The sequence below is a fragment of the Papilio xuthus genome, unplaced genomic scaffold (assembly GCF_000836235.2).
Source record: "Papilio xuthus unplaced genomic scaffold, Pxut_1.1 DF826961.1, whole genome shotgun sequence".
NCBI classification, from domain to species: domain Eukaryota; kingdom Metazoa; phylum Arthropoda; class Insecta; order Lepidoptera; family Papilionidae; genus Papilio; species Papilio xuthus.
In genome coordinates this window covers 6,620,121-6,692,209 of record NW_013531688.1, presented here as the reverse complement: position 1 = coordinate 6,692,209, position 72,089 = coordinate 6,620,121, and the positions used below count along the sequence as shown (strand labels likewise).

Genomic DNA, 72,089 nt, shown 5'->3' with positions numbered 1-72,089 from the left:
ATTTATTAAAATAAATTTGTAGTCTATAATTAAGTGGCTGGAAGCTCGTATCTATAAGTTTTATTATAAGTTAATTAATGATACTAGATTTGGACAAAGAGCATAAACATATAATGCCAGAAATATTGGCTCAATTGTTAACGTTTATCGTACACAATAATTCTAATAAAGCGTGGTACTACATACATACAACATATTGAAACAATAAATAGAACCAGAACACAGTTTTGCTAGAAACTATAATTTTGATCGCACACTAGAAAATTTGAATTATAAGGTGTAATTTGCTTGAACATTTATCTGTTATTTTAAGGAAGTTGAAACAATAAAGTGAAGGGCTTCGACTATGTTTATAATGTGCCATAAACCATGAACGGGATCGCGTAAACCGTCACCAAAGTTATTAACTTTAGATTGCAATAAACTGAATAGCAGCAGCCTTACAGCGGTATTAGGAGACATTATACATTGTACGAAACAAATGGAATATTTCACAAGCCATTAGAAGCTTTAGTGCAATGGTTTTTAGGATAATATTCCTGTCATTCGTTAGAAAAAGGGTGTTGTGTTTATGACAATGTTTAGTAGGATAATATTCCTTTTTTATGATGTAACAATGACACGGCTTACTCATGATATTTTAACTTTTTTCAAGTCTAACAGTTTATGTTATTATTTATGTTTGCTTGGCGGCATATCATAAAGTGGCAAACGAGCGAGCGGCCACCTGAAATCGCTGAAATAGCGAAGTGACCGTCGCCCATAGACGTACGCAGTTGCATATGCGTTGCCTGAAAGAAAATATCTTATATCTTCGCATGCATCCTCTCATCTGGAAAGTCCACTTCCACTTCCCATCCTTTCCTTAAGAAAAAGGGTGGGAAGAGAAAGAGGACTAAATTGGGCCTCCGGGACGCACACTCATCAGACATAACGCGGAATTGCTTCCACTTGACGCTTGTCTTCTGTGTGGTCGTGGTATTTCACCGGGCGAGCCGGGACAATTCGTGCGAAGATGTTAAAGCGGGCGGGCGGGATCAGTAAGTCACACTTATTCAAAAATTTTAAGATTGCCAGGCAATCAAACCCTCATCTACAAGTTTATTAATTTAGCTTACGCCTCTTTACCATTGTGTTAACGTTAGTAGCTAGCAATCTAGAACTTTGCAATTACTTTGTGAGAGTTACTTCAGACTTCGATTGATTTAAACTATCACTTCCTGTCGGTTTTGTTATGTTAATTAAGTTTTCATATTTTTATATTTTATGGGATTATGATTAAGCAATTATTACCAAGTATTATAGGTTATAAATATAGTCATTGAATCGTAACATAAACTAATATAATTCTGCTTTGAAATATTATTTGGAATTCGCATCGGATGTTAGTGGGTTGCGGTTAGCGCATATCATCGTATCCGACTGATCCTCATTAAAGCTCAACTACAAACCGAAACTAATCCTTATAAATCTATCGTATTGATAATTATGAAATGCACTCAGTGCTTTTTGCTCGCATTCGAAATTGATAAATGCGATTTATTTGTGTACGCTCCAAGTGTCTCGCGCACGTTAATCTACACAAAATATATTTCGTCAGCTCACTATACGTTCCCACCGAGGGGCTCGGAGCCTACCCTAAGTCCTAACTTGAGTGTGACTAGGCCATAGTCTACCACGTTGGCCAAGTGCGGGTTGACTTCACACATGTCTTTAAATTTCTTTGCTGATATGTGCAGCATCATGATGTTTTCCTTCACTGCAAAGACATCCGATAAATGTACATACTCGTATATAATCGAAAATTGAAAAACACATTGGTACATGGCGAGATTTGAACCCAGAACCTGTAGATTACAAGTTAAGTGCTTTAACCCCTGACGCACCGACACTGTACTGTAAGGAAAAGGAACATGATATTAATATGCCAAAATAGAACTGTCTTTTGTAAAGTCAGATAAACTTAGGAATAGATGTTATAACTTCATTTCTTTGAAATCGATATTCTAATACTTTAAGCTAACATTGTAAACTAGTATTCATCGATATTTAATTAATTGTAATCGATTCCGACCGTAACTCCAAGAGCAGTACTGCAGCCGATAAATCGATTACACACATCAAGACGGTAACTCGAATCGTTCGGTTGCTAGCAATTATCGATATTGTTACACTCGCCTTTTCTGCAGTTAAAGTATTGTTTCAGCGTAAAAATAATAGTTTTGTAAAACAAGAAGAAGTTTACGTGGTTTAATATGTTACCTATTTAACTTTTTTTAATAGTATAAGGTCGCAGCAGAGCAAACTTCCACCTTGATTCGCTAAATTAGCGAAGCACTGCCCGTAGACATTCACAATTACAATGGCGTTATCTATACTTTTACTAGATAGAGGAGACGCACAAAACGTGACATTTTCCCTACATATGTATTATCTGTTCCGCCAAATACACGACCTTCTTATCCGTTCTTTATAAGACAGGGTGGGAAGAGGAAGAAATATAAAATTACGCCTCCAACAACCACGCGTTGTGGCATTTCATCGGACTGTCGGATTGTTGCTGGCGTTCTATCACTCTTAAGAGTTGTTCTCTCATTCATTGATCTTCCGTATCTCTTAAAATGAATACCAGGAATAATTGTTGCTTAACCTTATACGAATAAATGAAAAGAAAACTAAAATGCATATAACACTATGAACTTACCATACATTATGTAAGAGCGAGGGGAAAACGTTTTATGAAAATTAATTTGGTGTCTGCGAGGAACATCACATAATCATGACGAAAGTTTTTGCAATTAATTGAAGAAGCTTTATCTTCACAACTTCGTCAGAACTTCATTGTGTCTAAGCTTTAAGCTCGAAAACTTTGTCGCTCAAATACTATGAATCTTTCGATAAAACAATGTGTGATTAATTATACTTCATTTTGAATTTGATGTCTTTGCATTTGCTGTAAAATATTTAAACTAGCTATCGCCCGCAACTCCGTCCGCACGGGAATAAAAATAAAATAAGTAGTATGTGTTCTTCCAGGTTATGTTCAACATTTTTCCTAAATGCAGTCGTTTTGGACATACCATCTAACAAACATCCATCCATCCATCCATCAAAAGATTCGCATTTATAATGTTAGTAAGGAGCGTCGCCAGCTCAGTGGTCAAGCACTTGACTTGCAATCTGCAGGTCCTGGGTTCGAAACCCCCATGTATTAATATATAATACATATGTACATATATCTATCCGACGTTCCTACGGTGAAGGAAAACATCGTGATGCAACTGCACATGTCTGAGAAGAAATTCAAAGATATGTGTGAAGTCAACCAACCAGCACTTGGCCAGCGTGGTTGACTATGACCTAATCACCCCTAACTTAGGGTAGGCTCCGAGCTCCTCGGTGGAGACGTATAGTGAGCTGATGATGATGAATGTTAGTGAGAAGTGTAAAGAATTGCAAAATTTAAAATTTAAGCTAGACATTGGTTATTAATATTTTTCTGTATTATTATTATTATGTTATACGTTTGGTTACGCCTTTAACGAGTTTCATTACATAATAAGATAATAGGAAGAGACTGTCTAACTCTGTCTGTCGTCCCGGAGGCCTAATTTAGTCCTCTTTCCCTTCCCATCCTTTTCTTTATAAGGAAAGGATGGGAAGTGGAAGTGGACTTTCTGGATGAGAGGATGCATGGAAATATTTTCTTTCTATGCATCCTCTCCTCCGTCGATTAAAGGTAGGCAACGCATATGCAATTGCGTATGTCTATGGGCAACGGTCACTTTGCTATTTCAGCGATTTCAGGTGGCCGCTCGCTCGTTTGCCACCTTTTGATATAAAAAAAAACTTTGGTTTCGTATTTATATCAACTTATTTGTCTATAAACTTGGATTCTTCAGTTTATTGCAAGAAGTTTGTAAAAACCTTTTGATATAAAGTTACGAGTACATTAACAAGAAAACTTTTGTATAGAGAAAGGTTTTACGAGATTGTTATGTTATCGTTTAACAAAGAATTTGTTTAAGTTACTATTAAACCTAACAAAGAAGCTTGTATGCGATACGTTTCCTTGATCCAAAACTTCCTTAAAAACCTTAATTTAATTAAACCTAGTTTTAATTCTCTAGTTAGTACTGCTATGTTCTTTAAGATAAATATTCTCAGATATTATTTAATTTTTTTTAGAGTTTTTTTGTTTCTTTCATGGGTTTTATTGGTAAAATTTATAGTAAAGCGCCATCTATTTGTTACTATGGTAATTATTAGTAAAATCTCAGTTAAAATTTATGTTTCTAAATTTGTAAACAAAATACTCAATGTAAGTTAACATTTTCTCGGAAAAAGCTTGTCTTTATAAAATTTTTATATGCATATTCAGCAGCTATGATAATCGGCAACTACTATTAATCTGCGGTTCCTCTGGTATTGCTGATGTCCTTGGGTGTCGTCCAACACCTCTGTGTTCCCGCTGCTTGTTTGCCCCCTTCTGTTACAAAAAAAACTATTAAGCCCGCGCGGACGGAGTCGCGGGCGACAGCTAGTATACATACATGTATTGGTCTCTTTAATGGACGTGCTATAAATAAATTGCAGCAGACAAATGTAGCAATTAAAATAATTATTATATTAATATAGTTTGAATTTAAAAACATTTTTGTAATGTTTGTGATGTGGGCCGATCCCCTCGCGCTGCATAAGCCATAAATAATGTCCGGCTCGCTCTGCGGTCCCACTGATATATAGACGCGAACTGAACCAACTCAGCCGTTAAATATATGAGACTATATAAGAAGCTTCATGTGTTTTGTGATGATAACTGAAAGTAATGGCGTCTAATGTTTCTGTTCTCACTTCGAGAAATAGTTTGCAATAATACGAATGATTATGTCAAGAAATATTGCTCACTTTTAGTATTAAGCCCGCGACTCCGTCCGCGCGGAATTAAAACAAACTTAATAAGTTGCCCATTTCTTCTAGACTATGTTCAAATTTCAGTTAGATCTATGTAGCCTTTTCGGAAATACATTCAAACATCCATCCATCCATCCATCTAAACATTCACATTTATAATATTAGCAAGATAAGATATGTGACAGAGTTACTAGCATAAGATTTCAGTAGCGTGTTTTAGATTACTATTAGCGCCATCTAGTTCATTCATATGCAACTAAATACGTTTATGCGATTTTGAATTAGAATTTATTTCATGATATTTTGTACGCAACTCTTCCATAGTAAAACCTTACTAATATTATAAATGTGAATGTATAAATGGATGGATGTTTGTTATAAGGTATCTTCAGAGTAGCTCCATAGATTTAAGTGAAATTTAGTGTAGATGCAGAACACTATCTGAAAGAACACATAAGCTACTTAAAGGGGTTTTTTTTTTATTAAAAGTTAGCTATAATAGTATTATATTTTTATTTATTTATTATCAAACCAGTTTTCCTTTTTATAAACGAGAGTCTACTAACTTTGAGACCCACTGGTAACATTTTAAATGTTATTATTATAGGTTTAATTTCACTGACATATGAAGAAATAAATGAAAACTGTAGTATACTAGTATTTTAAAGTGTAGAGTCCGGTGTTGGAATGTCGCCAAAACGCATCAAATAAGTTACTTCTGTGCGAATACATTATATTTACTAATATGTATTGTTTTCTCAACAGTATTTGTTTGTAAGTAATTAGTAAGTTAAAATGTCTTCATTTAGTTTTATAATTAACTTATGGAGCATAAAATGCAAGAACGAAAAAAAACAAAAAATATTTTATACAAAATTTCTGTTAAAAAACAAATCTTGAAATTTAATATCGAAATTTGACATAAATAAACAAAACTGTAATCCTTAAAAATTGTAAATGCGAATGTTTTGATGGATTTTTATTAAAAGGTATCTCCAGAACTGCCGGAACTCGCTCGCTGTTAGCTTTAATTCGGTGCGGACGGAGTCGCGGGCGACCGCTAGTAAATGACGAGTGACAGTGGCGAGGCAAGTTGCACGACTTAAGTGCATCCGCTGTTTAACAACTTCCGGTAGAGTTAGCCCTGCAGCCTTCCGGTTATGTCTGAACTTTAATACATTGTTTCAGGATGTTAGACATACAAAGTTTTACCTATTCTACTTTCAGCGTGGCTAAGTTATATCCTGTTTATTTTAAGTTACCAGCTCTTAAGTAATTTTGCGAATGAGGAATAACTTTTTTAACATACTTAACCGAATCCTCTAAAATATTTATCTCCAGCATATTATTAGACGTAGACCAAACAGTTTTTTTTAATTTTTTTTTTGCAATGATAATTAAATTCGATTTCAAATTATTAAAACCTTTTTCAAGAAATATCTGTATATTGAACTAGAGTTGTTTGATTTCAATTAGAAAAATATATCAGTTATGTATTTAAGTGTACATAACTGGTCTTTATTCAGTTATATAACAAATGCATCCAACAGAAGCTTAGAATGCGCTCAGTTTTAAACTTCAAAGGTAACTTTTCTCAAACAAGTGAGCGCATTAAAGTTACATAAATCATCTTATAAATCTTAAATGTACGGACTAAAGTTACAAAGAAAATAGTCACTTTTGTTATAACACTTAGAATAGTTTAAACCTTTAACCTACTTATTCTATAAATTAGACAAAATGTATTAGTTACACATACGTATATCTTACTTCTCACTAACACTAGCTGTCGCCCGATTCTGTCCGCGCGGAAAAAAACTTAATTAGTAGCCTATGTGTTTGTACAGACTATGTTCTACATGTATGCCAAATTTCATCGAGATCCGTTCAGTAGATCTGGAGATATCTTCTAACAAACATCCATCCATCCATATAATCTAAATATTTACATTTATAATAGTGGTGGTATTGAGATGGATGGATGGATGTTTATTACAAAATATCTCGTACAAATTTGGCATAGATGTAAAGCATAGTCTGGAATAACAGATAGGCTACTAAGTCTTTAGTTCCGTGCGAACGAGAGCTAGTTTTGTAATATTTCACAATCATACTTTATTCCTTATTTTTACTTGATTGAATTATATTGCCTTTAAAAAACCACTAATTATAATGTAACCCAATGAAAACTTGTGAATATTGAAAAGATTCAACGATAAACAAAACAAACACGACTTCAGTGTTACCACGCAAACTGGAACTTAAGTGTTCAAACATCGGGGCCATAATATTTGTGTAGCGTGACCCGTTAAATGTCTCCCTAATGAATATTAGAAAATTGTATGACATTTTTAATTTACATTCAACAAAAAAATATAATAACTTCATTATATTATAATATACTTTTTAAACTTAATACTGATTTAATTTTTCTTTTTGGATATACAAACATTTTAGTAAAAACCAACGTATAATTAAATGGGCTGGACTTAATAATGCATTTAACTGAAAGAGAACTATAATTTTTAAAGAGAAAACAAACTAAAATTAAAGTCAAAACTTATTGATACTTATACGTTAATAAACAAAAAATAATTACACTATTTTATTACTAATCCATTTCTTATAATATCAGCTGTTAGAAGCAACGCTAAACGTTGACGAGATTGCGGCCACTAGAGAATTATATTCATTCGCTGAACACAACGGAGTTTCCATTTGTTCCACAACAGATATTTTAGAAAAATCGACATTATATTTACATTTATCGTCATTAAAAGTTATCATCGGTACAAAATTATGACCCCATAAAATATCAGTTTCCGTATAACTTGCTCTCGCTTGTATCGATTGCCCTGTTGATTCTATAATACCTTCAAACACGGCTAATATTTCTATTTTACAGCAAAGTAAATCAGCTGCAGACATATTGTAAAATGGACTTTCTTCATTTATCATATGAACAACATGCACAGGCCACAAAAAGAACACTGACTCACACTCCACAGTTTCAACTTTCAATTCTATCTGCTCCTCGTTCAACAGATTGTCAAACTCCGAATCCCACTTTAAAAGGTATGCAGTTGGCTTAATATTAATTATCCTAGATTTTCTTATATCACCGACTCTAAATATAAGACAAAGTTGTCCATCTCGTAATGTTATAACTGAGTATTTGCTGAATAGTATCGTCCTTGTCCTAGCTCGAGGTCTCGTCAATTTAGCAAACAGTATACCGATCATAACTGACTGGAATGCGCTGCTAACGATGCATTGTAAGCACATTGCGGTGATTGTCTGCGGACACTCTAATGTGATGGCTCTCCGGCCGTACGCAACAGTTGTGTGAATTTCTACACTGAATAGAAATGTCGATGTGAAACCATAAATATTTTCAATGCACGGCGTAAATTCTGTACTGTTCACGTTCTGTGGCAGGTGAGCTTCTAGAAAGTCTCCGTGAGTGTAAGAAATGCACCAATAAATGGCACCGAACAGTAACCAATTCGTGGTGAAAGCTAAGAAGAATGAAAATAAAGTCCATCTCCATCTTGCTTCGACAAGGATAAGGAAACAGTTTGAGAAAAAGTTTGAATCTTGCTTGCGGTAGACATTGATTTCTCCAGTTTTGAGAACAGCTCTTTCTTGACGTTGATTTTTCTGACAATAACTGAGGGATCCTGCAATTATTAATACAGATTATATTACAATATCTCAAAATAAATCTTACTAATGTAATAGCGTCAATAGCCTAATGGTTAAGGCTACGGATTTCCGATCACGAGGTCGTGGGTTCGAATCCCGCCATTCGACTATTGTCGTAAACCATATCCTAGCACAAGCCTAGAGCTTAGTTGGAATGTTACAAGAAATATTAGTAAATTTACAAAAAAATCTGCTAATATTTTAAAACAAAAAAAAATGTTATAAATGTGAATGTTTAGATGGCTGGATGTTTGTCGAAGGGAATTTGCTGATATCTGGCTTATATATATTATTACTATTTTTTTTTAATTTTGCGCATATGACGTCACGGGTGACAGCTAGTATATTCAAAAGAAAACTTACTGCTTATTGGACGATATACTCCTGGGACTAATGCTGCTACCTCATTCACGTTAACAGTGCGATTTAAACTTGTTTTATCGCCTTGTTCGAATTTGAACATTATTCTGCAATGAATTACCTTTTAAATTATCATCACTACAAGAAAAATTGGATGCACTTAGTTACAAAATATCTACCTGTTGAAGATAAACCTTTATATTTGAAATTGAATGAAAATATGAAAAGCATATTGCTAACTCTTAAATGGCAGTTTCACTGATGCACTACTGGAAGCTAACGATGTTTATGAGACGTTACGCTAGATAAGATAACTACGTAGAACATAATACAAATAAAAATTATTCCCAACTAGATAGGAAGTAAACACTGATTATTAGGCTTAAATTAGATATTGCGAAAATGTACTATTGTCAAAATACAATCAGTTAATATTATATATCAACACCATAGCTTTTGGGACATCTCTGTTCATCTCTTTTGGTGGTGTGTTGCAATCTTTACCATGTATGAATCCACCAATAATCCACCAGTAATGTATGAATACAATTTTGGAAATATCTTAGTTGCAAAGACATCTTACTGATATTATAAATACGATTGTTTGGATGGATGGATGTTTGTTTGAAGGTTAATTTGAAGGGAGTCGCGGGTGGTAGTTAGTTCTCTATATTTTTTCTATGATCTTTCTTGCTTGCTATGAAGCTTTAGTAAAATATTTTATTGTTTTTAAAAAAGAAAATTAACTTTGATAATCTATTGTCTTTTGTTTTTATTTGAATGAAAAAATTTAGGGGAATTTTCGAAATTCGAACCTCGGAGTTCATCACTTTTTGTTGTTTATTTCTGGATTAAGATAATTTGATGAGTAGCATTATTTCGTGTAATCAGATTATATTTAATTGTCGCATCGTATTATGTACTTTAGTCTTTTATTTAAACATAAGCCTATGTATCTTAATCTTATAAGACTCTAGTTTTAACATTATGACGCATACTCATGAGAGAAAGTTTTTTTATCACACCAGGCAAAAAACGGAATTGCTACCACTCGACGCCTGTCTTTCTTTTCGTGGTGTTGCACTCGGCACCGATCAATTCTTGCAATAGATGTTAAATATGGGCTCGATGGTTAAAGTTAAGTTTTCATTTATCATTAAGAATTCGTTCCCATAATTAATTATAAGCAATATTATAATGTCTGTACATACGTACGTGAAAATTCTGAGACAATAAATTTAAATTTAAACTTATATGAAATCTTTGAATGACGAATTTCATGTATAAAATATGAAATCTCTTAGTAAATATTTAATTAATTTATTTAAACTGTTTATAAAAGTGAAATTCAAAACTTGTTACAATGTCGCCATGTTTACATTTAAAGCAGATTATGTATTCAAGATAAAAAAATAATTGCAATCTTTGAAGGTTAAGTAAATTTACGATAACACAACAATTTACACATCCTAAGTCCCTCGTTGCTTCCTCGGAATTCACACTAGCCTACAGTTAGCCACGTCGAAGACAAGATTTTTCATCTTTTTTATCTCTTATATTTTACTAATGGCCATTACTAATAAGAATTTTATTGCGATATAATCTAGTTCTTTCAGTCAGAGTATCTAACTCAGAATCTTTATCTAAGGGTCTCTCAGAATCTTTCACTTAAAGTTTCTCTGCAATTTACAATAGTATAATATATCTGCTATATTCTCTCTCTGGGTTAGAGACTCGGAGTCTCTAATTCAGTCATTAAATACTATAGAATAGGTTTTGTTTGAAATCCACACTAAGTGAATGTTTAAGTGATCATCAATCGAAGCAGTAAGCTTATTTACGAGTAACACTTGTATTAAAACACTATAATTGTCTCTGTTTTTTTTCAAAGAGAAATAAGAGATGGACAAATATTTTAACAGTCCGAATACCTTTGCAGAATATTTGAATTAATAACTTCTCAAAGTCAATTGCAGAAAGTCGTATGTCAAAATGACTAGAGCCACTTTTTCTGACAACTTCGACGTCTAACTTAAGACTCCATTTTAAGTTAAATATTATAGCATTAAGAAGTCATAAAATGCATTTTTCATATAATATTCAATTTTCTATTCAGAACGAGCCATCAATGTTCTTAATATGGCGCAACTTTCTCGCACAGTACATTACACACTGAATATATTGCTCTGTATTGGATGGCTGCAACTTTTAATACCAACTTTTGAATAGTCTGTCTCTACGATATTTATAGCAGACTTAAAATTAAAAAATAATTTATTGTCTTTTATTTGATCATTGTTCACTTTACGTTATTGAGCTTTATTCAATATTATAAATCTTGTTTCGCACCAAAAAGTAACCCATGACCTTTTTAGCCTCTAAACTACTCGTATATGTGTACCAAATTTCATTTAAATCGTTTCAGTTATTTTGGCGCGAAAGCGAGACAGATATAGTTACTTTCTCATTTATAATATTAAGTAATTTGTTCATCAATACTATTTTTTTTAATTGGTCCTTCGAGTCAGATTTTATAAAAGCTGATTAATTTTCAAAATTCACAAAGTTCTATAAACATAAAATGTTAAGATCACATGAAACCTCTAGTTTATTGGCATTAAACGTGATCCTTGTTTATGTGACTTGTAACATTGTATAGTCGGCCATATGACGTCATTCAGCACGTAATGATGGCCGGCACTAAACTCTATTCTGCCTCAAATTAAATTCTTATGGTAATATCTACTTACTAAAGGCCAGCGCCGGTGTAGTGGTTAAGCACATGACGTGTAATCCACAGATCCGAGTTCGATCCCCGCAATGTACAGTCAGCTGCGTAAATATATACAAAGCTTCTAAAAGTTGCATTAAAATGTACACATATTTATGTAGCTGACTGTACCAATGTGTTTTTCAATTTTCGATTTTTGTACATTTACCCAACGTTGTTGTGGTATATAAGCAGGATACATAATCGTAATAAAATTTAAATGCACTAATCAGGGGGACGAGTGTCCATTTTATCAAAATTTATGCCAGAAGTAACTTAACGAAAGTCTTGAAGTTAATAATTAGAAAATTAGTTTTACCATTATTCTTTGTCAAGTCTTTGAGAGTTATAGCTCTCTATACAGTAATTTCCACAGACAGTATTATAGTCCAAGAGTTGAAGTACCTTACAAACTAGAAAGTCATTCGCACTTCATTCCAATTCCCAAATGTCGGGTGAGATTTATGTTAAAATTTTCATTTGAAGTTAGAAATTTGAGCCATTAGATGCAGACGGCAAAATTCACATATTCAATATGCTGTCATAAAAACATGATGAACTTTAAATGTTTCATGAAATGAAAACTATTGCAATTAGCCGAAGAAATTTTAATATCCATCAATATGACGTCACGCGTGCTATCTTACTAATATTATAAATGCGAATGTTTGGATGTATGAATATTCTTTTAAAGGTATCCCCGGATCTCGCTAAAATTTGGCATAGATATAGAACATAATCTAGATTCTAGATGAACGCGTAGATTACTTATTTTTTTTATTAATTCCGTGCAAAAGGAGAAGCGGGCGACAGCGTGTCAATAAATAAATCCAAAGTTAGCTCACTGTATTAAAAACATAAATTAATTTAATTTGAGAAAATATATTCTCTTAGTTACTGTATTTAGGTTTTATTCTTGTGTTATCTACGTTAAATGGTGGTTAAAATTTTGTTTAAAACAACATCAAATTTCAGACATTCTGAAGCAAAATATCGCCAAATGTTAATTTAAAAATAACACACAGATAGCTGAGAGCAAGGCATTACACGCTCCTCTTGACTTTGAATTAATTCGCTCCAAGCTCTTGATGTAATGCTTTAAATATTTACACTTTAAATAGTTGAACAGCATTCTTGACTTTGTTGGAGCCCTTAAACGAATAAACTAGCTACCATTTAAATTTATAATGAACTAACGACCAGTTAATCTGGACTTGGATAAATTTAACATTATAATTAACTTAACGAATTTCTGAGCGAGTCTTCTTTAGTATATAATTTATAAAGAAATATTAGAACTTGATTAAATGAAACTTTGCCTACAAGATTACTTAAAACAGAATCAAAGGAACACATTCTTTAGTCTGTGTAAGGACCGACATATAAGTACAGTTTTAAACGACATTTTCTTTGTAAAACAGAGACCTAAAATGTATTAAAACAAGTCTAACTATAATGGAAACCCATAGTTTACTATCAATGATCATATCCAGTGATATTAAGATTTTTTATTACATTCACAAAGTACAAGTGTAATGCTTTCACGCAATCGTGTTATCAATTTTAAAATTCAATTAAGTGAGCGTTTAAATTATTCAGGAGGGTTGCCGCTCGCCGACAACAGGTTGCAGTGTTTTGTAAATCAAAAGATTAACATCGTGATAAATTAATAATGAATGTTAACTTCACCGCGCTCTTCCTTTCATAGTGTTATCTTCATCAGTAGAGTTTTTACAATATTGTTACTTTGAAAATAAGCCAAGGCTTTTAATTGAAATGGGTTACACCGATGTAAAGACATAGTTGTATTGTTTATTTTTACTTAAAAGTATAATTCTGGACCAAGCCAAGGCCCACAAAGGGCTGTAGAGCTAGAAGAAGAAGAAAAGTATAATAATAATTTTTAATTCATATTACGACAGTATAAGACTGGTATTTTTTAAATGAACATAGAAAACCACGCAATGTCACATAGCAGTATTTTTTGATTTAGCGCCTGCGGGATTTATTTCGCACCAAAAGCACAAACGAGCTTATGCTAATCGGCTTCCAGCATATATTATACTTTGAACTTGTACTTTTTGTCATCTGGCAAAAGGAATGACGTTAAAATGGTACTTAATTAAAAAACAAACTAATATTGTTCTTCGCAATAAACTTATACAGTCGAACCAGGCTAAGCGAGAAACCAAGATATGGCGATTTGGTTTTGCTGAAAGAGGTTACTCGTTTTTCCAAGTTTGACTATTCCTTGTATCCTTTAACAATTAAATTTCATTTACTAAATGAAGCAACTTAGTAATTTTAATACTGCTTTAATAAACGACTTCCAAAGTATATTCTGGGAGCGGTTTCCGAATTAAAATAGAGTTTAAACTATGTTTCAGTTAGCAAGTTAGCAAGCCAGGGTGCCGGCGATGCTACCTCGAAAACAAAACAGAACTTGTGTTTCATATTAACGTTAATATCGTAATAATCAAACAAACAAATAACTTTTCTTAATTATAAAATAAAGTACAATTTTAACAAAAACAAAAGTTACATTTAACAACATAATATTTAAATTCCAATTCAGTTTAAAAAATAGAACTTCAATTTATTTTTTCACTAATATTATTTACTGGTAGAAAACGTAACCTTACCAGAGGGACAAAAAATCTCTCCAACTCGTCTATATTAGTCGAAGTAAATTACTGTATGAAAAGTAAAGAAAACTGTAGCTAACTTGTGTTGATATCAAGGATATCAAACTAATACTAAAATGCTAAGAATTTTTGGATGCATCGATGTTTGTTAGAAGGTATCTCCAGAACGACTGCATTAATCTATCTGAAATTTGGCGTAGATGTAGAACATAGTAGATGTAGAGCATAGGCTATTAATTATTATTTTTTCAATTCCACGGATGGAATCGGGTGCGACTGTTAGTCGATTAATAAATGTGCTTAGTCTTTTTGATATTTAAATTTAAATAGTCAAAGTTTTGTTCCATAAAGCCAAAAATCCAAAGTGCCGGTTAATAGAAGAACGTAGCAGTAGCGCTGTAGAAGCGAATCGTAGTAAAAGTTAAATGGAAGGCATTAAAGATAAAACTGCAACACCATTGTAAGGTAGTTTAGTTACAACGGCTGCGAAGTGCTGCGAGCTCACACAATGGAGAGTTTTCATTTAAAAATGCTATCGTCGCATTGTTTGAATACATTTACTATTAATGTGGGTTTCTCACTCTTGTATTAATATATATTTCTGTCTCATTTTCTTCAAGGAAAATAGAAAACAAGTGTCATGGAGAAAACTTATATATTTAACAAGCTGAAAAGTAGGCTATAATATGGCCGCGTGAATCAGCTACCTTCTCGTCCAAATCCAGTCAAAATCGGTCCAGCCGATCCGGAGTGTGCCAGGAACAAATGCTGCTTTGCGGACAGACATATAGACAGACTAACATATTACAAACATGTCTAAAACTTTTGTTTAAAAAATGGCCTAATATAATTTTGCAATAGTAAAGTAGAAGATAAATAATACGAGAAATAAATGTGTTACTTAAAACATTATTTCATATTTCGTAAAATTTTGAAAACTGGCCAAGAACTTTCTGCAAGAGAACTTACTCCTGAAAATTGTGAAGTTTGTAGCGACGTGTTCGGGATACGTACAGCCTTATTTTGCCCAACAATATACGTTCCATTGTTGCTGCGCTAACTTCTTACGTTTATTGTTTTTATCGCGCACTAAGTACAAATTTTGTTTTAATTATAAATGTTTATTTCTGTACATTAGCTTTATCTTTATAATTAACATGTTAATTTTACATATTACATAACAATAAACTCTTAAAATAAAATACATTTTAATTATTGTCGTTTACAAAAAAAAAGGAATCGTAACTAAATACAATTTTTTTTTTTAAACTTTTTTTAATCAAACTATTGTGTATTAAAAAAAAGTTATAAAAGCACGATAGCTTAAACACTTTCACAACTTATTTGCTAAACAGAGTAAAGTATAATTTTCGATGCAGTAACGTGAAGTGTTTGCACCATAGGACAAAGTAGCATTGCAAAAGTTGCGTGACACTTTCTTAAGCAAATACTTCACGCAATTTGTAACTTAGTCACCTTAATGTAACTTAATTTAATCGCGTGCTTAATTCGCATGTAGTGTACACTTGAATTATAACTTAAGACCTCACATGCTTTACTTAAAGTGCGCTTAATTAAGAAATTTAATTTCGAAATTAATTTCACTTCATAATTACGTTTAATTACGTAAAAAGCATGACTAAAAAACCTATAAAAAGTCGGTATGAATATATTTTGGTGCGTTTAAATCAATTTTTATTGCTATCATTGCCGAACTCAACGTTTGGTTATAGGTACACAAAGATCATTTTTTCTTTTACCTAGAAACGGATACGAATGTTACATTATAAAATCAATGATTTGAGAATTCAAAGAGACTTTCATAAAGATAAATTATCATGTTTATTTAAAATGGTATATAAACTTTCTTATTTACTTGAAAGTGAATACCAAGAGCACTAAAGATGAAATTCTTATTACGTGCTCCATACTGTCTCCTAATTCCGTCATAAAAGTATGGCGCACTCGGCTTTATTGCAATTTAAAGTTAATAACTTTGAAGATAGTTTACGCAAGCCTTTTATAGTTCATAACCTTATATAAACTAAGTGCTTTATTGTTACAAACGTGTCTTGAAGCTTAAAATATTGTTTAACTTTATAGTTTTCACATACGGAACTTTACAAGCTGTGCTTTGGATGAGTTGTGTTATAACAAGCTTCAAAATTTTATTTAACACTAGCGGTCGTCTGTAACTTCGTCAGCACATAATTAAAAATAACAATAAATATGACGCGTGCAACAGCTACCTTCTCATCAAAGTCCCGTCAAAATTGGAACAATCCAGAGATTACCCGAAGCAAACACGACTTTGGGGAGAGGCAGATAAAAAAGAAGTGATGTGTTGTTAACAGCAACATAAACACATATTCTTATATGTTAAGATTAAATTGAAATACAACTAGTCATATTGTAAATAAGATTAATTTTAATCCTTTAAATAGTTGTTATATTGTTCTTCATTTACGTAGCGTAACTAAGGATCTATTAAATGTGCTACGAAGTGCTACGTTTTACGTAGTTGTTTAATTTTTTCATAAAAACTACATACTTATAGATTATATTATAAATAATAATAACAGTATTTTAATACTATGATTATCTATTATACGCAAAAAAATTATAAATCTGAAATTTTAATATTTTTGTCTTAAATATATTACCTTTAAATAAATTACACGAGCTTCATAAAACATTCATACTCAAGTTAAAGTATTAAACATGTAAAACAAGATAACTTAGTTTCTCCGTACATTATGCGTACATTATTGACTCGAGTAACTTGCTAAGTTTCTTACACTGCGAATAACTTCAGCAAACAAGCTACCAAGATAAAGCTCTCGCGATTAATTAATAAAAGTTAAGACGTAGATTTGCAATTAGCTATTAAATAAAGTCTACTCAGGATTTATAATGAAATTGTTGTCTTTTATATAGAGATTTATCTAGATGAAATAAAACTTAGAAAGTAGCCTATGTGGCATTTCATGAACATCCGTTGAGCTGTTCCGTGGACACCTTTAAACAAACATCCATCTATCCATCCATCATTAGTAAAGGAAGATTAATAGTTAAGAACGCAATTAATAACTACTGCCAATGATTGTAACTGAAATATAATAATTAAATTCGTCTTTTCAACTATGTTTTTGTATTATTAATAAAGCATTTCAAATAAATATTTGTGTTCGGCGTAAACAATCTCTGCTTGTACTTATAAGATTCAGGTGTGAGTGTGCACATTTAAATTACATATTTTTATCTCTTTTTCTTTCAAAGGGACTGTGAAGGATTACATGTGTCAGTACAGCTCAGTAACGTACACTTAATATACGTCATTCGCATTAACGAAATGTCGATAACAAATATTCTCGATTCTGTAGTGTCATGACAATTTGTCTGTTTAATCATTAATTGAATCAATCATTAGTTAACACATTCAAGTATGAACTATCATTAACTAACTCATCAATCATTAAGCATTAGCATTAAACTAATGACAATTTTCCAAGTAGGCAATACAACGAAACTATAATTCTACCTTTAATAGTTAACTGTAAAACATAATATGTACAATGTAGTTATATTATTAACAATACTAGCTGTCGCCCACGACTCTGTCCGCGCGGAATTTAAAAAGTTAATTAGTAGCCTATGTGTTCTTTTAGACTTTGCTCTACATTTATGTCAAATTTCATCGTGAGCCGTTGAATTTTTTTGGAGATACTTTCCAACAAACATCCATCCATCCATCTAAACATTTGCATTTATATTACTCGGGGATAATGGTATGGTATCCTTAAGGTGAAAGAATTTTTGGAATTGGCCCTTATTTTTTTCTTTACAAACATAGAAAAAGATAAATATTTACTTTTATAATAGTGTAGTTTGTAAAAATATAGCGGCAATTATTTTTCCGTGACATCCATCACCAATGAATTAACAGATAAATTTTGAAACCTTGAGTTACCCATCATAAAATATGTAGCTGGTGAAAAACGAATCCACTTCATGTAAGTTTTCGTTATGATCACACCATTTAGATAATGTAGTTACTAGAAGTTATTACTCTCAAGTAAATCGAAAGTCCTGTTAAAACTTAGTAATAGTTAAGTTACGAACAGCCGTTGAAAGTTTTTTTTTTTTATAAAAAGGCACAAACATCAATTTGTACGTAAAGAGAGAAGTTATGAGAACTGCAAAGTTCATAACAACGCGACGAGTGCGCCCTCTATAGTCTCATTGTAACAACTTCCAGCTGGTACTTTAACTCTTAAAAACAACTTACTAATATTATAAACATGAAGGTTTGGATGCACGTATTGGTGTTTGATTGTTGAAGGATCGGCATAAAAGGATTTTTAAGAGAGTATTTTTATTTCTAGGTATTTTGAATATATTTGATTTAAATCATTGTCAAGAAGGGCGGTATTAACACTCGAGACTTACGTGTATGTATGTGTGCGTAAATGTATGAATGTAGAAAAAGCGATAGAGGTGAGTCAGGACCGCGCCAAAAAGAGGTCTATGGTCTACCTACCCCTTTGGGTTACTGGAGTGAGTTATGTCGTGTTTTCTGAAATATTTTGAAGTTCCATAATTAATCAGATAAAACTTCAATATGAAACAAATCATGTAATTTAAAGACATCAATTTTGTCCTGCATCAATACTTGACATTGCATTTCGCTAAAGTTAAATTTAATAGTAACGTATGACCTACATAGCACGTGGTCTGCAGAATTAGCTCGTCTAATATCTCCGAGCTTGGTTCAAATAAACTTTTCTTGCGCGCACTTTTGTATATGATGTTTTCATTTATGGCAGACCTCGTTATAAGTTCGTAGTTTAAATTAAAAGTCTCGCAAGATTGGCTTCGCTCCAGCGGTCGGAAAGCGTGCTATTTTCACTACATTTTTAGTTCGTTCCCTTTTTAAGTTGCGGAGTTAATAACAGTATTATGTAATATGAGTAGAAACGAACAAGACAAGGCAACAATGAGAAAACATGAATCCAGTGAACCTTTTATATTCATATATGCCTATCGGTTTTAAGAAACACATAAAAAAAGTTTGCCGTTGCTCTAAAAAGTTGTGTTTATTTATCGTGTAATTTTTTTTAACATGTAATAACAAATCTTCTATTCTACTGCATAAAAATGCATCTAAAAACATAAACAACTTTTGTTACTTATCGAAAACTTAATGTGTGTTTAGTTTAGACAATGATTTTGAATATGCTAAAAAAAAGATATCAACTGTGTTTAAAGATAATTTAGTAGTTAAATATTACAGTTAGAGAGATACTGTTACATTTAAATTCTGTGGTTAAAGAATTTAAAGTAGAAATTAAAATAACAGTATTATATTTTGTATGTTTAGAATGCTGGTACAGTTACAATGCGAGTTAAAGGCTTTGGAAATGTCGTAATTTATTTGCAAACGCAACTAACGATGACCATTGCAGTTTACTGCTGGGTCATTAAGTTTCAATAACAACGACTAGAGATGTACAAACAGTATGTAATACAAATACGAGTAATCTTACTAATATTATATAATAAGTGCGAATGTTTGGATGGATGGATGTTTGTTAGAAAGTGTCTCTAGAACGACTTAACGGATCTCGATGATTTTTTTGATAGATATAGAACATATCTGGAAGAACACAATTAACAAAATTCTAAGTTTTTTTTAATTCCGCACGGACCAAGTCGCGGGCAAAAGCTGTGCAAAACCAAATCACTGTAACAATGTAAATAAATATAAAATAATATGATTGTTAATTAAATAAAAATTAAATTAATAAACATATAATAAATGCGCTTTGCTTAACAACAAGGATGTAAAGTGGACGTGGTTTCACAGAGTACTTAAGTTCCAAGTTACATTGTTGCTACCACTTTACGAGTTCACATGGAATGCTGGTTAACATACCTAGTTTTATTAACCAAGACATTACCTAGACCTCCTTCCCTAAGAGCTTTGCTTAGTACGAAATAGGATCTTTTTTTATGGTATTTTTTTTACCTTTTATAAGCTAGCGCTTGACCACGATCCCACCTGGTGAAGTGGAGATTTGGTCGAAAGATGGTACGCGCTAGCTTAGAAAGTGCCTATTCACTCTACTTTTGAAGGTCCCAATATCATATTTGGACGGAAAAACAGAGGCTGGCAACTTGTTCCAATCCTTTGCGGTACGCACAAGGAACGATGCTTCGAATCGCTTCGAACATAGCAACATTCATTATTTAAATTTACCCTTTTCACTTATAATGTTAATCTTATTATTCTATTAATATAACTATTCAAGATTTCAGTATTATCTGATCTATCTTCTAATTATTTTAAATACGAACCAATACCTGGATTCCACCTAGATCCAAGTCTTCGTCTAATACGGTATCTGGCATTTCTCCAAGCAACTTAAGTGTTCCAATTCTCAGTGGATCGAGTTCGGTTACACCTTAAATGGAAATATTACATTTCCGAATGTCCTAGTTTCAATGTTTGGTATACTTTTATATATCCATTTCCAATAACGTGAATACTTCTTATGCTAACTAAAAAAAGGAACAGTTAATCAAACTTAATCCCATTTAATTTTAAACCAGAATTCAATTCAACGAAATTGTAAAGCTAAAATCGTATTTGTTCATTCAATAAACCACTTTTATTTGAATTGTAAAGAAACATTTCATTATATACAAGACACTTATTTTAAACTAAGCAACATTCATTAAAATTAACCATAATTGAGTAGTAACTCTTAATTAGTAAATTATTTTCGAATTAAGGAAACGCCGATTGCAATGTTCAGAACATTAAATACAACTTCAGCGGAAAACCAAAAGGAAAAGTTCGAAAAAAGCCGAACACATTTGTTATTCCGTAACAAAAAGTCTGGCGGTGTTCCAGTCCTGTAAACCGGTGGAATTCTAAGATTCTAACGTAAGTAAGTACCTACTGCACTACATTGCAACATTTTATTATATACTGCATTTGTTACCTTTAGTTTTGCACTAATTGTCGCCCGCGACTCCGTCTGCGCGGGAAAAAAATAAAACATAATAAGTAGACTATGTGTTCTTCCAGGCTATGTTCTATTTGTGTGTCAAATTAAATCAAAATCTGTACATCCGTGCCGGAGATACCTTCAAAGAAACATTCATCCATCCACACGTTCCCATTTATAATATTAGTAAGATTATTAACTAAAACAGCTTTGCGCATTTATCATCCGTGCCTGTTAAAGGTACGGGTCCATTGGCACGCGCCGGACGCACCGCACGCACGGCCCGCAACCGATTTTAGTTTCCTTTTATTATTTGGCATAAAGCTGCGTCCATCCGTTTAATCAGTGCGTGCGATGCGTCCGGCGAGGGCCAATGGACGCGTAGCTTAAACGGAATCTAATTGCCTATGACTAAATTACTTCTCATCTTTTCTATTAGCATTATTTTCAAGGTTAATCTTTCTCTTTCTACCTTGAAAGTGTGATATATTGGTCAACTTAACGATTAACAAAAAAGTCAAAAGTGAACCTTTATTTTTAGTTTTTCTGTTTACTTTAAAATGATATATAGCTGTGCTGTGCTATTCTTGAAATTTAAACGCAAATTTTCTTTTTAAAACGAAAAAGATAACGTTCTTTTAGTGTTAGTTGAATGCACATTTAAATGATACAATTTTTGTCAGCTGAGTTCATTGGATACTGGCCAACAGCTGACATAGAAAGATTCTTTCTTTTAGAGTTTCTTATTCCAATCCCACCTATCAAGCGAAAGAAAAGTGGACAGTCTAGTCGCTTTTGAGTTTGTTTTCTACAAGCATTTAAAAAAAATCATTAACCTTTTTATTAGTTGATTTGGGTGTTTTCTGTTGAGCCGATTGGCTCACTGATTTATCGGCCCATAGGATTTTTTTTTCAGAGTCAAAGAGTAAGTACCCATTGGTGCTTAATCTTTGATTTTTATATGTTTCTTTTTCGTCAAAGAGTAAGCATCGATGAGTGCAATTAGATATATTTTAAAAAATGCATGTTTTATATTTTATTAGTAAATATTCTGCTTGCTTTAAAAAAAAATAATTTTCATTTTTAAAGTCTCAATAAAACTTTAGTGGAGTGAACACATTAATTAGGTAATGTTACACACTTGGGTGCAGTAAGCAAATGTGTACAGTACAATTTATGTGTTACAACTCTGAAAAATTGCACACGAAACTTTCAAACTGAGAAATAAATACTGAATTTGTTTTTTTAAACTATGTATGTTGCTAGTATGCATTTTAGGCTAAATAATTATGAAAATGTTTCGTAAAAATTGTTTTTTGTAATTATACAATTGAATAAACGATAATCTAACTTATATTATATACGCGAAACTTGAAATGGATGTTTGTAAGAAGGTATGTCCAAAACGGTTCAACGGATCACGCGGAAAATCGTCATAGATGTAAAACATAGTCTGGAAGAACACATAGACTACATATTAAAATAAACCAAATTGTTTTGAGAATATTATAAATTGCTGCAATTTATTTGATTGTAATAAATACAAACAAACATACGTATCGTTACGAATAAATTATCTGTAGGTTTTTGTGTGAAATAATTATTTGGTACGTTGAGTTTTATTTAGGCAAACCTACTTACTCTTAATCATGGCGGTGCATAGGTAGCTTGGAACAAGAAAGGAATAGAGTAGATTCGCTTAAATATAAAATAATACAATTTAATGTTTTCATTCTTGAATACTGTTACACTCGGATAATTTTGAAGTACATTTAGACTGTTATTTATTATAGTTACACTAATCATAACACATAATTAGTGCTCAAATTGAGTGCTCAAACTTATTTAACTTCATTTATGTGACACTTTGTTTAATATACTCCTTTGTTAATTTGTAATTTTAGGCCTTTATTTAGGAAAACGGGTAATATGTATTCAAAAGAAACTGGTACAAAACTTGAATAATGTGGTTTTGAAAAGAATAAATTACATTTTAGACTTTAAAAATTTATCGAAACGAAGGCTATTCCTTAGATTTCATTCGTCTCGTTTAAACATAAAACGCTTATAAAAATGTTGCCAATAACACAGAAGATCTTATTAAAATAAAAGGTAGAATACATCAAACTTTTACATGTTTTTTTTTTAATTTAACTGTAGATATTCTGAGCACGGTTGATTTATTGATAGGATTACATGATTTAAAACATTCAAAGAAACTTTGCTAATGAACTCTATATAATTCGCAATGAAATACAAGTCAATTCAATTTCAATATGTACACAGAATCATCTTTAAAATATTAGTCTTCTATTTACCACGTTGTGCCAAACCATTGCAATAATCGTAAAATGCATTGCTATAGGAAAACTCGACGTGAAATGGAGTTTCATTTATATACGGGGTGTTCTATTCAGTGACAATCGTGAACCACAAAGGTCTGTAGCGACTGCGATTCGATTGTCAACAAAACGACGAGCACTATTCATTAGCATTCAACTATGCAATAGCGTTAGTGTATGTTTCAAAGTAGGACGTCTGCAGTTGCATTTATAAAAACAATATAGATCACGCCGTATAATAAGACTTGACTTAAAGTTCTACGTCCCCGTAGTGGGGTTGAAGGCGTCCACAGTGCGTTTAATATATACATATGATTTAAATTGGTGTGTCTATATGTATGTCGAGAAAAATTATTATTTAATACTTGATGAATTTGCATTGCTGATGACAAAAAAAAACAATTTTTGAAATTGTTGTCTATGCGCAAAGCCACGTCCGTACGCGCTGGCATAGGCTACTTTTTTATTTTTGCGCTAACAAAGCCGCGGGCGACCACCAGTGTTGTATAAAGGCAGTAGTAGGCTTCCTTAATGGTGAACCGATGTATCAAGAGAATGATAGTCTTGAAACAATAATTGTAAAAGGTTTTTCTGACAGAGTTTTAACGTAGATATATTTATGTTGATAACTTAACGCTTGAATATTTAGTTTAAATGGTATTACAAGATATAATTCAGTAGCGACAGGTATAAGTAATTGAAATAATTAAAGCAAGGAAAGCGCAGTCCTCTCTCCCAGAGTAAGGTCCCAGAGTTGCTCAGTTAAGCTAATTACAAATTTGAATTAATTTCACAACTAAACTGAACTTCCGTGAGGTCCCACGGTAAATCACAATGTAAATAGAGGCAAAGGGCAATTTATTAACATTAATTTATAGTTTAGATGATTAGCTTATATATTTATAATTAGCAGAAATAGAGAAGCTGGTAGCAGTTCCCAACATCATTGGGGATATAAAAAATTACAGACTCCGCTGGCTTATTTAGAAAGAATTATGTTGGGAGTGGTAAACGTGCATATTTGGACGGCCGAGTGGTCAATGTCCAGTTGACGTTCCAGATGACGTAGAAAACTATCTTAGGGTGATCCATGTCCGTCGGAGAGTCGGTGGCTCAGTGGTCAAGCACTTGACTTGCAATCTGCAGGTCCTGGGTTCGAATCCTGCCAAGTACCAATGTGTTTTTCGATTTCCGATTTACCGACGATCTTACGGTGAAGGAAAATCTAAGAAGAAATTCAAAGATATGTGTGAAGTCAACCAACCCGCACTTGGCCAGCGTGGTTGACTATGGCCTAATCACCTTTAACTTAGGGTAGGCTCCGAGCCCCTCGGTGGGGACGTATAGTGAGCTGATGATGATTATCCAAATCCATGATTGGGTCGAGCCGGCGAGAGAACGCGGAAAGTGGCGATTTTTATTGTTGGAAGCCTAGGTCTAATTCGGGTCGCTACGTCACCTTAGTTAGTTTATACTTAGTAATTATAATATAATTGTGTTGTATAAAAAAGTAAGTGAGGTATCTTATCAGAGCTTATATAAAAACAGAACAAAATATCACAGCTTTTTAATTTTCAACGATTAAAAACTTTACTTGTTATAAAATAAATATAATTAATAACTTAATTCACAAGTAAGTACAGTAATAGTGAATAATTTAGTCAATTTCTTAAATAAATAATCTTGAGTATATAACGTTTCAAATGACAAGGACATTTAATTCGTTATAATGACATGTACTAAATGTTTACTACGTAGTTATTTTGCACGTTCCTTTAGATAGAGATCCTAGACCGCAGTCTAGACGTTCTAATTCTAGAAAATTAGATAATAATATTAAACTTAAGACTATCTCCTAGATAAGACTGTTTTGATGGAGTTCATTAAAATTAAAAATAACCTTAGCTTGTTTACGTTATGTAACATACAAATAATTAACAGAAAATAAATTGATGTCGCGTACTTTTCATCATTCATTAGGGATATTAAATTTAATGGTCGAGTGTAGCAAGGCAACTGCATTTGATGATTTTATTGTTCCGTACCTCAAAAGGAAAAAAACGGAACCCTTATAGGATCACTTTGTTGTCCGTCCGTCTGTCCGTCAAGACTTTTTTATATAATAAGGTGGCAAACGATGGAGCGGCCAAGTGAAGTAGCCGCAATAGGCCAATAGACCTGCAGGACTCTTACGATGTTTACTGTGATACAAAAAGGTTACCGTTATTCAAGAAAGAGAATGTAAATAGAGAAATAAGTAATAGTTAGATAAAACTGATCAACAATATAAATCTGGCCACCTGGCCTGCCGGTCAACAGCACAGTCAACTATAGACTAAGGCTTGAGCCTCTCAGTATTTTTTTTATATCATACGCATACATAGCGGCCACCTGAAATCGCTGAAATAGCGAAGTGACCGTTGCCCATAGACATATGCAATTGCATATGCGTTGCCTACCTTTAATCGACAGTCAAGAGGTTGCACAGAAAGAAAATATATTCCCTTTCCATGCATCCTCTCATCCGGAAAGTCCACTTCCACTTCCCATCCTTTCCTCATAAGAAAAAGGGTGGGAAGGGAAAGAGGACTAATTTGGCCTCCGGGACGCACACTTCATCAGACTGTACGCGGAATTGCTTCCACTTCACGCCTGTCTTCTGTGTGGTCGTGGTATTTCACCGGGCGAACCGGGCCAATTCGTGCGAAGATGTTAAAGCGGGCTCTACCACTGTCTATAAACAGTAGGGATAATGAGGCGATATAAGCCTATAATTTATATCATAATTAACATATTTTTACTAATACTTCTAAGGAAGATAATCCTTTAATAGTTTAATCAAATTTCTTACTTAATTTTATACAAACTATAATATTTATGCATGAAATGAATAGTGTTCGTGTAATATTTAGTGTTGGATACGAGGCAGGCAGTTTATCACCAGTTAATACGAAAAGGATGGCTTGGCGGCGCTCCAGCTAACTTTATCGTCATCAATCAGTCGACAAACAAGTGCCTGCTTACTCTATTCAGTTGTGATGCAATGCTGATTCTCTTGTCTACCGCATTCCAGTGATATTGTATTATGATTTATTCAGGTTTTTCAGCGCAGAATTAAAAAAAAACTTGTCCATAGTATGACCCGTGGATCAGCTACCTTCTAGTCTAAGTCCCGTAAAAATCAATTCATTCGTTCCGAAGATTACTTTAGAATAAACGCGGCTTTGCAGACAGACAATAATGTTTAAATATTTTTTCTATTTTTACAAAACTTTTCTGAGTTAAAACACATATTATAAACTTTTATATATTTCTATTATTATTATTTATTTATTAAAAAAATTGTCTCAAGAAATAATTGACCATATGCCATCAAACAATGTTGTAGCACGTTATTATTTGCGGGCCGTGGCCGTACTCAAATCAATTAGGGCACGAGCGCTCAGTTTACAGAACCGTCAATCAATCCTCTAACGCTAACGCTCTGCCACTTACTAAACGACCAATTAGTTAAACGATCACAAATTAATGTTTCATATTATTTTATCTACATGCATTAAAAGCCTTCCTTAATAAACAACGAACAGTGGTTCCATACTCATAATTTTGCTGTCGAACTCTCCTATCAAATATACATTTTTAAATACAATGTAGGAGAAGTCAAAACACTTGAATTCGCTAAATTAGCGAAATTTCCATTGCCCAAAAACATCTACAATTGCAGATATATTGTCTATCTTCTAATCGATTTATTGTGTCTATTACAAAACCTCGGAAATAACATAAGTAATTATAATTACACAATTGGTAACGAGAAATCTATATTTTAGGTTACTTTTTTTTACTTTTACTCTTTACTAGTGAAGTGTAAAAATTACGCATTTTAGTATAGTAAACAAATAACAAATTGAAAACACATATTAAATGCAGGTATATAAACTCGTGGATTTTTTGTTTGAATATAAAATAACGCAAAATGAAACTTAATACGTAATGAAATAGTTAGGACATTTCATACGCAGTCATTTTAATTTACGTGTAGTTGATCATAGCGTCAATTAATTCACTGAAATACAAATAGAGAGATGATGTTTGACTAATAACTAACTACCTAATGATTAGTCATAACATTTGCACAAAATTAAACTATTAATTAACGCATAATCATAGTTAATTAGATAACTACTATTCAGCATTAATTTACGTGGAACAAAACCGTGTTACTAGAATTAAACAATATTTTCATTTTGTATTTAGTTTGATTCATTATTGATAAAATTATTTAGACATAATATACAAATAAAGTACAGATGCATTCATTATCTTACTTATAATTCATCATCAACCTGCCCTTATCCCTATCGAGGGTCGGCACAGCATGTACTACTTCTCCATACATCTCTATCAGCCGTCATATCCGAGTCTACCCCCTTCTTCGCATATCCTCTTTCACACAGTCATTCCATACTTTTTTTGGTCTTCCTCTACCCTTGTAGCCATCCACATTCAATCTCAATATATCTTACTTATAATTATTACGTAAAATATTATAAATGGGAATGTTTTAATGGATGGATGTTTGTTTAGAGGTATCTCCAGAACGCTTACATGGATTTCGCTGAATTTTCGTATCTATGTAGATCATAGTCTGTAAGAACACATAGGCTACTAATTAAGATTTTGTCAAAAAGCGCGCGGGCTGAGTCGCGGGCAACAGCTAGTTTATTCATTTATTTAGACTATTAGTTATTTTTTTGTGTCTTTTAATTCAAATGTTTACTTCATTAGTTTTGATGGTAATAGTTTGTACGTTACAAATGTACGTCATTATACGTAGAAAAATATCTAAGGTCACTGAATTATTGGCCTTATGATGTATATATTTCAAGCTTAAGACATAACAAAATTTACTTATTAATCCTTTCTAATAAGATAAAAAAAGTTATCTAGAAAATATCTGGATTCAAATCCGACTGTGTGCCGTAAAAACGACTCTTAATTAGGTTAAGATAAGCGAGCGATTCTAGGATTCCTAGACAAAGCTACGCTATCTCTCCGCTTTACAAAGAGCCGGATTGGCTCACTTCCAAGTGGCTCAGGCAGTAGCAATTCGCAAGATCGAGTCCGGTCGCAGCTTAAATTCGTACAAGCCAAGCTGTCCTGTTAAAAACATTTATTGTTTATATTTCAAAATGTTAATATACGCAAAATATTTACAACTAGCTATTGTCCGCGGATCCGTCCTCGCGAAATTTAAAAAAAAAACGTTAAGAAGCGTATGTGTTCTTCAAGACTATCTTTTATATCTATGCCAAACTTTAGCTAGATCCATCCAGCCTTTCTGGAGATACTTTCTAGCAAACATAAACGCGTCTGCTTCTTTAATTTGTAATTATTTCATCTAAATATTTACTTTTATGGTATTGCCATCTATATTTCAGAGATATAATAACACTATTTTGTGATTAGTTATAAGTTAAATATTAAACGTTCGCTTTTTGTTAAACATAGATAAAATAAAATGAATAGAACAACGTTTGATTGCTGGTGTACGAGTACAAAAAGCGTGATTGTCCCGCAAACTAATCCATCAAAAACATCGCTGTAACAGTCAGTTATTTTAATATTATAGTTTATTTTAGTTAAAATAAAATTCTATTAAAATGCAGCCATGTTAGTTGGGTATTTTTAAAGGTTAGGTTATTAGAATTCTAAATATTAATGCGAAATAGGGGTTTTAGCCGACTTCAAAAAGAAGGAGGTTATCAATTCGTCTGTATTTTTTCCGATTTTGAATTTCCTAAAGAAAATTCCTAAACTGAAATAACTAGATGTCCTCGCGACTTCGTCTGCGCAAGATTTAATAAAAAAATTGTAGCCTATGTGTTCTTCAAGGCTATGTTCTAGATCTGTGCCAATTTACAGCAAGACCCATGCAGCCGTTCTGATGATACCTTTTAACTTCCATACAACAAAACGCATTTATAATATTAGTAAGAAAAGTTCACTTAACAGCGTACTTTTTAACTTTAAATAAGTTACTGGTATCGTTACGGAGGTTGCGACTAAACCGACCTCGGCGTGAAACCAGTGCACTAAAGAAAGTTGCACTCAAAACCCGGATTAAAGTTTTTCTTTTAAGTTACCACAGAAAGTAATAAATTACTGACGAAATACGTTATACTCAAGTATTTGAGTACCACATTTCTTTGTCAGAGTTTTCCTTAATACTATTACTTGAGTTGCACAACCAAAAGACATTCGACAATTTTAACAATCTCTTATTAACATATTGTAAAAAATCTTATTTCTTTTTCGAATGTTTGGATGGATGGATATAAGAAGATATCTCCAGAACGGTATGGATTACCCTATAATTAGGCGCTCAAGTAGAACATAGTTTAGAAGAACTCTTATAGGCTACTGATGAAATTTTTTTATTACGCGCGGACGGAGTCGCGGGCGACTACTAGTGTGTCATAATATTATAGAACTTCTGATTTCATTGTACTATGTGGTTATTACAAACATCACCACATTGAAAAAAATGTACATGAAAAGGACAAATTAAAAAAAAAAATTATGATTTTAAGATTTGTTGCGTTCTATTGAAATTCATAGAGTACAAAAATTTAATTATCACCATGTGCTTTCACTCGTGTTATCTCGCCTCTAGTCCGCACACAAAGCGTTAGCTTCAATTTCAAAAATAATTTACGACGATATCGAAAACTATGGAGCGGACTAATTGCATTCGTGAGCTGAATATGTATGAGCTATATTGACTCCCGCTATCACTCCCACGAATAAACTGGCCGTCCATTAACGTTCAAACTTTTTGCACCTTTCCCTATTCCAATTTAGCTTTTAAAACTTGAGGAGGCGTTGACTTCGTTGAGTTTCGTTTTAATTTTCACGCGAACAATTCAAATAGCTAAACAATTTCATTCATTTTCTGTCTCTACGTTAGTGCAGAATCCTTAGTTACAAAGTTCTTAATCTTAGTAGCAAGCACTATGGATATAAACAAAAGTAGTTAGTTGCGTTTGAATAAACTAGATGGCGCTGAGAGGGCTCTAAAACACGATACTGAAATCTTATGCTAGTAACTCAGTCACATATCTTACTAATATTATTTGCATATATGCAATTGTATAGATGGATGGATTTCGTTTGAAGGTAGCGCCGGACGGAGTCGCGGGTGTCAGTTAGTTCATCACAAAATGTTACCTTTCATGATAATATTTACAAGTATAGTATAGGTAATTAAGCGAGTCTAATTTTTTCAAGACTCCTTTATTTGGACAGACACAAGTGGCGCCATCTGTATCTTCTCTAAAATACGTTTTCCGTTAGCTAAATAGTAATGAAATCTAGGCCAGAGTTAAGTACTTTTCTAATGGTTTTCTGATCTCCCGACTTTCAGATTAAATCAAACTAGATTCCATTTTGTATCTAAAATGTAAGGATCGTAAATGCAAATCTAAATATGGAACGTGTTAGGATACGTTTATAATTACCTCGCGCTGCCGCTCTACAAAATTTAATAAAAATATTGAGTGCTTTCATTTGTAATCAAGTAAGGTACGGTTAGAAAGCAAGTTTCTTCATTAAAATATGCAATTGCGTATGTCTATGGGCAACGGTCACTTCGCTATTTCAGCGATTTCTAGTGGCCGCTCACTCGTTTGCCACCTTGCGATATAAAAAAATCTTTTAAAATATCTTCCTAAATAGTAATTTTGCAATAGGAAATTGGAATTGTTTGATGCAGACGAAGGTATTGGTAGAGTGAGTAAGGTCAGTTTGTTAGCTCCGTGCGCTGGTGTGGTTAACCTGACACGACACAGATGCGGTATTGATTGAAATCAAACTGATGTGTGTCACTACAGGAACAATATAATATACATTTCAATGTATTATTACTATCGCTTACAATATTATATTAGTAAGCGATAGAGATGTAGAACAAAATATATGTAATACAAGACGAAAAAAAAAGTAATTAAAAAAACTAAAAATTACAACTACGCTTCGAGACGATTTAAACGAGTCTAAACTCGCTGAGGTGATAATTATCATTTCATTGCGAAGTTCCCATAGGCTCCAGTCCCATCATCAAATCACTGTCTGATTCACTCAGCTCAATACCGGATATTGGATCAAACTTAATTTGCAACATTTGATGATAACTAAATAATTGCATGGAAAATGGATAAAGAAGCAAAAAACAATCTTAACAATGGTATAAATAAAGATATCAGCAAAAGCAGTTGACAAATTGGTAGAAAGAGTAATAAATTGCAGATATAACGGTATAAGTAACAAATTGTTCGATAAATAAAAGGAATCTTTCATAACAGTTGCTTATTTATAAGGATCTAGTTTTAAATTTTTCCATCCTGTTATTGGGTAAATTGTTATTGCTGGCCGGCTGCCAGCGGACCTCCGCAGCCAAGAATTCCGGCAATTTATAAGACTTCCACCCCAGACAGCATTATTTAAGTTTTACTGTGTCATGAATATAAAACGAGTTAGGTGTAGTCCACTGAAGAATCGTTTTTATGATTCTGACACGTCTTTGAATAAAGTGAAAATTTGTTTATGCAATATCACATATTACATACTACACTTGATTGATAATCTGACCATTAACCAGTGTAAAAATGTTATACATAACTTTAGAATGAAATTAAACAAATAATAATATAAATTATTCAAACATTCGCGAAACATTATACTAAACTGATATAAAAATGGCTAAACACTCACGCATATTCGTCCGGTGGCGGCACCGACTACTTTCGACGTTTGTATATCAGTTTAAATATTAATATAATTTTGAATCAAGTACTATTTGGAATGTCGAATCAACATTTGGTGCATGAATGATTTCGGCCGGTATACAATGTGACATCGCCTAATACTAATACTAAAGTACCTAACGCTAAACGTAACTTGAACAAATAGCACATTTCTAACAACCATCAAACATCCAACTTAGCAATCATAGTAGAATTATTAAAGTGTCAGTTTATGTAGAACGTTATCACAATGAACAGCTTCTTAATGCTGGGACGTAGATGTTGAAATATTGCTGGGATCCCGCTCACAGTTGGCCGATGTCCAGGAATGACAATTCGTTCAATACAAACACAGGAAGGTTCCAATAACGAACTTCAATTACTCAATAGTTTAATTTGAACGATATTCAAAACAGAACAAATTCATGGAAAAGCAATTATTCACGTTTTGAACTAATAGTAATTTTATCTGACGCTTTTTTATATGCAAACTCTGGTCCGTAAAACATTGCCTTCTGATAAATTGGTATGTACGTAAACTGACTATAAATATTATTATATAAATTATTAATTAATGTCAAATAATTCAGTTTAGGTAGTATGGTTTAACAGATATTAAACAATCCTGGCCGACTGAACTGATGAGATCGGGCTTGGTAACCGCATCACAATATGGCGCGCGTCGTCCTCGGCGCAATTTCCTCCTCGGCACATGTCGACGTCTAAAGGAAATGTCTTATTTTATACAGTCTGTGGCGCACCATACAAAGTACACTTCTATTCCAAATTCAAAAATTGAATTTTTTACATTCAAATATTCAAATTATATGTTCAAGTTAATGATTGGGCATGTACATAATTTTAATAGATGATTAAGGAAAATATTCGATGTTAAAAATTGTTGACATAGCAAAATAATATAAGACGTTATGAAATAAATTATATTAAAAAATAATATCGTAAAAATAGAAAGTAACTCAATAGAACATTATTAAGCAAGATATATAGAGCTAGCGATAATATAGTTTCAATATGAACAAATTGAAAAACAGATTTGTAAGTTTACTGCCGTAAATATCCACAACCTAAACATACTTAAAAATAAGTTGCCATCGATTACATGCTCCACAAAAAAATAGAGATAACAAGATATTTTCAAACATTTCGGCAATGAAAACTTAATATTAGAATCTGTCTGGTCGACGGGATGAAGGGTGACGTACTACACAGGATTTCAATGCACTCGTCACCCCAATAGCAATCGTAATTACGTTGTAAAGTTACGTCAGTCGAGTGCCGCGACCCCTTTCTAATTTCCTGTACAACTCAAATAACATGACGAACCTAATCCACAAACACAAGGGTCGTATAGAAATCAAATTGTTGAGGACTGCTCGAAAATGCGATGTAAAATGAACATTTTATTTATATTAAATAGTCATATAATTTAAGATTTTTCCCTTCATTATTAGAATACAAAATTAAACATATAAAAAAAATTAAATTGAAGTATATTATACAATATGAGAGCGCAGTGGCTCAGGGGTTAAGCAATTGACTTGCAAACAGGTCCTGGGTTCGAATCCCACCATGTACCAATGTGTTTTGGATTGCCGATTTACACAAAAGTACATATCCGATGTTCTTACGGTGAAGGAAAACATTGTGATGCAACCTGCAAAAATATGAGAAGAAATTCAGATATGTGTGAAGTCAACCAACCCGCACCTAGCTAGAGTGGTTGACTATGGTCTAGTCAGCCCTAACTTAGGGCAGGCTCCATTCTCTTCAGGGGTTACCTATAGCTGATGATGATACGAAACTTAAACTATCATAGTATTAGTATATGTTTTCTGATCATCTATAGACATAGTAACTGGTTTTATTCAAAATGGCTTTCTTGACAATAAACAAAGACAAAGAGAAAAGGCTTTGATTAAGTAACGCTACAATTGAGTTCCAGTATCTAACATTTTCCATTATCTGTACTGAAGACGAGTATAAATTGAGTTAATTTAAAGTGTTATGTTGTTTTGAAGGTAAAAGCATACATTTCTGTGATATTAAGTGAACCTTTGCTCACTTTATTCTCTACTTTTTTCTTAGAATACGACAAGCAATATAACTTTTACCTATAAAATATTATGAAAGACTCTCCGTTTATATAATACATAACCTGATGTGTTATTACAAGTTTTTGTTATTATTACTTCAGTAATAAAACATAAAACATTAAAAAAATCCTATAAAAATTAATAATATCAGTGTTTGAAAAGATCAACATCATTAACATTAAAAAAAATATGTAAAAAAGATGATGTTTATTTTAAAAATACCTAACATGCCCTTATACTCTTGGAAAATACGATCGCTTTCATCTAATCTTTGGTAAAAGCACACAAACGCGGCGAAAGATTCAATTTAATGAACTCTCAAAGCTTTTGTCCGGCTCTTTATGTCCGCTTGGGGCGTCCTTATGTCAACTAATTCAGTTAACACGCTTCAAGGTCATTCATTTGTGAATGTTTTATTTAAACTCATTTAAGGAATATCACTGGACGAGATATTGAAGCAGACGATAGTACTCTCCAGCTCAAAATTGGGGTGTTCAGTCCTATGTTTCAGTACTTTTTTGAAACCCACATAACGATATTTAAATTTTGAAAGTTTGCAAGAATGCAAAATCCAATAAAATTTAGAAATAAAAGGTATAAAATTCTAAACAACTGCAACAAAACTAAAAAAAAAGTCACGGAAACGGTTCACTCTGCCGTCGACATTTGCACAAATTGGATGTTGCGGTGACGTATAAAAATGGCTGCTGGATTGTGGCGTCTTTTCATATTTCAATGTCATCGGTCCCCAGATATGATAGAGTGGTGCGGACTGACTTCATTACCTTACATTGTTCTATTTAAAATTATTTTAATACATGCGGACATGTGAAATTTTTAGACTTAAAATATTAACAGTGCTAACTATATTATTCTAGATGAATTTAGACTGTGACAACATCTGTGTAGAATTAAAAAATAACGTTGTTAAGTAGCCTATTTGTTGTGCCGGACTGTGTTCTACATCAAGATTTATACAGCCGTTCGGGTGATATAACATACTTCTAACAAACATCCATCCACCCCTATCATTCAAATATACGCCTTTAAAATATTAGTAAAATACTTTCTTTCAGATTATTTCTGCAAAAGACTGTGCTGGGGAAAAGAATTCTAGAGACCTTAGTTACCTGGGTTGATAATTTAGGTTTCTAGCCTTGCAGAAGGAAAGGATGAGACTTGGCGCTTTCTTTATCAGAACAAACGAAGTTAATGAAAACTTTTACTTCACCAAACTGCACATTATTATTCCTTGAGGTGTCGATATTTTCATCCACATTTTGAAACAGATAATATTGCTAAACTGATAACGCAAAATATCTTAAAGCAACGACCTGTTTATGAAGACACCTCGAACTTGGTGTGTAAGTTGGCTGTGAGTTACCTATATTTATTTGTGATCATATTGATTGAAACAATAAAATACTGACTGGGATTTTTCTTATAGATATAACCAAAAAGAATGGATTCGCTGTGAAAATTAATTGACGGTCGACATAAAATTGTAGAGGGAGTTAATTGCTTTCCGGAGTTGAATATGTATGAGGTGTATCGATTTCAGGCATTTACATAACGAATGTTTTAGTGTTTTTGTATTTTACACTGATATTTAACATTCATAATAAATATGAAGGAAAATATGTTAAAGAAAAATGTTAATCGAATTGAAAACCTTCTCCTTTTTGAAGTGTGTTAAACAGTATGACTCTTTGTTGTATTTTAGTATAATAAGATGATTTCATATCTTAGATTTTTGATAAACAAATGTTTTATAGTTTAGTGCTAATATTTTTTTTTATATTCCTATACAAAGTTCGTCTTGAAGCAAAAGACATTGTACAACTAAGGTTTACAAATTATCATGCAAATAATATTTAATGTTTGCTCTGTTTGATGTTAGTCTATGGAACAAAACATAAATAACTGTATTCTAGTAAAGTAATAGTAGTGCGATAAAACTGTATTCAAATTATTGTTATTTTTAACAAGTAAAAAATAAAGTTAAATTTTCATCTTAAATATCTTCATAAGTATTTCTCATGTGTCCTTGACTTTACAACCATGCTAGTATAAAAAATAATCTTTTCTTTGTCTTTTTCAAAGATAATACGAGTGATAGCAATAATATATTAATAAAAGATTGACGACAATAAAATTCTGTAGTAATAAAATACATTTGAATATGCTTCTTCACTCAAGTAATTTGTATATCATCAATATGACCAGTTCTGTACAGCATTGTCTGACAATCTCGAACATTGTTACCAATATAATTCTGAATAGCACAATCAGTGCACAATGATGAAAAGTCCTCCGGAATATCGATACTTGGAAAACAATTGTACAATATGCTTTTTATAATATTTATATCTATATAATTAATAAACTTCGAGTGTCTGTATGTAATACTAAAAATAATGTCTCGAACACGATGTATATATATTTATATTGCTTACAACGATAAACCATTTATCTGTCTATAAAAAGAAAAGTGGAAATACTTCAAATTACCGAAATATCAAATACAGGATGATTCTTAAATAAAACAACAATTTAAAAATATAAAGGACAATTTTATTATATGATTTGGTACATGCGTATACTAAAACGTATACATTTGAAATGACAAAATACTATTTTAATTACATTCATTGATTTGATATGGCATTTTACTTATATCATTAAAAAATGCTTTTCCGATGTACGAATTTTTAAAAAAAAGTACATAATAAAATTTATTTGTGCAATCATTTAAAAATGTCTAATTATATTTAGTTAGTTGTAAATGCCATTTCAAATTATTTGCTACATCTATAAAGCTTTTTTCGGTGAGATAAAACACTATTTAGTGTATCAACACTTACTAATTGTACTGGAATAAAAACACCGTTATATAAAAATAATACCCGTATCATCAAAATATACATGGTTATTTCTTAATGCAACTAGGATCGTTGGAGCGAAACTCGATACAATTTATTAAACTATTGTAACTTTCGCGAGGAATTATCGTGAACTTATATAAAAACGGCTATACCACTCACGTATATTCGTCCGGTAACGGCACCGACTAGTTTCGAGCCCATCAAGGAGGTATTATTTCGCGGACGCGGCCTGTCGCTTACTGCGCGCCTGCGCTTTAGGACGCGCCTCGAGGACGCCGGCGCATGGCACGCCCCCCCCCCTCCTCCACCATCACCGGGCTCGAAACTAGTCGGTGCCGCCAAAGGACGTGAGTGTTTTAGCCGTTTTTTATATAAGTTTATAAACATATTTTTTACGTTTATAACATTGTACTAAATATTTAAATAGCAATATTATATGATTCAATATTGCCTAATGGTGCACTCAAAAAGTATTATGTATAATTTATTTCAATCAGAAACTAAGGACTGTAAAAAGGGCCAACTTATAAGCTTTGACTACGCACGATTAATGTCAACATTTATATTCCTGATTGTGTAATATTCTCTCTATTAGGACTCCTTTAAATGCACATAGTTACTGTTATTTATTACATAAAAGTTATGAATTTTTAACTAAGATTTGATCACAACAAAAATAATACTGTCTGCAAGCTATTATTACTAAAACTTATTGTTTCCTCTCACTATAACTTAAATAAATATTATTTATTTGGTAAGCTTATTACAATTCTTAAATTATATTCACAATTAAAAACAAATACATATAGATTGACAATAAGACAATAGTTTATGTTTACAATACAATCATTAGCTTTAATATGTTGGTGTATTTTTCTATAAAATATGCAATTAAGAAATGAAAATTTTGAATATAAATATAAAGCATATTGCTAAAGGTAAAATATTCAGAAATGGGCTCTCGTGTAACTAATTGTCACTAAACGTTCTACTCATCATAAAACCCAAGGTACTGAGAGTCAGAAGGATCTATTTCTATATCAGAATACACAAAACGCCTCATTTTTTGTCTCGTGATATTCTACGCAAACATTTAAGTAACAAAAAGTCAATTAGATAATTGACAATGTCTTCGGCCGTTTATAATAAGAAAATTCATAGAGCAGAAACATAAGGATGTAACCCTCTATCTTTGTATTAGACAAAGGATTCCTAAGTTTTTTTAAGAATCGATGGATGTGTAAATGATATTTTAATACATACATACATAATGAAATGACATAACATACTTTTAATAGAGAGTTATTATATCCTTCAAAACGTATCAGAGTACAACAGCTTGTTTGAGCTCGACTTTCATTTTTTCTTTTCTCCAAACGAGCTACTGAATTTTTCATAAAGTTAAACCGTCCAGCGCAATGCATCGTATATACAGTTCTACGGAGAACATTTGTGTACTCTTTGTTCACGGGTCTGTCTGTGTTTCCATGTCTCCAACGTTACTGGTGAGGTCAGTTTCTTGATGCTCCATATCACTACGGCAGGAATCAGTATCGACTGAAACAAATATTCCTATTCTATACACAGTAATATAGTTGCTTTTATCTTATCTATGAAACTATATACAAGTAATCTAAATTTTCATTGAGTCCCGTCATTCAAAGTTCTGATTTGGTATCATTGGTCGTGCTAATTTCGACAAACTAATGTTTAAAATAGTCTCAAGAATCTAGTTCTTGGTACTGTCTACTTACATTCTTAGTATCAGGCTGCTTAGGTTCTTAATCTTGACTCGTGTAAGTCTACTTACCATGTGCCCTAGTATCTAAGGCTAACACGGCTAGTGGCGTGTCATCTAGCACCCCAGACCAGCGCGCAGCCAGCACTCGCGAGCCCCGATGACCACGGACGACCACTGTTGGCATCACGCTTTGTGTCATAGACCCACCGTACATTGACACACCGACACTGCGCCGTAACACCGTGCTAGAACAGTTATAATATACATCAGGTTAATAACTTTAAAAGATTAATAGAACGTTAATTTTCCTACAACGTCTACGTCGTAAAATCAATGTTACCTTTCATCGTTTTCTCCTCGCGGCCTCGTCTTCTTCTTGCACATAACAACCAACGTGACGCAAAGCGTTGTCAGAATCGTCAGTAAAACTAGCGCGAGCGCTGCTCCTATGAGTAGCGCCACACTGTTGTCACTTGGCGTCGGCTGCGGTGGCCCCGGCGTCATTGTTTGTAGAGATCCTGGTGTTCAATGATTGATTAGTATTTTTTATTTAATTGTATAGATTCAAAAAAGAAAAAAGACTAAGGATGGACAGCAGATTATGTTCAAGACGAGATGGAAGGCACTTAGAGCGTAGCAATCTTTCAAGCACTTACCCGGTCTATCTAGATCATCAATAGTTCTTATAGGCACGCTGTGCAGTGCTGCCGGCCGCTGCGACCTGCCGCGGGGCGTCTCGGAGTACACCAGGAATGTGTACCGACCGGGACTTAGCGCGTCCAGAGGGAACTGTGGTATGACGTCATTGCTGGCTCGGTACACTGTCTCGCTAAGACCACGACCAGAAATTCCCTATAATAGAAAATGATTTGTGTAAGCCTTTATACTTAAAACGCTCAAATTAAAAAGAAGCGGTAATGATTTAATATTTACAAGGTTAGAATATTTATTTACTTACTTGGTTCTTTTCTTTAATAAAGTCATGCTATGAGGTGTTACGGTGAACCAAACATTTTATATCAGTAATCATGTGCAATATAGAATTATACTAGAGGCCTAGAACAACAAAACGCATGAATGTGTAATGAAAAAGCGCTAGAACAGTTTTAGGACCATACACATTGAAGGTGCGTTATAATTTTGTTGCCTTTCTGGGTTAGAGGCACAATGCTTATCTCCTAAATCAGTTATTTATATATCCAATAGATTTTTATACAAGGACAAACTAAAGTGCTACAACAGAAATAGGAACATTCAGGACACAAAGCACGGCAACAGTGAACCGCGCTCACCTGGTCGCTCATGGAGTCGCCGTCGAGTTCCCGGGGGTCCGGGTCGCGGGGCCGTACCTCCAGCGCCTCCAGGATGAACCGCTGCGGCAGGCCACCGTCGTGTCCCGCCTCGCAGCGCAGGATCTCGTCCTCTATCTCGCAATTCGAAGGTGGTTCCGGGTACGCTAATGAAGTTTCGTGACGTTATGAAAATAATATCTTAACTTTGTTGTTGTGCAAAGAAACATATGAATTAAAACCTACTCATATATTCTTAAATACCAGTTTAAAGAAAGGAAAGAAATCTGGAAGGATTACATTACTCATAAGAACGTACCAGCAGGCATAATTCTAAAGAGGCAGGGATCCCGCTGGTTGCCGATATCGTTACTGGCCCAGCATGCCAGCCAGCCGAGGTCATCGGAGCTACTGTCTGGCAGACCGTGTATCACTGTGCTACTCGAGCCCGATACTGTTATGTTGGCAGCCGGTATCTGTCAGTAAAGTCATAATTTTTTTATTATGAGAGCAATGTCCTATAGATTTCAAAAAAGCAAAACGTAATCACATTCACACAGTAAGATATTGAACCAATTTAGTATCAATAAGAAATACAAATCTACGCACCGGCAGAACATCCTTAGTACCATTGTACGTCCAGTAGAACCTCAAAGGGCCAGCATCACGAGAAGAAGGTGCGGTGACAGAGCAGCGCGCGCGCACCTCTCCTCCGGGAGCGCCAGCTAACTGCTGCACGATGCTTCCCGCCGAACATTCTGGTCTCGCTGGCGATATACATAAAGAGATAAATATAAAGAAACAAATGACTGAGATTCAGGAATGATACCTGAAGGACCACGTTATTCATATTGTATCGTGTATTTCTAAGCTAATAAAAGTAGTTCCTCTGTTAAACGTCATGCTTAGTAAACTGAATATTGCATATTTTGCTAATCGACTAGAAATTTCATGAAACGTTTGAAAATAGCTCTGTGAAAATAAAACATCTGAAACCATTTCTTTGATAGGTAAATCTATTTCCTTTCTAGAAATGTAAACGGCATACTTACAGAGTACATTTAAAGTAAGCGGTTCACTCAATCCGCTGCCTTCGGAGTTGCGAGCTCGGCAGCGATATCTCTCAGAGTGGTGACGCCGCAGGCCGCGCAGTATCAATCTGTTCCCTTCCACTGAGATGCCGCCAATCGGATCGTCGTGGATTAAGTGGTCCTACCGATAATTAGGATTATAAACAAACAACACAACTCGCGCAAAAAACAGACTTCTGGGCAAAAACGTATTGAATTAGCCACGGACCTCGCTCTCGACTTTGAATAATTCAAAATAAATATTACGTAGGGGAGAAAAGTATGTAAGATATACAGACTTTAAGGAACACATAATTTGATTGGATTGAATAGTTTTTTGTTTATTCTTTTTAATTAAGGAACTCTCAGAAACAGTTTTCTTTTTGTATTTTTAGAATCTACAGTTATATTTTTCAACACAGGACTCCTGATTAATTCTTGGAAAATGATGTGGCCAGTACTAATAAACGACCAGTGGTATCTATTAATAAATTCCTAGAAATATTTTTTCCCTATATGACGTCACTTGCTCTAAAAAGAAACATTTTGTGGGAACATTTTTTTAGTGGAGTCAAAAATACGAGCAGGTTCACGGGAGCGTGCTAATGATGGTAAAATATTGGTTCCTTGTGTATCCACGGTCATCTGTCTTCAAATATGTTAGGTGAGCCGTCTTGTTTAGACAACATATTCAGTTTATGATTTCTTTGAGTGTTCGAAAAAAATATTACTTATTCAACAATTTTATTATTTACGATACAATTATTGCGCCAAAAATAAAAGCGGCCTAAATATTTTATGCCAATTAAGATTTTAAAGTCAGTAATCGCCTTCGCCAAGGCGATTAGCTCCCAGGAGCCAGTTGGAGTGTACGCTTATGTAATTAGCGCCGCAATTTTAAGCAAATGTTTTTCGCTATTTCGTCTCATTTTCTTACTCTACTTTAATTTGTAAAGAACAAAAACTGTAGATTATATCTGATCTGATGTAATTAATAATATGTTATTACTTATACCTGTAGACCTTTGTAAAAAGTGAAGTTGGTCGCAGGCGGCGATGCGTCCGACGAACAAATTAGCACCGCGTCGCCGTCTTCCCGTAGTAAATGCGATTCTTTCGGTGATGCTATTGATATTTGTGCGACAGGAGGATCTGAACATAAAGGGGAATTTTTAATGTTTAGTTGGAATTAATGAGATAGATGGCATTGTATTCAAATGTACTTACAAAATACATCTAACGTGACCGAGTCTTCTAACGTGTAAGCAGGGAACCAGGGGTTTGACACTCGGCAGACCAGTTGTCTCCCGCTGTCCTCTCTCCTCACTCGCCAGGTCAGCACACTCCTCGTTACTTCACCCTCTACATCCATCTGTTGAGGAATATTGGATGTTTTATTTCGGACATAGTTAAATACGCCATAGCTCTTTTGTCTAACCTAAGGTCAATAAAAGTGTGTAGCTAGTAGAGGTAGGAGAGGAGGAGGTAGTTACCTCAGTCATAGCAGAGTCGATGCGCTGCGAGTTGATAAACCAGTCGATATTAGGCGCGGGCTTAGAACCGCGCGTAGTGCATACGAATGACCGCTCGTGTCCCGCGCGCGTAGTGCCCGACCCCGTCACACGGACGAATTGAGGTTTTACTATATACAAATAATTAATTGTAAAAGTGAAATAAGTTTAAAAGATCATTTAATTTAATTTTTTTTAAACATAGACTGGCTAATAAATGTTTGTTAAAATAATTTGCATTTTCCTTTAATGATTTAAAGTAGGCAATGTTGATAGTGACATTAAGTATAAATATTGGATTTATTTTACTCTTATTTTCTTTTAAAATGAATCATACAGATTTCACGGTAAAATTTAATACTTCAATTAAGCGTAACTTACAACGAAAAAGGATTTTCATATTATTTATTGTCACACGACGCGAAATAAAAATATCACGATTAAAGATGATAAATTAAATTATTTGTTTGCTGAATTTATTATATTTTTCATCAGATAAATCAACTAGAACACTTTATTTTTAATTAAAGAAATGGTCTTCTTTAAAGTATTCTTCTACATTGGTATTTTTCAGAGTAAAATATCAGCTTACAAAAGAGTTTAATGGTGACGTCTCTGTACTGAGCTTTCAAAAGCGGAGGCTCCACCCGACACTGCAGCGTCGTGCCGGAAAATTCCCGGGACAGCCTTTGCAGGTGCAACTGACACACGGACCCTCCTTTTGTAACGGCCAAGCGCTCCTGTCCTCGGTACCAAGAAACGTCCGGAGCCGGCTTACCTGTCAATATAAAGTGCTTAAGCTATTGATTACATCCTTTCGTAACATATTATAAAATATAGATAAAATCAGTCTTTGTTTTCAGGAATTGTAGTTAGTGTATCGTGTTGGCATTAAGATAAAGTTACCTCCAGCTGCTTGACAAGAGAGAAGGAGGTTGGATCCCTCTCGAAAAGGCCCGGCAATCGAGCCTGTTATTTCCTGACCATCAGAGTCGTATATCCGAGGTGATTCTGGAGGCACTGTAACAATGGAAAATTATTAAATATCAATTGAATCATAACAAACCAGTTTGAAAAGTCCTTTTAAAACTAATACATACCTACAACAGTCAAATTGACCCTATAATTTCTAGTGGGTGAATCGACATAATCGACCCTACAGCGATATATGCCCTCGTCGTAGCGAGCCACCTTGTCGACCGCAAGGTGAGCTGACGACGGGTCTGACTCGTTGAGGACGAAATGGCTTCGAGTACCGAACTCCCCGGCTACTGCCCAGTGAACTGGCGGGCCGTTTCTGAAGTCTACCCTGGAATTAAAAAAAAGATTAACCGCTATACATAGAAACAAACAAAGCCAAAATTATATAGTAGAAATATATTTGTAAAATAATATTCGGCTGTTAAATTACGCCTAGTTTTCTCGTCTTTGTCTATTTCATTCTTTCAAGTAGTCGTCATTGTACACAACAATATAACAATCACAAGAATTATAAATCAGAAAGCTATCTCTTATTCAATTTTAATGAATTCATTCATTTTAAATAAATATATTGCTTGTAATATGTCATTTTTCAACTCCACGACATTATTTCTTGCTAATGATTTCACGTATTCATGTATAAGATTAAGAAATTCAACGGCGAAATGTCATGGATTCGTTATTAATTGCCGGTAGCGCTGCAACCGACGGCCGTCATGATGGATGGATCCGTGAAGCTCGCGCTCTCAATTATTGTTAATTGAGATGCTACTAATAATATCTATAGTATTTCTTACAACAAAAAAACATACATTCGACAATTGGAACAACAAGAAATCTTTCGTAAATATGCATTAACTGACTATCAAAGATTAATTCCAAAAGTATTAAAGTCTCGAAGTAATTAACAGTTTTCATGATTTCTTCTGGCGTAGAGCCATCAAACTTGCTTTTGAAATTTAAGACGTTTCTTGCTACATTCTCATAATATGTAACCTATATGAATCTGGTTGATAAACATAACCTATTAGGTGTCGCCAGCGACTCTTTCCAAGCGGTTATAAAAAATTAATTAGTAGCCCATGTGTTCTTCCAGACTATGTTCTACATTTATGCCTTTCATCGGGACACGTTTCTGGAGTTTCTAAAACTTGTCCATACATCCATACATTCGCATATATAATATTAGTAAGATTAAATTCTCATACGAAATCTTTATTGTTCTAAAGTACTTTATATATCATTTAGCATGAACGCTCGTCTTCTTTACCTGCAACGTAGCGTTTGTAAATATTCGCGAATACCGAGCAAAGTCACGACTCGAGTCTTGTAAATACATTAACTTCATAAAAGCCGTTTGTTGTTCTCTCAATCCGTTTCCCTAATATTTTTACCTTGAAGCAAACACACTGCGGATGTTATCGACCCGATGAGAACACTCCGAGGCAGATCTAAACAAATATTTCTCTTTTGATTCAACGCTCAGAGGCTGGAGTGCTTCCAAAACGGAAGATCGGCGGAATCTTTTACTGAATTCCTTCCTTCCTTTTACGTAAAGAGTTGTTTTAAAAAGTGCGAGTCAATTTAAAGGAAGTTGTTACGTTACGTACAGACTACATTTATTGCGAATATTGCAAAGTCTTCCTTCCTTTAGAGTTTGTAACTTTCTACTTATATAGATTAACAAATTATTTTTTCTTCTTAAGATTCACCAACTTTTTCGTCCCTTGTTAGTTATATTACATTTATTTCGGTCTAGATAATATTGTGTCTAGTAATTTAAGATCTGTTTAAACTAATACGAGGGATTCATCAAGTTTTTAATCCTAGATCTAATTATAGGTTTGATATTGGCTGTCTATTTATCTGAAAATTATTAGAGCATGTTAATATAAGCTTACGATATATTAACGTTAGGTTTCCACTGTATTGTGATGGTGGGTCTTTATCAGTGCTGCAGTATCAGTTAATAAGGCTATTGTTTCGTGTGTAAATGGCTTAATCATTTCATTATTACGTATCTGCTATGCACGTGCGCGCTATTGATCGTGTTTGTCAAATTAAATTGGATTAACAGCGATCTGATAATTATTTGATACTTACGGTCGACCGCAACTACGTCCGCGACACATAAAAAAAATCTTATTAGTAGCCTATATGTTCTTCCAGGCTATGTTTTATATGTATGCCAAATTTCATCAAGATCAGTTAAGCCGTTGTGGAGACAACTTCAAACAAACATCCATCCATTCATGTAAGTAAGATCGTTATACATTTTTAAAATTATAACCTCTAATCAAGAACTAAATAGAGACATACGTTAACTATCTGTTTCATGAAACAATTTTCAGCTATGTAATTTTGTAAAAAACACGTAAAATCTCGTTATATTCGCGAATAGTTTATACACATTTATATTGTTCGAGTGTTTAAAGTTATTTTATAATTGAGTTGTAGGCTTTTACCAATTTATAAGTTGATTGGTGCACTAAAAGCTTTTATATTTTTGTGAATAAATAATTAACTTCACTCTCCTACACTCTGAGATATAAATTAATATTATATTAAATCTTTACTTCACTCTAAGAAGATCCAACATAGTTTAAAAGACAAGAAGCCAAGATGTTTTCACAATTGCCTTTTAAAATATTAAAATAACGAACTGGCATACAAGAAAAAAATTGTTTTTTTTAACATAAAAATAAATTCATTTTAATATGTGTATCCTAAACTACCTAAACTACTATAAAAAACTTAATTAGTGTAGCCCACTCATCCATCCATCCACATCACATCCATCTAAACATTCGCATTTATAATATTAGTAAGTTAAATAAAACGGAGCATTTTCAAGGCATAAATTGGAAAAAAAAATTTTTTAAATGAATAAATAGTATCTTATGTCCGACTCCTGGCTCTAAGCTACCTCCTCACTAATTTTCAGGCATATATATATAAGAAAGTCGTGTTAGTAACACTATTTATAAATCAAGAACGGCTTTACCGATATGCCTGAAAATTAGTGAGGAGTAGCTATATAGATAACGAATACGATACGAATGGAATGGATGTTAATAAAATTCGTTGAACATTGTTTTTGTTTAGCGCTGTAAATGCTTGCGCTCCGCACATGTACAAAAGAGGAGAAATGATAGCCATCAAGCGGATTAATAGCTTAAATTAATATAATCGCTTCGCCAATATATAAATCGTTTTTCAATCAGATTACAGAAATATTATTGTTGAAAATGCTGTTTTATTAATATCCCCCCCTCACATACTGATGTTAATGATTTCAAAAATATTTTAAATACGTATAAATATGTATTCACGGTATGTAACTTGTCATGTGCGTGACAATGGCTGGTCGTTACTATACAATAAAAAAGAATTAAGGTAATCTCTCAGTCAGCTATAGCAGCGCCTCACTTTGACGCATTCAAGACCACGGGTGAACATGTGAGTCGAGATGGCTAGCTAGATAGGTGTCATGAGTGCCAACCTTTACGTTAGCAGATACGTAGACTTGCTCAATTAGTTGACATCTGTTACATTGCTACCAACATCCAAAAAATGGCCACAGATCTTGATCGGAAAGCCTCGGTTATTTCGAGTTACTACCGTCTACATACGTGGTAGCGTTTCTAGAAATTTGCAGTTATTTTCAGTAAATATAACGAGATAATAGTAAAAACTCACGTGTATATGGGCATCCTGTCTCCATCTTTGAACCAGAGCGTCATAGCGACGTCCCGCGCGGGGGCGGCGAGGTCGCACGGCAGCCGCGTGGTGCCCCCTGGCGGAGACCACACTTGGATTACATCTGCAAACAGACAATACCGTTACATCATATATTAAATGATGATCTTGTTAAATTGTTTAACAAAAAAACTAGTATAGATTAACATCCATTAATCTACATTGGCTATATTATTTATATCTTAAGAACTTCGCATTTTTTGAATCTGAGTTTTCATCCATCAAAGTTTCGCAATGAAAATAGATTGCACATGGCTGATAAGCGTATACTAAGATGGATATGTGGTCTAACGGAAAGGGATAAAGGATTATGTCTATGGCTACTACGATTCCCACTGCACTCATCCTGGTATGATTGGTCTTTCCCGTTTATTACCATTGCCCTGGTAAGTATTTCGAAGGAATACCAGTCCTAGTATACAACATCTTTCTTACCTTATTTATCGTAGTAAAATTACAAAATACCAAATCTTAAGATACATAAAATATAACATATAAAATGTATAACACTTTTGTCTTTTAATATACGTGGGAATAAATAAATAAATTGTTATAACGTAGATTAAATAAACACATTAATCAAAATGTTTAATCCTGGGTCATATGACTGCACAACAATCCCTTTAAGCAAACACATCGAGCAATTTAATTCGCGTATCTAATTGGCGGGCGTAAACAAAAACCACTAGACTTGATACATTATGGTGATGACCAATTAAAAGTTAATCAAAAACGATGCGTATTCATTAGCCATGGTATGTGGCAGCCATCGTCCGTCATCTGACAAAAATGTTGAAATATTAAACAGCAGAAGGGCTCGCCTTGTTATGAAGCGAATACCATCATTCAACTTCATGTTTAAAATATCGTTTAAGTAAAATTATTGTATTTTTATAATTTAAACACACCCCCAACAAACACATACACACAGTCACATCCACTTACACACATAAATTATTTTCTAAAGTAAAAAGTATAAAATCATTAAGGTTTATGTTCTAACACGCATAAATTATTTTCTAAAGTAAAGAGTATAAAATCATTAAGGTTTTAATCATAAGGGTTCTATAATTATTATTATGATGATACATACTTTGTAAGAAAGCTGTAGAGTTCTTGAAAAAATAAATAGGTTCTTTTTAATAAACGAATTATCAGTTAAATAATCCGGAACTAGTTGGATTCTGGCTTATGTTTTTAATTGAAGTACAAGTGCAACTGTAGCAATAGACAAGCTTTTCTTATATTGGACAGTAATCATAAAGTCAACAATTGGAATTTTTTATCCATGAAACCAATATCCCTTTTGGTCTTGGTCCAGTTTCTTACACGTCTCTTGGTTTGCAGCATAAAAAATCGAATATTAAAAATCTATTGATGCATTTACAATATCGATAAAATATGATGTTCACCGAAGCAAGTGAATTCGCATCGAATGCAACATTCATTTCCCTGAACTTAAGTAGAACGTTTCAATGAAATGACGCTGGAGTATTTGTATCGATTTGTGTTGTTTGAGGCAGGGTTTTGTTTACGCTTGACGCTTCGTGCTCAGACCTCGCTATAGAAAACTTTGAAAAGGCTTTCACAATACACGGTTATTTGTTGTTCCAATAAAAAACGCTGAAACTGGGTCCGCGGGTGAAAGAAAGTATTACCCTATTTTTAAATGGTAACTGAAAATACACCAAGATATCTGGTTTACCATGGGTTTCTAACATCAAAATCTCAGTAAAGTCATCCTTGTCTTTCATCATTGACTAAACAAAGATAACGATATGTTTTAAACGATTTTGGTCGTAGTAAGTTACGGTTAATATTTTAATTTAACTATTAAATTAAAATGAACTTTGATACAATTTTTTTTAACCAACACCAACACTTTAACTGTAAAACTTTTAAAACTAAAATATAGGATCATTCTGCCTTGAAACGTATAAAATACCTTTGATTGTATAAAAATGAATCTCTTGATGGATACCACGTGATACAAGTAGACTCAACGACATAAATGAACTCAGAATAGTGACATCAAAATTGAGCAATTAGTAACAATTGGAAACATTGTCTTAATTCAAAAGTAACCGAATTACAAGGAATAATGACGAATCAAAAAATTTAGTCACACGTTCATTTTTGTAGGGAACATACCAAGTTAACTAGATAATAATCAAACTTATTTAACGGTTCACATATTGAGTTTAAACATCTCAAATATGAGTGAAACTTGTGAATCATTAAATGATACGATATTACTATACACATTAATAAAGAACTTTAGTTAAGTTTGATAAGTCATTTCTAGTTATTTTATTGCTTACTAACTATCGCCCGCGACTCCGTTCTTGCGATATTTAAAAAAAAAACTTTACAAGTAGAATGTGTGCTTTTCGACTTTGTTCTACATCTATGCCAAATTTCACCGAGATCCTTTTAACCAAACATTCCTCTAAACATACGCATTTATAATATTAGTAAGATGGGAGAATCCGCCCTTCTTTAAACTTACATCTGAGGTGTTCGTAATTAATATATGAATTAAGTGACCAATTTGAGTTGACCCATACTATTCACACATGCTGTGATCACATCATATTTATTACAAAAGCGTGTAGGTCAAGTTACACTGGTATAAATATCGTGTAGATAGCATAGTTAAGCAATTATAATTATTGCATTTAAATTAAGCACTTCTCTATATTCAGTAATAATTTAAATGTATTTAATAACACATATTTGTTCAGATGAAAGCGCCGGCGCCTAGCCCCGCATCCAGATGTAAGGTTATGGCTTCTGAGAATTCACGGCATCATAACATTTATGCTTTTGGTCTAGCAGGTTAACAGTCCTCGCTTACTGGAATATAGGTTTACAAAGAGAAACATGTTCTAACATGAAACGTTAGCAAATAGCTCAGGAATATGAAAATTAATTAATACTGTTCTAATTAGGCAAATGTTATTTAAATTGGGTTTTAAAAGGAATTTTACATGATTTCTAGAAATGATTCGTATTCAGCTTTTGTAAAAAAATAGAATGGAATCAGATCAAAAAATGGCTTGATTATTCTTGCCTTAAAATTAGACAATATAGTAGTTAAAAATTATTTTGTTATACTCATAATTTCCATGAAATAATATTTTAAAAAATGCAAGAGAAAGTACATTTAATTTTCTTCAAGAATAATATACTTTCAACAAAGACAATGCACATACGCCAACTAAATTTTAATAAAATACTGCAGAGATATAGAAATTCAAGTAAGAAGCGACTGTCGTAGGTAACGACTACGATCCCCTTCTCGCACGGGCTCACTAATTCATGCATGCACGAATATGCGGGCTGCATATAATATTCGTGCATGCATGACATATGCACACATTTACTTTGCATTTAAGTGCGAGGATTGTCTCTGTAACTTGGAAATGAATAGAGTTTCGTTGAATTTCGCATACACAATGGCAAACGAAACACTCAAACTTAATATATGTTTTGTTAGAGTAGTTACCGCGGCTCGCAGTGGCGCCCGCGATAGAAGCTTCTGGAAATAAGAAGATTAACTAATTGAAACAAAGTTCTTAATTTCATTCGAACTTAATCCTCTAATACAGAGTATTGAAAGACTAGAGAGTATTATTTTAATTGTAAACTCTCTTGAAAATAATACTCTTTACAATCAAGATAGCCTTTTGATGAGATTCTTTTGTGATCGTAAATGGTATATCATTGTAAAAATTACTTTTCTTGATTAAAAATACCTTATTCCTTAGCCTTCTTACACAAGGATGGCAAATTCACTCATATCTGAACTACAAACAATACGAGATTGACACACGTGTACAATTAAATCTAGAAATTGTCTCATTCATTTCTTAAGATAAAAAGACGTTGAAATAGTTATCATTGAATTAAAAAAAAAGTTTTATTTTGTCCAATACAAATACTGATTAATCTATTTTATTAAATAATTACAATAAAATGTATTGCAATTTAACAATAATTAGATTTGTAATTCTTTTTAAACATAACATTAAAAGTACATATTTCATTAAAATGATGACAAAAGTGACAAACTAAAATGACATAAGTACATAAAACTGTTTCCGTGTCTAGAGGCAAACATTTAACCTAACTGCGTGGGTTAAATTTACATACAATTTAAGATAAGGAGAAACATTTAGAGGCAATATAAAATACAGAAAAACATTGCTCTGTAGCGAGAAAATCTCGTCCGTCAATCGTGAACATACCTTCTCACCTAAACGGACTAGATTTAAGATTGTCGTCAAACGACGTATAGGGCTATTCGCAATTTAGAACACGCAACGAAACTTTGACCAAAGAGAAAAGGACAAAGCAAAAAACGCTGTCGTAACAAATAAATTCTTTGTGTAACTAAAGATGAAGACCACACAGTAAAATTAAAACATATTTATCAACGCACACTAAATCAAATATTTGCACAGTTAAGCAAGTTCAGAAGTTATTGTTCGTTTTTATTTGACAGAAGACAATGTTCGCGCGTGACAGATCCTGCTCTTAAAAGTCAAAGCGACGAAATAACGTTTCTCTTATTTGCCGTCGGTTGAAAAAAACCAAGCTAATATCGGGGAGCGGTCGTTATTGTAGGGTGGTCGCGGTACGCCGCATACATAAAACATGGACGCTCTTTGCCGCATCGCGCTCACTATGATCTAATAACGCGCTGCGTAGTTTGAGCCGCGTTGCCACGACACGAGTGGGTCCAGTCGTCAGTTGTATGAAAATGCTTTACAGGCGACATGCTGCGTCGAATTGTAACACGAGTCAAGTTTTACTTCGTGATTGTAAGTAACACATACATATATTTGAGATGTCTTATGACTGACGTCTTCTTGGCGTATCAGCCAATTAGTCTAGGGGATGTCCTTAATATTCTATCTACTCCCAATGTTAGTCACATATTGGTCGCACAGTTAAATAGCTCATTAACTTAACATTTTGTTAAAAGGGAGCCTTTGTTGATGCAACAATGGAAACGTGCTAACTAACCGAATTCCCAGAGCTCTTGTGTTTTGATATAACGTTGTCTTGAGGCTCGTTCTTTACACACAGCTTTGTAATACTTCCTATATTGGATATATTACACCTGTTTTTATTGACCAACTTTCATCGTCCATACAAAGTCATTTGGGAAACATTGCTGTTATTTGTATTCATAAGTTTGAAGATTTTTTTTTGATCTTCAATAGTTTGTTCAACAGTCGAATATCTGCCACGTTTAAGATTACAAAATTAAATATTTTCACAAATAATGAACAAAATTCCATGTCTTATTTCTTTTGTGTTTCATGATAACTTCATTCAGCTTTATAAAATACTTTGCTGATTCTGTTTACAAACATTTTCACTGTTCGGAAAACTTCATTTACATTGAGACGTAGCAGATTTTGATAGATCTATTTTGATATATGCCTGGTATAGACCCTTTGTAGTTAGCAAGGTTTTTTTTTAAACCGGCGCTTAGGGCGACGTCTAATTTGATCACGGTGATCCCTGGCGTGACGCCAACGAATGCCGATCCCTAAATATCTGATGTCACGTAGCAGTCCTGCATTTGGGACAGTTTTGATGGGGGAGAAGTGTAAATATAGAAATCCTGTCCGAGATGCAGAAATAGATGATGACTGTTTTTTAACACAAGAGTAGAACAGAATGTTGGAACAGGTTATGTATGATAACATCGAAATCATAAGCAAATGGTGAATATATATAAAGCACGAGTAGAGAAGTATAAATAAAATCTAAGCAAATTACAGGAACATTTCAACAAGTCAAAGAAAGTTTTAAAACAGTTCAATAGATTTATATTTTTGGGTCGTCCGATGCAGTACCACTATCACACAAAAGACAGGCGTGAAGTGTAAGTTATTCCGCGTTTTGAATGATGAATGTGCTTACCGGGAACCTTATTTTAGTCCTCTTTTCCTTCCCACCTTTTTCTTATAAGGTAATGATGGGAAGGGTAAATGGATTTTGACGAAAGACCTATAGGGGAAATGCTATCTTTCAAGGCATCTGTAATTGCGAATGTCTATGGAATTATTCAGGTTGCTCGTTTGCTGCAGAATAATATTTTAAAAAATTACAATTCTGATAAGTATTTTTCTCAGTGTGTACTTTTAGGTGTAACTATGTTCATAAATTCACCAAGTATCCATCATTCGTGAAGTTTATTGCAAAGATATAAGACAGAGCGGATTCCAAGACGAGATATATTTGATCAATATTAAAATAGCCATCGTAAAAATATGATTTATTCCCACAATAAAGAACTAGCGGAACTAATGAAACATTTTTACATTCAGCAGTGAGCTGCGCGGGGAAGCTGTGTAATAGTTTTAATATCCAGCGCATATTTTGTGCGATGTGTAATAGAAACGCGGCGTAAAATGTTACTTGACCCGTATTCCTGATTTTTAAAAAAATAATTCTAGGTTAAATGTTAAAATTTACAAAAAGCAATAAATTTGACAGTAATATTCTATATTTTACTATCTATAGAATTTACTTTCAACATTAGCATTTTTTTTAAAACAGATTGTTCAAAGACGCCCATAGACATCAGCAATACCAGAGGAACGGAAGATACGTTGCTGGCCTTTGAGATGGTGATACGCTCGCTTCTTGGAGGACCCAAGTCGTAGCGTTAATTTGTATACATACTCGTAGGAATATTTCTATGATTATTTTACTCTATTTCAACTCAAACTTGACACTTAAAGACAAGTTTAAAATGATATTAATATGCCGGATTCGATCTTCAACGTTATGTTTCTTTAAATTGTACAATATACAATAATGTTGATGATTAGAATATTAGTGAAGTATGTTTTTAATTTTGTTTTTGTTGATATAATTAAAACCAACAACTTATAATTCAATAAAACCCCTCACACAGTTCAATGAGAATAAAACGAGAATTCGTTTATTCGCCGATGGTATTAAAAATTCATTCGGTTTCGAAGAACATTCAGATTGAAACTTATTAAAATTTTTGCGTAAAACTGATATAAATTTAGCGTGTTCTTTCGAATTTCAGAGCATTAATTGTTAATATATAATACTGTGATGAAAATATGAATAAATTTTAGTTAAATATAAAGACTGGTTTATTGAAAATCCTGCTTAATATATAAAATGACTAGGTTTTGCCCGCCACTTCGTACGCGCGATATTAAAGAAACTTAGTAAGTAGCTAATACGTCCTTACAGACAATCCTTTATCTGTGTAAAATTTCAGCTAGACCCGTTGAGTTAAATTAATATATTTTCTAACAAACTTCCAAGTAGAGGTAAATCAAGTAAGCCTTTTGAGTGTCATGGCTAAGACTTCTTTGAAATATTAATTTTAACTTCAAATAAAAACTTGGAATTCCAGAAAAAAAATATAAAATCACCGAACGTATGGTAGCAAAGATCCTAATAAAATTAGCAAAAGGCAATCTACATTTGAAATCTACGGACGTCGAAAAAGGAAAACGTTCCGGTAAACATCTGGCGCTGGGCCAAGCTCGGGCACACGGGAACGAGTGACGACTGACGTGTTAAGTTTGTATGTCATATTCTGTTTTATTAAATAGATGAAATACTTCAAAAGAAGTGGGCGTTACGCGCCACTGACTAAAATATAACTATGAAAGAACACAGCTGCGTTTACTTAAAGAAATGGGACCATACGCTACAGACGATAATACCTTTAGAAGGAAATAGGACCAGAATATGGAACTTTATCAATTTTGTTTCAATTGGTACAGTTCGTCATATTTGAAGGTACTGCATTAACTGTTGCATTATTGGATTCGATCTTACTTGTATCACGATCTTATTGCATTGTCACTTCTAAGACATCTTTTTCTTCTCTGCTCTACTCTTTATTTACTCTTACTAAATCTAACAATGTAGATGCGGGTAATTTTTTTTTTTTTTATATATTAAAAGGTGGCAAACGAGCGAGCGGCCACCCGAAATCGCTGAAATAGCGAAGTGACCGCTGCCCATAGACATACGCAATTGCATATGCGTTGCCTACCTTTTATCGACGGAGGAGAGGATGCACAGAAAGAAAATATCTTCACTTTCCATGCATCCTCTTATCCGGAAAGTCCATTTCTACTTCCCATCCTTTCCTTATAAGGAGAGGATGAGAAGTGGAAAGAGGACTAAATTAGGACTCCGGGACGCACACTCATCAGACGAAACGCGGAATTGCTTCCACTTCACGGATATCTTCTGTGTGGTCATGTTATTTCACCGGGCAAGCCGGGCCGATTCGTGCGAAGATGTTAAAGCGGGCTCTACCACTGTTAAGATAATTCTTCTAATTTTATAAATGTCTATGAGCTTCATCTGTATTTTGCAAGTCGTTAGCTAGTTTTGCTTATTCTTTATTTCATTGTGGACGTTATTATTACTTGTATTACATATTTTAGAATATTTCCAAGTCCACATGTTAACGTTGCCATTTAGTGGCAATAATTTGCTTGTACGCCATTTGCAAATAGAGCGCGATGACAAATTAGGTATCGGCTACCAGTCTGCCATTTCGCTCAGCCGGGCTAACGACCTTTGGATGCGATCCATAATAAGATTTTACACCTGTTTGTATGCGTATACGATTTAGATGAGTATATTTAAACATCAGAACTAGAATTAGATGTATAATAAAATTTATTGCGTATTCTGTTTTGTAAACACTAGAAATAAACTGGCTCCGAAGAACTTATGTAGGATTAGGTTTATAGCGTACGCTATCATATTCGTGTACTGTTATTACTATATTCCACCAGCTGTTGCTCGCCAATTCGTCCGCACCGAATTACAAAAAAACTAAATGTTCCAGACTATGTTCTATCAAATATCAGCGAGATTCATCCAGCCATTCTGTAGATACCTTCATACAAACGTTCATCCAGCCATCCAAACATTCGCATTTATAATATTATTAAGATTTAGTGTTAATTGGTAGTTTTTCCCACTCTTTTCTGATATGGACACTATAAGAAAGGCAAGTGGATTTAGGTATGAATGTGAAGAGAGGGCTAATCTCATTTTTTAAAGCATCCTGAAATAAAAACTAAAGGGTCCTAATTTAAAGTCTATACCATCCAAACATTTTCTCTCCAATATTCAAATCGTATCCAAACAATTAGAAGCACCCTTTTGAAACATGTTTATATTATTAATGAGTAAATTGGTATAACATGCGGTCATCCTTTCATTCAGCTTTTATACACGTAACATTTTATAGACGTATCTGAGTTTGTATTGGTCAGAATTGGTATCGCCATCGAAAAAGTTACAGAATGAAAGGGCCGCGTCGGATCTAAAAGCAATTTCGTGCGAAACGAAAGCCGTATCGTACTGTATTGAAACAATAAAAATCAACCTTTCTGTAGAAAATCTTCATATCCAAATGCAAATTAAACAATTTTGTAAATTCCCGTTCCTTAATTGACCTTTTTTTATTTTATTCCATACTTCCATCGGTCTTTAAAAGTATTTGTTTAATGGCAACAAACATTTGCTGAATCTAGGATTTAAATTATTCCTCGTAATAACAATTAAAATTATTTGAAATAGATTGTAGTAATCCAAGACTTATCTTATGAAATATGTTAAGTACTGGAAGTGGAACCCCCACTTCCACCATAAAGTATTTTAATGTTCAAGATAAACGAGACACACGATTTTATACGAGGGAATACTGCATCGGTTAAGCTCGATAAATAAAGTATGCACAGCTTGCTCAGTAATGCTGCTAATATTTATAATTGTTACATAGTTTCAGATGTTTATATAACTATAGAACCTGTCTTAGTATTTGTGTGTTTGTCTCTAGTACATTTCTAAACTGGATAGACTTTAATGAGGTTTAGTTTTAACAGTGGTAGAGCCCGCTTTAACATCTTCGCACGAATTGGCCCGGTTCGCCCGGTGAAATACCACGACCACACAGAAGACAGGCGTGAAGTGGAAGCAATTCCGCGTTTCGTCTTATGAGTGTGCGTCCAGGGGCCTAATTTAGTCCTCTTTCCCTTCCCACCTTTTCTCATATAAGGAAAGGATGGGAAGTGGAAGTGGACTTTCCAGATGAGAGGGTGCATGGAAAGGGAATAAATTTTCTTTCTGTGCAACCTCTTCTCTGTCGATTAAAGGTAGGCAACGCATATGCAATTGCGTATGTCTATGGGCAACGGTCACTTCGCTATATCAGCGATGGCCGCTCGCTCGTTTTCCACCTTATGGTATAAAAAAGGATGTTCATAACACATCTGAAAAGGTACAGATTGAAGATAAAATAGCTAGATTACTTATGTCATTGAAAACAGGTTTTATCTCACTAAATGCGAAAGTTTAGATGGATGTTCGTTAGAAGGTATCTCGCGTTCAGCTCAGCGGATCTCGCTGAAATTCACCATAGATAAAAAACGTAAGCTTGAAGAACACATAGACTACTAGTTTATTTTTAATTCTACACAGTCGGGGCAACAGCTAGTCTTCAATATTGTTCATCTGCAATGAGTAAAAACATTTCTCTTAACTGATCTGTTGATCAAACTAACGATCCGTCATTCAGGAGTATGACAGACTCATGTGTCGGGGAACGTCCAACATTCATCCATTCAATTTGGCCGGAAGCCAGGAGAGAAAAAATTTGAGTAAAGCCAACGCAGTTCAACTAAATTTGTTAAAGTTTACTGATAATATTAAAGGAAAACTAAAAAAAAAGATATAGGGGCCATATAATTCTTTTTGTAATAGACAATATTATTGTTAGTTTAATCTAGCTGAATTATGTGGTCAAATTGTTAATAATTTGTTAGTATTATTTGTATTTCTTCAGTAATAATATTAATATAACGTATAAATAAATTTCTAGCAATAAAAAATCAAAGTTCAAACAGCGGATGAGTGAGTTTATTCAACGAGTAGTTTATAATGTTTGTCTGAATCATTTCCGTGCTATTAAATATATTATCTAGGGTTTCTATCCTATGCATAAAGTAACCGTCGATTTACACTGTTGAAATACCTCGGCAGTGAAAATGCACGGTATTACAAATATTACATTTTTAACAGAACGAGCAAGCAACACGAGTCGCCATAATGTTTGAATCTCATATTACAAATATCAACAATTGTGAATAAAAGTGTACAGTCAAATAATTTAATTCGCTTCCCATTTATAAATATCGTATGGCAAACGGTCGACATAAGAGCTATAATAGCATGTCTCTACAAACATACGTGGCTAGGACATGTATTCCTGGTTACGTTGCTTTTGTCACATTCACCCTTTGGGTAAGAAATTAGTTTCCTCGACTGTTAAAATTAATGTCATAGATATATACTTACTGGCCTCGATGATCTCCAAGCTTGTTCCGATCAACGTTTGTATAACAATCAACTTCACCAAAACACATAAATTCATATCCCGCGCCATCTCCAGCACGGTAGCGCGACGTCCGCGCCACTGTCACCACCCCATCTATCTCGTTCCTTTCAAATTCATTCCATATGGCACACATTGATGTCGACTTCTATTCCAAATGATTTATAATCATTTACTTTATCTATACGTTACAGTATTTCCTAATAGGCTCTACGTAAACACATTTCTATTTTTATACGATTCAAAGTGTCATAACGTTTGGAATTGGTCCAAGTTAGTTTTTTCTGTCGCAGTGAAAATTTTGCGGGCAGCCGGCCGCGGCGAACTGGATATCTGGAAAGAGGCAATAATATTAACATAGGATTAACTGTTCTATTTATTATTGGCATTACGAAATGACGTGGTTGGTATTTTAAGATTTTGTTTGTAACATAAATGCTAAATGTTATACAACCTTGCAGTGAAACATGTGGCACTAGAATCTTATTTTTTTTATGGAGCAGGGGCAAAAGAGCAGTGGCAGCATATACCCATTGACATCCACAACACTACGGGAACCGCAGATGCGTTGCCTTAAAGTTGTACGCTCTTTTCTTAAAGGCCTCTAACTAGTAACGTTTGGTGGTAAACTGCAGTAATATAAATAAAGCCGAGCAATTTGTTGTCATAGGAATAAGTAAGGAGAATTAAAATTTAATCAACACCTTAAAGTTTGTTAAAATTATTTAGACCTCAATCAACACTCGACTACTTTTCACCATTCTCTGTAGGCCGGTCAATGCGGGTATGTTCGGTCTTTCGGACGCGTCGTTTCCGATCTAATAATAACCGAGTTCCCCGCGGATGCGTAACTTCCTCTGCCTTGAAAATTTTAATCAACTGATTCAATTAACCTTAGTTCGTTTAATGAAGGAATAAAATTAAATGAGTTTTGTCAACAACTGTTTGATGATATTAACTGGGCAAAGGGTCCACTAATTAGGGTGTTTAGATGATGAATAATTTCTATTAATAACCCTGTTTCAGTGTATAAAATGACAAAAGGGATTCGTCTAAGGTTACTTTAAAATGATAAACTCAACGTATAATTACTTAAGCTTACTTTAAACATAAAAAGAGGTAATAAGTATGTTAACACAGCATGTTATAAGTATTTAGTTAAGAATCTTGTTGACGGCTAGGAGCCTACCCTAAGTTAGATGTGACTAGGCCATAATCAACAACGCATACCCAGTAAGTGTTGGCTTTATTCATATCTTTGAATTTCTTCGCAGATATATGCAGGTTTCATCACGATGTGATAAATGTACATCCATATATTAATCGAAAAACACATTAGTACATGGCGGAATTCGAACTCAAGACCTGCAGATTGCTAGTCAATAACCCCTGAGCCCCGGCACTTGTTATTGTACGAATAAGTAAAAACTAGATAGAATTAAATTCTTTATTGATTATTGCATTAGAACATTCTAGATTTAAAATATAATTTAATCCATAGTTCGCGTAACATTGTAACATTTAATTTAATTAAAATTAAGAATTTGTGTTACAATTAATTAAAATATAACTTTGTATTAATTAAAATTTAACAAAATAGTGTTATAGAAACTAAAACGCAACAAAATGTTTTCCTCAGTTATAATTAAATAGCAGTGAAACCTTGTTGCATAATTCAGGCTTTTCAAATTCTAATTCAGGCGCTAGTTTCCAGCACAGCGTTTGAGTGCAACAATTGTTTGCAGCATTGCCATCCAGCCGGGGTAACAAAGGACGACATAATTACGACAGCCGACGTGTCGGTACCCGCCAGAGCCGCTCAAATTATACACTGCGACTATATTCTGCTAAATGCTACTTTACCTAGCTTTCCTAAACGCAACGAATGTTGCTCTGATGATCTAGTTCCTATGTATGTAAATATATTTTGATGTATTTATTTATTTGGCTCCACTGTCTATGAAATGATAAACATTATTAATTATATAAGCATAGTGTATGTCTAAGGGTTCGCGAATACTAAAAATCTGGTAAACGTTCTTGCTCATTTTAAATCTTCTTTTATCTGGCCTTGTATGTAGATGACTTAAAGTAGTTACGTTACGTATAATTTTTTTTTAATATAACACATACTTCTTTTTATTCCAATGGTTTCCGAATAAATAAGAAACATAATAACAGTGGTGTTTGCTTCTATAAAAGTCTCAAAATTTCGGGACAGTTTTGATATGACGCGGTTAAATTAAATTGATTCCACAAATGTATGATACTAAATTTATAAAATCATAGTCAATACGTAACAGACATGCACAGCTGTTAAATATATTCCAAAGTCCCGTCTATTTCCTACAACTAGTTCAGGCCTGAATATTTTTGTTGCACGTCCGCTCTGCAGTTTGCTAGGAGTGCAGCTTGTTGTGTTTAATTAACTCTACACAACGCTACCTGTATAATTAAGGCTCTAGTTTTAACTTTACCTTTTATTTTTATACACTATTTACATTTACGAAACGCTTTTATTATTTAAGATAAACATTTAAAACAAATGGTTTATGAATTTAGGTCTTTGTAACAAAAAATTGGTTGGCCAACCTCCATTAAATGGAGAGGCACCTTGAGAGAGAGAGACCAAAAAATTTCAAATATTTTCCGTAAGAGTACATACTTTAATAAACCTTTAGTAGAAAATGTTCCTTCCTAAGATATGTTTATGGCTTCCTTTTCAAGATGTATCACTGATAAATTATCAATACACGTGCCAACCTTGAACTTTTGCGTAATGTGTACAGTCATTTTCAAAGTAATATTATATTCTTGTTAATAGAGATCAAATTTAAATACACCACAGAGTATCTTAGATACCTTTATATGTATTGTGTATTTCAGTACAACAAGGCTGTATTCCTCGCCCCGGCTTATCTGTGTCATCACCAACAAAAGGTTGATGTCATGCGACAATTTGTCGCTGATCTTGTGTCGTTCGAGATAACCATCATGGGGGTGTATTGTGAGCTCCTGGTTTATGGTAACAGATAGCATCAGGAACGTAATTAGCAGACCGGATATAACTGAGTTTTAATTTAACTTCTAAATAGGGGTCCCGAGATACGATGTTTCTGTTACTTTGGGGTTTAATGATTTATTGTTTTTGATACTTTAATGCAGTTTGTTAACTAAATTATAATTAACATAGTAAAAATGTATGCCTTTCATTAAAAATTTTTTAGTTATATAATACTCTTAATCAACTAAGAATAAATGTGCGTCTTACAATAGTTACGCTATTGTAAGACGCACATTTTATGAAAAAAAAACCATAGTTTAAATACAGTATTATTCTTATGAAAATAATTGAAAAGGAAAAGGTTTTTATTTTTGAATATTAGTCGTTTCTAAGAATTTCCGTTTAAATGTACTAGTAGATTAATATTGGAGCTTGTATATCTGAAGTGAGCAAATATCCGGCCATCAATCTCTTGCTAAAACAAATCTGCAAAAGCGCACATTGTATATTTGTCTGTCAGTTACAATTAATTCTCGCATACTACAAAGGAGTTTATAATTTGACGAAAGTCATTGCATTTCTCTGTTGTGACACGCGCTGACATTCCATTTGGCTCGGTCATCATTTTAAATTGTAATTGCTTTGGCGCCAACAACGCTCCCCGTATTTAAATCGTTCGGTTCCGAGAAATGTGATAGATTTGTGAAAAGGAAATAGTCTATGGAAATAAAAGAGATGCCGCCCTCTATGGTCACCGTTTTAAAATAACCACGCGACGTTAAATGAGCTTTATGGGTGGCTCATGATACGCGCGGTAGGTCGTAAAGCGGGACAAAAGGAGATGATTACATCCATGCGATCTTATAGGACTTTCTGGAAGTGTTTAAAGACACGTGTGACTTTTATTTGGTTCATATGCTCGTTGGTGTTGGAAATATTGCTTTTAATTACACTCATTTCAATGGGCTATTTTATGGGGCTACATTTCGGTATATTAAAACTCATCAGTTTCATTTACTACTTACTAATACAACCTCTTCCTTTTTTCTCAACAAAAGAAGGTAAACTAGATGTCGCCCGCGACTTCGTCCTCGTTTAATTAGCAAAAACTTAATTAGTAGCCTTAATTTCAGCTGTTCTGGTGATCATTAGATTAAAAAATCATCCATCCATATAAACATTCGCATTTATAATATTAGTACATTTTCAACTATGTACAATCAGTATTTCCCCGGTTATATTTTTAGTAAAAAAGTGTGTTATTTCAAAATCTAAATAATAATACACGTATTATCTTATCCGATTATTACAACATATAATCAATCAAGTTGTGACATTCTTCAGAGACATATATTACTTAGCTTAAAATAAATCGTACCCTCTTCCATCGTCACTTCATTAACCTAACCAATGATTATTGCTATAATTAGCCGTATAATTCTAACAATGCATACAGCAGCTACGGGCACATTTACCAACCGAGCCGAATCTTAAAACTACAACATCAAAGGGGCTCATTTCAAACGCCAACAACCCACCTTCAGTCCTCCTTTAGTTTACTACTTAAAGTTGAAATTCCTTTGAAGACACGCGCAAAGCCGACTGGATTTATTTTGTCTCATTTTGAGTTGATGACAAACTTGCATTCACTTGTAAATCTTAACTCTAATGAGATGTTTGTACATCTTTCTCGTAATAAAAGTAAATCTATGATAGAACAAATTCACCTTTGTTTCATAAGAATTTTCTAAAGACCTTACCATTATTATCATTGTCAACGACTTTCTCTTCCTTTGTAAATGTACTTTGGTATGAAACAAAACGAAATATAGTGAAATTTATATAAAACAAAAATTGAACAAAGGACCATTAGCGTCGCGAGGGGGTAGTCGCATCCCCCCCACTGCTAAGGAAATAAAAATGTACAAGAGATATAAAAACTTCTTCGAATAAGGCCTTAGTAATAGGTCCCTTGAACTATGCTAGATTATTGGCCTAATATGATTTAATTTATTTGGTGCTTTAAATATTTTCCAGGATCTTAAGGTTGCATGATAATAATACAAAAAGGCCTAAATAAAACGAAAATCCTTTATAAATATGAGCTGATAAATACACATGTTTCAATAACCGTTTTGACATAAATTGTTAAAATGTTTAGGAATGTTCACGCCTTTATTACCATCCATAACGCGGCCGATGTTAACAAAATATTATCGTTACGTTGATTTTATGATCTTAACACATTTTCGTAAACAACTTATAATGTAAGATTTTTATTTTATTTCAAGTTAGTAACATAGTACAAACAATCCCAAAAACATACACAACTGAAAGTTATAAAAGAAGAAATGTGGTCTCGTAGATAAAGATGTAGAAAATGAAAAAGGCAAAAAACTAATTTTACAGAAAAAATCATAATTGACCCTAACATATTAAAACTGTTATAAATATGGATGGATGGATGTTTGATCTCCAGAACGGCTGCATGGATCTCGAGGAACCATCATGGGGGTATATTGTGAGGTCCTGGTTTATGGAAATTTGGCATAGATGTTGAACGTAGTCTGGAAGAACACATAGACTAATTAAGTTTTTTTTAATAAAGTGGGCGACAGCTAGTACAGCAATAAACAGACAATGAGAAAAGTAAAATTTGAAGCCAAAGGAGTTACCACAGCGTTCTCACCTATCAAATCAATTTTGATATCTATTTCCAATGAAATGTATGAGAGTATTAAAATATCAAATAAGACCTGATCTCACAAACTACAAACATGGCATTGTATTACTAAAACGCTAATTTTTCATAATCACAAAAGACATTTAGCTCGACTAAAACAAAATCTAAATTATGCAAGACGTATTGAAATTATAACTTGTCGAATGTTCTTCTAAAGTCGTTGTCTTTTCTTGTATACGTCCACAAAACTTAAATTCTATACAATTACGTTGCAAGGTATGTCTATACAAAAGAATTCTTTTCTAATGGTAATACCCATTTTCGGCAATTGTCTACCTAACTCGGTCAAGCCTGTACGATCATTGTGTGCATACGTAATATTGCTACTGAGTGTAATAACTCTTTTACATTTTAAATTTACTGTTAGCTGAGATTTTTCATTACATTTTACAGATTATTTAAAAATTTCCTACATTACGATATTTCCTTAATTTCATTATTAGTGCAAATGGAAGAAAAAAAATCCTCTCCTGAGTGTGTCAACTAGATTTCTTACCTAGTATTAACAACTCTTGCAGTTTTTTGCTAACAGTTCTTGCCTTGTTTATTGATATACTGGGTTATTGGTAATTCCACGTAATTCCATTTAAAAGTGGTAGAGGTGATGATTTAATCCTGTAGATTATGTTGAATTTCTTTGATTTTAATGAAGTAACAAAGATGAAAATCATACAGACGAATGGGGGACCTCTTCATTTTTGATTAAAAGGTCAAACAGCCATATTAATGTTGAGTACAATACTCTAGTACGAAATTATTGATAGTTGAGACGTGCTGGTATCAACACCTACAATTAAGTGGTAATATCATAGCGACATACGACAGAGGAGTTAAGCGAGCCATTAGCCATAATTGGTGCAATAAGATCTCCACGAGGTCAGATACGAGCTCGTTACGCCAATCCTCACAGATCAATTTATTAATACATAACGTTTAAATCTTCTCAAACAACTACTCATTTTTATTTATAAACATCTCACTTTGGGATAAAGAAGAATTACGTATCAGCAATATCAAGGAATCAGTTAATCAAACAATGTTGCAGCTAATTTATCTGTTACGTTGGTTTGCTTACATTTAGTACAGTTATATTTATTATAATAAGAGAGCAAATGAACAGCGTGAACACTGAAGTGATCATCGACGCTCATGGACATCTGCAATACCAGAGGAATTGCAGATGCGGCGGGCCTTTACCATATTTCCAAAGTTCTAGTAATCTATGACAGTACTGATTCTTCTTGGTTACGAAGGCTAATAATTTTATTACTGAAGTTAATCGTAACAGAAAACTCTGATCATCATCATAGCCTTACTGATCTACGCAAGTTCAGTAAGTACTTCTAACCTCAATTCTTCCTCTCTATCAGCCGTTCTAACTATTCTATTAAAAATCTATGTTATATCATTACAATTACATGATACGAATAAATCGTAGCTATAGAACTGTAGTAATTATCACGAGTAACTTTTCTAATTATCACTGTATAATCAACAGTTCATTTGTGGAACGACGCGTTTCAACCGCATATTAGACCGGTTTTAGTGGGTGCGTATTTAGATTGCGAATTTCACGAATTTCAGCGTTAACAGCTTTGTTCGAATTGAATTCGACACTCGAGTTAATTATCTCTGCGCATTTGTCTGTCTGCTTTTATGTTACGTACGTTTTAAAATTAAATGAAGAATCAAAGTTAGTGGTTTATGTTTTAAATGTAAATTGCAATTTTAAATAACTTAATATCCAGGTGTTAGGATAATGAAAACTCATAGAAAGAACATATTATAAATTTTTACATCGTATAATTTCTTGATTCTTAACATTTTGACTTAAAGTAATCTAAATTAGTTAATCCATAAAATTCATAACTAAAACAAAACCGTCAAATGACTTGGTTATTATTAAAAGTTAATTTTGGTACTCTGTAATCAATGTAGCAGCAAATATGTTAACCACATGTTAATAGCACTTAGTTATTCTGAATCATATATGTTGAAATTATATTTTACATTGAGAACGGCTCTCAAATTAATCAAACATTTTTAATTGTTGTATGTCTTACTAATTTGTTGTTTTCTTAATTTAAAAAACTTATATTACTCTCTCTCTCTCTCTCCCTAGCTTGCATCCCACAAGATGGTGGAGTCAGCTTTCCAATCCATCTCTTCCACTTCGCTCTGTCCATGACATCTTCTTCTGAAACGTGGCACTCACTCATGCCTTTTATTACTACATCTGTCCATCTCGTTTTGGGTCTGCCTCTTGATCAGCGACCAGGAAGGGAAAGTTGTAGTGCTAAATTACCGGCGTACTCTGGCGGCCTCCTCCTTACAAGACCATATTACTAAATTTCCAAAACCGAAGTTTTTAACTGCTCACCTTTAATATAGATAAGTATAAGAAATCTACACTAAGGGACCTTTAATGACCGAATTAGAGAGTGCCGCAGTCACTATGATTACCGAATACCGTTATTTACTCGTACATCTAAATGGAAAATGCATTTATACGAGAATTTATGTTATTCCCAATTAATAACAATAAAGGCGGTCAAACAACAACGGAAACGCGGTTCTGGCTAAACGAATGATTAATGTTCGAATGTCCAATATATTTGTAATGGACCGTCCATTCATGACAAATGTTCGCCGAACGTACGAGTAGATGGAACCTTTATGGTGTTCGGCTCACGCAGGATAATATTCTATAGACAGACGAAAAACAATTTGTACCGTATACAAATATCCTTAGAGTTTAGTGATACAAATAGATTATTTGTTTTGTCATGTTCCGTTTATAGTAAAAAGAATAAAAGCGCTAGATATCTTCACTTAGTATCTATCACAGTAAATGTTTTTCCATTACTTTTCTGTGATAAGTCATACATGTTCATAATTTCAAGGTCAAAAACACGGTTATTTATCGTTAATTATTGAAAACTTCATTTTTAACTTCAGTTCGTCTTTAAAGAATTCAAATAAATATTGTTTAAAATTTACACGAAATTTAATAATATTTTTAGATTTTTTCTTGAAACTTATTATTTTAAGTCTGTCGCAAAAATTTTCTGACGCCCACAATATACTGTAAAATCTATTTATAAATTATTTAAAGAAATTTACAACAAAATCAACAGATTAATGTTTAAAACATTAGACAGTTTGCAAGACTTTGCTCTGAACACAACTTTTTTTTTTAAATTCAAAACATTTTTCGAGGAATGGCACCGGATGCTAAACACAATATTTGTTTTCTCTTTGAGACTACATCAAACGCGAATTTTAATTTCGGACATTCCATTAGCAAAGAAATCGTAAGAAAGATACAAAATATTAAGACACGTTCACACAGCGAAGAAAATAACACAGACTATAAATAATTTAATGCAAAACAAAATTAGAAAAGGAAGAATTATGAAGAAAAAGACTAAAGAGGTTTAATGATAAAATGCAGATGAGCTAAGACCTAAGACTTGTTAAAACATAATTTTATCGATTGTGAAACTAAGAATAGTATTGTAGATCGTGAATAAACAAAAGTTTAAGAATTGTCTATTGTAAATGTATTGTACATAACATGATTCAGGTATCTGGTCATCAGACAAATAGTTATGCTTGATTGAATATACATAAGAAGAAAGACAGGCACATCGACGTCCCTCTCAGTTTCTTTTATAAAATGGAATAATATGTATTATTATATTGTCAGTGGAAACTCAAGCCTTGAATAAAGAAGTGTGAACAAAAGACAATAAGAGCAAATAAATTACCATTCAAAAACAATCTAACACAATTTCAGGAATTGTTTGAGCGATTTAATTTTAATAATGGTTACATTTTGATGATCCCAGAAACGAGGCGTTGTGCTTTTAATGAAAACACTAAAACGGATAAAGCAATGAAGGGAATTGTAAATCAGATGGACGCTTAGGGAAATTTCTCTCTATTAACTTTTTGTTTGCTACATTTCTTCATTTGTTTATAGGAATTTGTAGGAAATACTTAAAAGCGTGGTCCTATTACCAAACAGTATTGTTTTAATTACTTCAAAATACTTGCTACATATGCGACGTACTCCCACTATGGGACTCGCTATTTCGGAACTTCCCAAACTACGATTCCCGAAAGTGTTACTACTAGAAAAGTTTTCATCTCTCTATCTTTATTCTACTCTATCCGGGGTTGGCACAACAGGTTTTCGTCTTCCAAAGACATTTATCATTTGTCATGTTGAGCAAATTTTAATGTTTATTGAGAAAACTTACGTTAATTTGATATACGTAGTGTTAAATCCGAGCTAGAATGTATTCCTAGCATCAAATAGACCGCCAATAGAATCCGGGTCGCACGCCGACGCGCGGGGGACATACCTGATCAATTTGATACATCCTCCCGCTAAACTGTTTCCATCTGCCAACGCACAATATTCGCACATATTAATAAACAAATCATATCCCGATTTTCTTTGTTTATCTTCAAGTATTTCTGTGAATAACGAGAATAGGAAAGCAAAACATCTTAAAATAAACACAATATATCTCCATCCATCCATCATCTTTAGAAGCCTAAGGATGCACGAGATTTAGTTCAGATATGTTTACACTCAAATATCCGCTCTTCGTTTACAACCATTTGAAATTTTGGCTGAAGTAGTGATTAGAATTAAATCTGTTAGCCTACCTTTAATCTGTTAAACGAAGATGATAGAAAGAAAAGACGATAAGGAAATGTATTGTAAAAATATTTCTACTACATACTTATTTTATGTATTCAAGTTAGATGGAAAGATGTACCATTGTACTCCTTTTTAAGAGTTGAATTATATAGTTAACCTATAGATAATCAGTCTACCAGAGTTCTTTGTATTTCAATAAAGCGATGAAATAAAGTATGCCATTTGCCTATCAATCGATAAATAACCAAACAAGCTTTTACAATCAGTACAAAAAATACGTTGAAATGACAACAGCGCAGAGTGGTTTGCGGTGACCTAATAAATCAAGGGGCCGGCATACAGCGACAGTTCAAAAGGCCCCCACGTTTACTATTATGTCAGCCTGCACTTTTATTGAGCGCGTTATTACCAACTATAACACATATGATATATTGCTTACATTGACAGGTACTAAATTACGAATACTATTTAAATTAGTAACGTCGATATGTAACAGTGGTAGACCCAAGCAACAACATGTGCAGTACGAATTGGTCGCCTAGCTCTGTATACCACGACCACACAGAAGTCTTCTGGTTAGTGTGAGCCGGGGTCCTAATTTTAGACCTCTTCCCTTCCCATCTGAACATATCTGCAATTGCGGATGTCTATGGGCAGCGGTCGCTTCGCTAATGCGGCGAATCTATTGAATGATATCTCTGATATGATTTGAATGCTACTTCAATGTTTTCCACCTTATAGCATAAAAAACCTTGTTTCTTTATCACTATTATTATTATCACATCTTCCTAAACTGTTAAAGCTGAGTAAAGGAGAAACTTAGAGACTCTTTTCATTACTTTTAGTTTTATGTTGACTAACCCGATCACAATGAAGCCTAACAAAGTCTTAAACAAATTTTATAATAAAGAGAAACCCGCACCCCAGATCCCTGACCCAAAAATGTTACTGAAACAAGAGGGCGACATAGAGCCGCCCAAAAAAAAGGAAAGGAAGCCTAACAGCAGTGAAACTATACTGTTAGGCTTCATTGTGATCCCAAAGCGTAGACCTTAAAAGCGTAGTGACTATGGTCTACGGAATTCGTGTCATGATATTGTTTATTTTTTAACATGTATATATGAATTACTACGTTTGTCGTGTAAATTGTCTAAATATAGGGTTGATTGCCATAATCTTTATTTGGGCACCATTATGGTAGTCTTACAATTTCCAAAATAAGTTAGTAGTTCATAAAATAAGTTACTGGAGTTAGTTGTTCACTTAATCACATTTAATAATATTCAGACTAATTCCAATTAGAATGACATTTTGCAGCAAAACTAATTAATCATTAATAGTACGAGTTTTCAACTCTAATTAAATATCTGATATAATTATTATTTTAGAGAAAAATATATTAAGAAATGATCTAAAGTCTAAGTGAAATGTCATCCATTAAAGCAAATTAATTAAATTAATATTTACCTAATTCAATAAAAACTAACAAATCACAATCACAGTCACATCACACATCACATAAAATCACATCGAACTAAATTCAATGTCGTATCGGGGAACAAGTCGATATTAAGAAACAAAACGATATCGAGAAACAAAACAATATCGAACACACACATATTCCAAATGCCAGCGGCGCGTGCGCATGCGCCGAGCAACGATTCTCTACTGCGGATTTCTCTTATTTACGAATGTAGCTAACTATAAATAAATTGTTCTTGCTCCTGTATTTCTGTGCTACTGTACGACTCCCAATATGTGTCGCATCCTTCTTTTATGAATAAACATCTCTGATTTGTCTGTGCTAAAAATTTATTTTAGTCTATGCCCAATTTAGTATATAAAAATACAATATTGTGTTTGATAGATTTTATATTCAAGTTAAATTGATATTTTCTTACGTCTTACTTTATTACTGAAATGTATATAGCTGTCTGAGCCCATGAATATGGAAATGTAATAATGGAGGCAATATCTTAGTCAATTATGCCATAATGCTATGAATATATATGAAATATTCCAGCAAAGATTTCTATTGAAACTGATTATTAAATTAACACATTATTAATACTGAAAACATATATTATATAATATAACACCAATTATTTTATTAAAAACTATTAACTATTAATAAATATAGACCGATGAAAGTATGAATGGATTGTGTTAAAGAAGATTTATGTAAGAAGAAATTACAGTCAAATGTAACGGCTGACAGAGATCGAAGACAAGAGTAGTACTCTGCCGACCCTTAGTAGAGAAAAAGGATGACGATAGACTATTTAAAATCTAATTTAAGAGTATTTAACAAACAAAATTTACTCAAAGTA

General features: G+C 33.4%; 2 protein-coding genes across 5 annotated transcripts; both read right to left on the bottom strand.

Moving 5' to 3' along the window:
• Positions 1 to 7,402: 7,402 nt before the first annotated feature.
• LOC106120028 (G protein-activated inward rectifier potassium channel 4) lies at positions 7,403 to 9,246 on the bottom strand. 3 transcript variants are annotated; one of them, XM_013315194.1, is made up of 3 exons: positions 9,159 to 9,246; positions 8,983 to 9,086; positions 7,403 to 8,594 (listed from the first exon to the last, which is right to left on the bottom strand). In XM_013315194.1, the coding sequence occupies exons 2-3, from the start codon at positions 9,080 to 9,082 to the stop codon at positions 7,546 to 7,548; spliced, it is 1,149 nt and encodes a 382-aa protein (XP_013170648.1). In that variant the 5' UTR covers positions 9,083 to 9,086; positions 9,159 to 9,246; the 3' UTR covers positions 7,403 to 7,545. The 3 variants fall into 3 exon arrangements, with proteins under 3 accessions (XP_013170648.1, XP_013170649.1, XP_013170647.1); XM_013315195.1 differs by having other exon boundaries at positions 9,174 to 9,245; XM_013315193.1 differs by having other exon boundaries at positions 8,983 to 9,244.
• Positions 9,247 to 38,395: 29,149 nt separating this feature from the next.
• On the bottom strand, positions 38,396 to 71,413 carry LOC106120395 (nephrin). Of its 2 annotated transcripts, none has more exons than XM_013315738.1 (17): positions 71,227 to 71,413; positions 59,301 to 59,670; positions 47,844 to 47,967; positions 44,264 to 44,472; positions 44,070 to 44,183; positions 43,756 to 43,941; positions 43,146 to 43,294; positions 42,880 to 43,024; positions 42,668 to 42,804; positions 41,635 to 41,794; positions 41,192 to 41,349; positions 40,902 to 41,058; positions 40,586 to 40,749; positions 39,950 to 40,145; positions 39,634 to 39,811; positions 39,363 to 39,538; positions 38,396 to 39,109 (listed from the first exon to the last, which is right to left on the bottom strand). In XM_013315738.1, the coding sequence occupies exons 2-17, from the start codon at positions 59,386 to 59,388 to the stop codon at positions 39,018 to 39,020; spliced, it is 2,433 nt and encodes an 810-aa protein (XP_013171192.1). In that variant the 5' UTR covers positions 59,389 to 59,670; positions 71,227 to 71,413; the 3' UTR covers positions 38,396 to 39,017. The 2 variants fall into 2 exon arrangements, with proteins under 2 accessions (XP_013171192.1, XP_013171193.1); XM_013315739.1 differs by lacking the exon at positions 71,227 to 71,413 and adding an exon at positions 69,455 to 69,470.
• Between the last annotated feature and the right edge of the window lie 676 nt (positions 71,414 to 72,089).

Bases quoted from the DNA above. Each gene is read 5' to 3' on its own strand.
- LOC106120395 (XM_013315738.1), bottom strand. From the start codon at position 59,388: ATGGCGCGGGATATGAATTTATGTGTTTTGGTGAAGTTGATTGTTATA. The intron at 47,968-59,300 runs GTAAGTATATAT...GTCTGTTTGCAG, and splicing joins CTTGGAGATCATCGAGGCCA to ATGTAATCCAAGTGTGGTCT. The intron at 43,025-43,145 runs GTAACTACCTCC...ATTCCTCAACAG, and splicing joins TCGACTCTGCTATGACTGAG to ATGGATGTAGAGGGTGAAGT.
- LOC106120028 (XM_013315194.1), bottom strand. From the start codon at position 9,082: ATGTTCAAATTCGAACAAGGCGATAAAACAAGTTTAAATCGCACTGTT. The intron at 8,595-8,982 runs GTAAGTTTTCTT...TAATAATTGCAG, and splicing joins AGTATATCGTCCAATAAGCA to GATCCCTCAGTTATTGTCAG.